Below are 72089 nucleotides of genomic sequence, written 5' to 3'. Positions count from 1 at the left end.
ATGCTTTATTTTCATTGGTTGCTGGATTAAATCTTACCCAGATACAACAGATACGTTTTTTTCTGATTGGCTATTGTGTAGCCCATTTCTTTTTTTTGATTGGCTGATAAGTGGCTCTTCACAGCAGAACTCCAGGGGAGCGCTTGATTCCTCCACGGTGAGGGCAGCGCGGCCAGCTCATGTTGGCGCGCTGCGGCACATTAAAACATTAAATAGCCGATAGTTTTTTCAGCGTGAGAAATACGATGTGTGGCGGGAGTGCGTGACGTAAGACCGAAATGCGTGAGTCTCACGCTCAATGCGTGACACTTGAGAGCCCTGCATTAACACACCGTAGTCTCTGCTCGTTGTGTCTGCTTGAAAATCTTCTTCTGTTGCTAACTCCGGGACTCTTTGGGGTAAATAGGATGTCTATGGAGTGAATAGGTTTATAGATGCGCTGATTAGCGCCATCTATGGTCGCAGAGTTTGAAAAGAAACCAACGCGCCTCGGCCCAAAATCAGAATTTCTTTTGCTGTGAGAAATTGGTTGTGTGGCGCGAGAGCGTGAAAACATGCAAAAGCGTGTGTCACACGGCGAAACCGTGAGAGTTGGTAGCTCTGATATAGTTATAGTTATAGTGCGGTCCTAAAGCATTTTGGAACATGCTCTGTAATGTCATAAATCAGTAAAAAATGCAACAAACAACGAACTGAAAACACGGCGCTGTAAAAATGCGCGTCTGTACGTTGCCTTTCATGGGATTCGGTCGCGCGAAAAATTCTCGCCGCTTTTGTTGTGAACGCACCTTAAGACATCCTAACAAATAATTACGCTAGAGCTAACGAAACCGTGAATAACTCTCGGATATCAGCCATTCGAGGACATCAAACACCAATGGTCGGGGAACATGCTCTGGGAATGTCGAGACAAGGAGAGAAAACAAGTTTAATAAACTTGCTTGTTGTTGTGCTCACTAGGGAACGAGTTGTTTTGTTGTGTTTACTTGAACCGACCTCGACCCACGCCGTCCTCCGGGGACCGACAGGAGGCCAGCCGGCCGGCGGAAAGGCAGACGGGCACAGGGCGAGGGCCGGAGATGTCCTCCGCCAGCTTAAGCTGCGGCTTCTGGGCGTGCCGACTTCAAAGCGGCGTGTTTGTGTCGGAGGAGGAGGAGGGAATACGAGCGGCGCTACAATAATTCCGCTGTGGTCGGCATACCCGGTTGGGTCATTCCGTCACGGGGCTTCAGTTCAAAGGAGGAAGCAAATGTTGGGACTCGAGGCGGACAGGTGGAATTGAACATAAAGCCCCCCCCCCAAAAAAACAGGTTGTATGAAAGTACAAACTGAGCAGAGATAGCAAACAACTTCAACTTTAAACATGAAGTAAACAGACAGGAACACAAAGAAGGAATGCAGGAACACGGACAGCAGCCGGACGAGACAAACATGACGCATGATCAGAGGGACCTTAAAATAAGACTTTGAACATTATTACACAGATTTATTGCTAAAAACTGCCTTAAAGTTACCGTTAAACACTTGGATTTATGTAAAATACTGGATAATTTTTTACACTTAGAAGCTTGTTTTGACACCTTGTACTATATTTTGCATTTGCAACACATGTGTTACTAATTATGTCGTATGATTTGAAGTATAATCATTTCTAAAAAAAGACCCTTTCTGTGAGGATTGCAGTATCTCCTCCTCCTTTTTCCTGTTTGTTTGTCTATCTGTCTGTCTTCCTGGATGGGCGTGGTTGACCTACATTCCGTTTTTCCATCAACTCACCTCCGCTCCTGTTTCTCATCATCACTGATTACACCACTCACCTACAGCTGCTTAAGACCCCGGTTCGACCATCAGACTTCGCCAGTTCTACGTATACTCTCAGTGAGATCCACATCCACTCCATCCTGCCTGCCACGTCCAAGCCAACCTCCATCTCAGCTGCTGCTCCCGGGTTTTTCCTACTCAGCTCAGAGTTTTGTTTTTTCTCCTGCCTGTTTTTGTGGACTTAATAAATCCAGCTCTTTTGGTTACACTCCACCCAAAGTCTCCGTCCCAGTGTTTCTGCATAGCGGGTTCTCCTTTTGTGTCTCTCCCCGCGGAGTCCTAACAGTAGAACTGGCCAACTATGAACCCCGCAGGATCTGGAACGGAATCCACTCCAATACTACATGCCCTCTCCAGTCAGGGGACTCTCCTGGGTGAGCATGAGAAACTTTTCCAGATTTTGGTGGAGATTCAAGATTCAAGATGTTTTATTTGTCACATACACACACAGGGTGTGCAGTGAAATGAAAGTGGCAATGCTCAGCAGGAATGTGCAAGGGCAACAAGTACACACTATTTACAATAAAAAACAACACAATATTTACAGTAAGTGTGTGTGTGTGTGTGTGTGTGTGCCTAAGAGGGGCAGTTGTGTGGGTCTATGTGGGGGTCCTGGTGAGGTCGGAGTTCACAGTCCTGATGGCCTGAGGAAAGAAACTCCGTCTCAGTCTCTCTGTTCTTGCAGCGTGACTACGGAGGCGCCTGCCTGACCGCAGCAGCTGAAACAGTCTGTTGTTGGGGTGGTGAGGATCCTTCATGATCCTGCGGCTCTGGTTCTGCACCTCCTGGTGTACAAGTCCTGCAGGGTGGGAGTGTAGTTCCAATAGTGCGTTCAGCCGAACGCACTACTCTCTGCAAACCTTCCTGTCCTGAGCGGAGCAGTTGCCAAACCAGGCTGTGATGCTTCCTGTCAGGACGCTCTCTACAGCTCCAGAGTAGAAGGACTGAAGGATCCTCTGGGAAACTTTAAATTTCCTCAGCTGCCTGAGGTGGTAGAGGCGCTGCCTTGCCTTTCTCACCAGAGTGTCTGTGTTTGTTGACCATGTCAGATCCTCGGTGATGTGGACTCCCAGGTATTTATACCCGCTCACCCTCTCCACAGTAGTCCCGTTAATCCCCAGTGGTGAGTACGTCCTCTGTTGTTGTACCCTCCTAAAGTCCACAATCAGCTCCTTAGTTTTGGTGACATTCATGATGAGGCTGTTGTCCTGGCACCAGAGTGACAGATCAGCAACTTCCTCCAGGTAGGCCTTCTCGTCGTTGTCGGAGATCAGGCCCACCACCACTGTGTCATCCGCAAACTTGATGATGGTGTTGGAGCTGAACCTGGCCACACAGTCATGTGTGTACAGGGAGTACAGTAGGGGGCTGTGGACGCAACCCTGGGGGGATCCTGTGTTCAGGGTGAGGGATTTGGAGGTGTGTCTGCCCACCCTGACCACCTGTGGCCTGGCGGTCAGGAAGTCCAGGATCCAAGCACACAGGGGGGTGTTCAGTCCCAGCTCAATCAGCTTGCCGGCCAGTCTGGAGGGGACTATGGTGTTGAAAGCTGAACTATAATCAATGAACAGCAGTCTCACATAGCCCCCCTTCTGGCTGTCCAGATGAGAGAGTGTGGTGTGCAGTACCTGGGAGACAGCATCATCTGTGGATCTGTTTGGGCGATAAGCAAACTGCAGCGGGTCCATGGAGGAAGGGAGGAAGGCGCAGATGTAGTCCTTTATCAGCCTCTCAAAGCATTTCATGACCACCGAGGTGAGGGCCACCGGTCGGTAGTCATTCATACATGCTGGAGAGCAATCGATCCATGGCTCACCACGTCTCCGAGTTGGCTTGCCAGGTCTCCGCTCTTACCACATCAACGCTAGCTGATCGGGCTATTTCCCGTTCACCCCCTTTGCCCTCTCCTCGCCAGGATTTTCCAATCTGCGACCCTGAGCCTTTCCACGGAGAGGTGGAGAAATGTAGAGGTTTTTTCTTTCAGTGCAGAAAGGTGTTTCGCCAGCGTCCTGTTGCTTTTGCTTCCGATGCAACAAGGATTAATTTTATTTTGGGGTTGCTCATGGAAGAGCTCTAACCTGGGCTCAGGCCTTAGACTCTTCAGTGGACTTGACACTTTTCTTTTGAGGACTTTGCTGCCCGGTTTTCGTCCGTTTTGACCACCCCAATTTCTCGGGCTCCGGAGAATAAGCTGCTCAGCTTACGACAGGAGGCCGGACAGTGGCGGACTATTCCATAGAGTTCCACACACTCGCTGCAGAGGCTCGTTGGACGAGGCGCCTCTCAAAGCGGTGTTTTGAGAGGTTTGAGTGACCAGCTTGGGACGAATTAGCGCGAGACATTCCATCGGATCTCACTGAGCTGATTTCTTTGGTTTCTCGCCTGGACTGTCGCCTGCGGGAGCACCGAGCGGAGCAAACACGGAGGGGTTCACCAGCTCCACACAGTAAGCCTAGTGTTTCTTTTCTCCTGCTAACGCTGTGTTTAGACCTCCATCTTTTCTCCGCCGTCCAGCGTGCGCACCTCTTCTCAGGAGGAGCCCATGCAACTGGGTCGAGCTAGACTTTCTCTGGAGGAACGTCAGCGCCGGATAGATGCAGGCCAATGCCTGTACTGTGGAAAGACTGGGCATGTTATTTCCAACTGCTCAGTACGCCCAAACTGGGAGGCTCGTCAGTGAGATTGGGGTCCTGACGAGTCCACTAGAACCTTCTCTTTCCCCATCATTACTTCGTTTCCTAATTCCCGCCAAACTCTGTGTTAGCTCTATGACGTTGCCTCTCCAGGCTCTCATTGACTCTGGGGCGGAGGATAGCTTCTTGGACCGTGAGCTAGCTGAGCAGCTGGGACTATGCCTGGAGCCTCTAGAAAGACCGCTAACAGCTTATGCTCTTAATGGCCAAATCATTTCCTCAGTCACAGCACAGACACCCTGGTGACTTTAATCACCTCCGGAAACCACCGTGAACTCATTCAGTTTAAGGTAATATCCTCTCCTTCCACACCTCTGGTTTTGGGTTACCCGTGGCTACGTACACACAATCCACACATAGATTGGGCTAAGGGGAGGATAATTGAGTGGGATGATTTCTGTCTCGCTAACTGCCTGTGTTCTGCTATACCATCTCCATCAGTTTCTCCAGTTCCTGTTGTCTGCTCTGATGCATCTGTAGATTTGACTGGTGTCCCTCGATCTACCACGACCTGAGTTGGGTCTTCAGCAAGGAGAGGGCTCTCTCTCTTCCTCCCCACCGACCTTACGACTGCCCAATAGATCTGCTTCCTGGAGCTCCTCTACCCTCCAGCCGCCTCTACAATCTGTCCCGTCCTGAGAGGGAGGTTATGGAGCGTTATATCACGGACTCTGTGGCTGCTGGTATTATTCGTCCCTCCTCCTCTCCTGTCGGTGCCGGGTTCTTCTTTGTAGTCAAGAAGGACAAGTCACTACGACCCTGCATAGACTTTCGGGGGTTAAATAATATCACGGTAAAAAACAAGTATCCTTTACCTCTCCTCACCTCGGCTTTTGAACCTCTCCAGGAGGCGACCCTGTTTTCCAAATTAGACCTTCGAAACGCCTACCATCTGGTCCGCATCCGACAGGGGGATGAATGGAAGACAGCGTTTAACACTCCATTAGGTCATTTTGAGTATCTGGTCATGCCTTTTGGTCTCTCTAACGCCCCAGCCGTTTTCCAGGCTATGATAAATGATGTCTTACGTGACTTTTTAAACCGCTTTGTTTTCATCTACCTAGACGACATCCTGATTTTCTCCAGGAGTCAGGAGGAACACGAGAACCATGTCTGTAGGGTCCTACAGAGACTGCTGGAGAACAAGCTCTACGTCAAGGCGGAGAAATGTGAGTTCCACCAAGACCGGATCACCTTTCTGGGCTATATCATCAGCCAGGGAAGGGTGGAGGCAGACCCTGGGAAGATCAGCGCCGTGGTGGAGTGGCCGGTTCCAACGACAAGGAGGGAGCTTCAGAGGTTTTTGGGTTTTGCCAATTTTTACCGTCGCTTCATCCGGAACTTCAGTAAGGTTGCTGCACCTCTTTCCAAACTCACCTCAATTAACATCTCGTTCTGTTGGACTCCGGAGGCTAACAGAGCTTTCATCAAACTCAAGTCCCTGTTCACCTCAGCTCCCATCCTCATTCAGCCAGACACAGAGAGACAGTTTGTTGTGGAGGTGGACGCGTCTGATACGGGAGTAGGAGCAGTTTTGTCTCAGACGGCTGGTCCTGATAACATCCTTCATCCCGTTGCTTTTTTTTCACGTCGCCTCTCTCCAGCGGAGCGCAACTATGACGTTGGTAACAGGGAGCTTCTTGCCGTTAAATTGGCACTAGAGGAGTGGAGACACTGGCTCGAAGGCAGCAAGCAGCCCTTCCTGGTCTGGACGGACCACCAAAACCTCTCATACATCCAGTCTGCGAAGCGACTGAACTCCCGACAAGCCAGGTGGGCTCTGTTTTTCTGTCGTTTCGACTTTTGCCTCACTTTCCGTCCTGGGTCCAAGAACGTCAAGCCCGATGCGCTGTCCAGGCTGTACTCCCCTGACTCTCCCGAGCCTCCAGAGGCTCCAATCCTTCCCAAGAGTTGTGTTGTAGGCGCCCACTCTTGGGAGATTAATAACACCATCCTGGAGGCATTGAGAGAACAACCAGACCCGGGTAATGGTCCTCCGAACCGTCGGTTTGTTCCTGATGCTGCCCGCTCCAAGGTTCTGCAGTGGGTCCATAATTCCCGGTTCTCAATTCACCCTGGAGGAAACCGTACTCTTTCTCTCCTGAAAAGACATTTCTGGTGGCCCACGATCAGCAGGGACACTCTGGAGTTCGTTTCTGCCTGTCCCACGTGTTCCAGGAGTAAGTCCTCCCACCAGTTACCTGCAGGGTTGCTCCAGCCCCTTCCAATCCCTAGTCGTCCTTGGTCTCACATCGCCCTGGATTTTGTTACCGGCCTGCCCCCCTCCCAGGGCAACACCACTATCCTCACGGTGGTTGACCGGTTTTCCAAGTCGGCTCACTTCATAGCTCTCCCTAAACTCCCGTCAGCTCTGGAGACCGCCCAACTCCTCACGGATCATGTTTTCCGGTTGCATGGTATCCCTTCTGACATTGTCTCTGACCGTGGTCCCCAGTTCACCTCTCGAGTCTGGAAGGAGTTTTGTCAGTCCCTGGGAGCCTCAGTCAGTCTGACTTCGGGATATCACCCCCAATCAAACGGCCAAACAGAGAGAGCCAATCAGGACATGGAGTCAGCTCTCCGCTGCATCACCGACAAGATCCCGTCAACTTGGAGCTCGATCTCACCTGGGTAGAGTACTCCCACAACGCTCTCACTTGCTCCGCTACTGGTCTCTCCCCTTTGAGGCTTCTTTGGGTTACCAGCCACCCTGTTCCCCGAAGAGGAGCGAGAATTAGCTGTCCCCTCAGTCCAGCAGCATGTGCGTCGCTGTCAGAAGATCTGGAGAGATACACGATCTGCCCTCCTCCAGACTTCTGTACGGAACCAGCGGTCTGCCAACCGTCACAGAAGGGCCGCTCCTCCTTACGCCCCAGGCCAGTCAGTCTGGTTGTCCTCCCGCAACATTCCTCTCATCTCAGAGTCCCGGAAGCTTTCCCCACGCTTCATTGGTCCTTTTCCCATCGTTAGGATCATTAACCCTTCCGCAGTCCGGTTGAAGCTTCCTAGAACTCTGAGAATTCACCCCACTTTCCACGTGTCCCAGATTAAGCTGGTTCACACCAGTGAATTGAGCCCTCCGGCTCTACCCCCTCCTCCCGCCCGGATTCTCGACAATCACCCTGTCTATACGGTGCACCGCCTTGTGGACGTCAGACGACGGGGCAGGGGTTTCCAGTACCTGGTGGACTGGGAGGGTTATGGCATCGAGGAGCGATGTTGGGTCCCTCGTTCCCGTATCATGGACCCAATCATGGTCAGGGCCTTTCACAGGGCCCATCCGAACAAGCCTGGTGGTCGCCAGGTGGCTCCCATTGAGGGGGGGGTACTGTGAGGATTGCAGTATCTCCTCCTCCTTTTTCTGTTTGTTTGTCTATCTGTCTGTCTTCCTGGATGGGCGTGGTTGACCTACATTCCGTTTTTCCATCAACTCACCTCCGCTCCTGTTTCTCATCATCACTGATTACACCACTCACCTACAGCTGCTTAAGACCCCGGTTCGACCATCAGACTTCGCCAGTTCTACGTATACTCTCAGTGAGATCCACATCCACTCCATCCTGCCTGCCACGTCCAAGCCAACCTCCATCTCAGCTGCTGCTCCCGGGTTTTTCCTACTCAGCTCAGAGTTTTGTTTTTTCTCCTGCCTGTTTTTGTGGACTTAATAAATCCAGCTCTTTTGGTTACACTCCACCCAAAGTCTCCGTCCCAGTGTTTCTGCATAGCGGGTTCTCCTTTTGTGTCTCTCCCCGTGGAGTCCTAACACTTTCTTTAAAGAAAATCACAGTGTTGGACTTGTTGGAATAGTCACACAAAGTATTTTATCAAATTAAATACATGATACATGACTACATCACTACTGGGGTCCCTCAAGGCTCCGTCCTGGGTCCCTTCCTCTTCCTCTCACTACTGGGGTCCCTCAAGGCTCCATCCTGGGTCCCTTCCTCTTCCTCTCACTACTGGGGTCCCTCAAGGCTCCGTCCTGGGTCCCTTCCTCTTCCTCTCACTACTGGGGTCCCTCAAGGCTCCGTCCTGGGTCCCTTCCTCTTCCTCTCACTACTGGGGTCCCTCAAGGCTCCGTCATGGGTCCCTTCCTCTTCCTCTCAATACTGGGGTCCCTCAAGGCTCTGTCCCGGGTCCCTTCCTCTTCCTCTCACTACTGGGGTCCCACAAGGCTCCATTCTGGGTCCCCTCCTCTTCCTCTCACTACTGGGGTCCCTTAAGGCTCTGTTCTGGGTCCCCTCCTCTTCCTCTCACTGCTGGGGACCCTTAAGGCTCTGTTCTGGGTCCCCTCCTCTTCCTCTCACTGCTGAGGACCCTTAAGGCTCTGTTCTGGGTCCCCTCCTCTTCCTCTCACTGCTGGGGTTCCTCAAGGCGCCGTCCTGGGTACTCATAGTATTACTCATGGTATTACTTATGGTATTACTTATGGTATTACTCATGGTATTACTCATGGTATTACTCATGGTATTACTCATGGTATTACTCATGATATTACTCATGATATTACTCATAGTATTACTTATGGTATTACTTATGGTTTGACTTTTTTGTAGTTTGACTTTCTTAAAAAATTTTTACTTTCTTGTTGTTCTGAGTTTGTACTCGTGGTCGAATTCACTTATTCACTTATAAGAATAACTCTTAAAGCGTCAGATAAATGACATGTTATGTAATATGGAATGTGATGGCCGTCATGCGTCTAAAAACATTAGACCTCAAATGACCTTTTCTTTATAAATTAAATAAATGCAGGATTGCCCATCCGTCGACTCTTACTGTTGTTGGGAGGAGGCTGAAGAAAGAATACTGAGAGCTATTCTTTCTCCTTGAGTCCCTTCATCTTCCTCACCCTGTTGAAGAGCAGCTCCATATCGCTCACAATTTCCCCTCCACAATTTTCCTTAAGGGCCCGCCAGCGGGAAAGAAAAAAAAAGATACGGATAAACGAGGAGAGAAATAAAGATAGAGACAAGTGTAGACGGTAAGATGGAGAGATGGAAGAAGACGAGCGAGGTGAAAGGGTAAATGGAAAGACGGATGGAGAGATGGATGCATGATTAGGTGGGATGGGGGGGGGGGATAGTGGCATCTATAAAGAGGTGAATGAATGGATGAATGGAGGGTTAGAGAGATGGAAAGCCTTGAGGTGAGGAGACATATATCACAAGATGAATGAATGCAGAGCAGCTACCTCTTCTTCACCTCTTTTTCATTCCCCCCCCCATCTCTCCATTGCTCTAACATTATTCCTATTACTCTCTCTACCTCTCTCTCTCTTTTTCTCACTCTCCGATTCTGACCGGATGAGTAATGGCCGTGGCGCCGCGGCCTGACTGATTAATGCACTCGAAGAGCCCGGGGAGGCGGAGCACAACAAACAGACGGGCGAGCGAGGGGAAAAGATTGGAGAGAGAGAGAGAGAAGAATGAGCGAGAGAACGACGAGTGTGTGTGTGTGTGTCAAGTGCCGCCATTCCGGAAGTGGTGTGATCCTCAAAGGGGAGGTGTGTACCCTTCCCCTCATCAGCGGGAGAACGTTGTGTCTCTTTTCCAGTTTGAGGACAATCACGTTCACTCACACTTCAACCAATCAGGCGGCTGGGATTCCCGTGAAGGGAACGAGAGGCCGAGTGAGACGGAGAGAGAGAAGGAAGACGGAGGAGGGCGAGACACAGTTATACCAGTCTCGCTCTCGGGTCGATGAGGTCTCAACTAACAATCGAAGTGGTGGCAGGACCCTCAGTCTCTTCTCCTCCGTAGCGTTCTCTCCATCGCTGTCTCTCTACACCGGTGGTAATGATGCAGGAATGATGCAGTAATGATGCATCATGCAGGGAGAACCAGACTCCAACCCCCCCCCCCTCCCCACTCTCCCATTTGTTGATTGTTTGTGTGCAGTGGATGGAAGCGAGCCACTTCACCACTTCACCCTGAACTTTACCGCGACCTCTTGGGATTTGAACCCGTGACGGCACACTTCAAATAATTTCAAATCAAGAATAATTCATTAAAAAAAAAAAAACCCTACCTGAAACAAATCACCACCGTTCATTTCAAAGCAGTATTCAAAAACCTGATACGTCGTTTATCATTCATTTAAAATCAGAATCAACTGTATTGTAGTTTCCCTTAAAGGGACATACACAAGAATATACCAATCAACAAAAATCAAGGATAGCAAACTAGAACAAACGGCAAAAACATTAGGTACACATATATGTTATATATATATGTATATATATATATATTTATATTTAAATATATAAAAATATGTATATGTATAACTATAGATATAAATAGATATATATGTACAAACACGTACTGTATATACATATGTATATTTAAATAAATAATATATATATGTATTTATATATATAACTAAATATATATATATATGGTTATATGTATAAATGTGTATGTATTAATATATATATATATATCGATGTATATATATACGGTACTTGGCTGTTCATATATATATATATGTATATATAGTTCTACATATACATATTTTGATATGATCCTGTCTCTCTGGCTCTGCAGGTTCCTGTTGCTCTGTAGCGATAACTCACTTTGAGGTGGCGAGTGATGGATGAGGATAAAAAACAGAGAGCAAGGAAATGTCAGAAATGCAATGTTGAGCCGAGAGATAAAGAATCACTGACGCCCACCGAATTATCTCAAAGAACTGTTGCAGTGTGTGTGTGTGTGTGTGTGTGTGTGTGTGTGTGTGTGTGTGTGTGTGTGTGTGTATAAGTCTCTCTATGTATGTGTGTGTGTGGGTGGGTGTTAGTCTAAGTGTGTGTTTTAGCATCTGTGTGTGTGCATGTGTGCCTCTGTGTGTTTTAGCCTCTGTGTTAGTGTGTGTGTGTTAGTCTTTGTGTGTTAGTCTGTGTGTGTGTGTGTGGTCTGTCTCTTTCTGTGTGTGTGTGTGTGTGTGTGTGTGTTAGTCTCTCTGAGTTAGTGTGTGTGTGTTAGCCTCTGTGTTAGTGTGTGTGTGTGTGTGTTAGCTTATGTCTGTGTGTGTGTCTCTGCTGTTTTTAAGCCTTTCACACACTCTCACAGAAGACACACACACACAAAGTGCTGGAAAGTTGAGAGAGAATTATTTTGACGTTTTCTTTTTTTAGTTTTTCGTCGCCTTCCTTCATTTCTTCCCGTATTCCTCCTCAGTCTGGCCAATCCAACTTTACCTCCTCCTCCTCTTTCCATCTTTCATCTGTGTCTCACTCCGAGCACCTTTTTAATTGTTCACCTTGGTTCCCTCACGCCATCATCACCTCCCCGTCAGCGTTTAGAATCAGCATCACACGGTTGCCGTGACGATGTGGACCACTTGGTGGCACTGTGGTATTTAAAGTCAGACGACTAGGTTTCATGGACCTAGCTCTCTCCATTCTTCTGTTTTGTTTCCTCCTCTTTTTGTTTATTTTGTATATATTTATTTTAAATGAAGGGGCACACAATGAGTGGAGGTGTGAGCGGCTCAAGGGGCTGAAGACGGAGCTCTGACTCACACAGAGGGAGAAATAATGGAAATGAGAAAACATCAGACCTTCTTCTCTTTTTTTAAACTTAGGCCAAATCCACATTTACATGTTTTTTTAATTTTTATATATATTTTATTTTTAATTATTTTTACAGTCCACGAGATTCTGAACATAACAGCAGCGCCTCTCTCTGTGGGTGTGTATGTGTGTGTGTGTGTGTCTGTCTGTGTGTCTGTCTCTCTTCGTTAGTTTGTCTTTGTATGTGTGCATGTGTGTGTTAGTCTGTGTGTGTGTTACTCTGTCTGTGTGTATATGTTAGTCTGTGTGTGTGCATGTGTGTGTTAGTCTGTGTGTGTGCATGTGTGTGTTAGTCTGTGTGTGTGCATGTGTGTGTTAGTCTGTGTGTGTGTGTGTGTTACTCTGTGTGTGTGTGTTACTCTGTCTGTGTGTATATGTTAGTCTGTGTGTGTGCATGTGTGTGTTAGTCTGTGTGTGTGTGTTAGTCTGTCTGTGTGTATATGTTAGTCTGTGTGTGTGCATGTGTGTGTTAGTCTGTGTGTGTGCATGTGTGTTAGTCTGTGCGTGTGTGTGTTAGTATCTGTGTGTGTGTGTTAGTCAGGGGGTGTGTGTGTTAGTCTGTATGTGTTAGTCTGTGTGTAAAAAATATATAGTATATTATATAGAATACTATTCTATTGTATTGCAATGATTGACTGAATAAAATACACACCAACAACAACAATCTTCCCAGTTCACTGCACTAGAGCGGAGGCCAAAAGAACTATTTCAAATGATCCCTCCACTACAGAGACCCGTACATTATTAACCTTTCACAGCTTTTTAAAACTGAGAAGCAAAAAAACTAAATAGAAATTTCTCTCTTTCCAGAAAAAAAGCTGCTGCTGCTGCACAAGAAATAAATAAATAAATAAAAACCAGCTCCACGAGGTCCGATGATCAGGGGACATTGTGACCCTGAGGATGATCCTCTTGTTCCCCGACACTGGCTCTGGGACGTCAGGGGGTAAACAACAAGGGAAGAAAAAGAAAAGAAAAAGAATTATGATGAATGAACTAATCAATAAGATGAGTAGTGCAAACATAAATCTGATAAACTACTGCCAGGCATATTTCTTTTTCGAGCTGTGAAACAAACTTCAGCTGCTGGTGGAGGAGGAGGAACTGTGACTTTCCTTCATCCTTGAGCTTCTCTGTGGAGCGGTACCGTGCCCTGGGCTCTGGGCTCTGTTGCTCTGGGCTCTGGGCTCTGGGCTCCGGGCTCCGTGCCCTGGGCTCTGTTGCTCTGGGCTCTGTTGCTCTGGGCTCTGAGCTCTGAGCTCCGCTGAAAGAAGTCGAAGAGTGGAAGACATCCGTTCTCTACCGGCGTAAAGGCGTGACAGCGATTCTAGGGCATCCATCATAAACTGTAAACCTTTTTTACTCCTACTGTGAGTCCTCTACATTTATTCTGGCCAGTGTTTCCATTCAATCAGCTAGTGTGTGTGTGTGTGTGTGTGTGTGTGGCGGATCAACCCAGACTCCTTAGTCCTTGGTGACTTCAACAAAGGAAAACCTTCAGCCGTGAACTCCCCCAAATACAGACAATGTATTAAATGCTCAACCAGAGAGGAGAACCCTTTAGACTACTGTCACACCTCAGTAAGCGTGACCCTCTGGACCACGTCTTGGACCACCTGAATCCTGCAGACCGGCATTCATGAAAGAAGGACATCGACGCAGTGGACCGGTGATGCTGTGGAGGATCTTCAGGTGTCAAGACTCAGATGTTTTCAGGACTACAACAGTCTGGATGAGGACACAGAGGCTGTGATGTCATATATCAGCTTCTGTGAAGACATCTGTGGACCATCATGCACCAGGGTCTCATTTAAAGAGACAGAATAAAGTTCTCGGAAGGCGGTGATGCTAAAACGACTTTAAACTCCCTTTGACTCTGACTTTGAGCTCCCCTCCCCCCATGCCTTTCAACCACCTGACAGGAAGTCATGTGAAGCTGGGAAAAACGTGTCTCATGCCAATAATTACCGCCACCCCCCCCCCCCCCCAAAGTTCCCGTACACCAAACAGCTTCACCTTCAGCCACCAGTCCGTCAAGCTCCCGAAGACACCACCTGTTTTTTTTCCGACTCAATTCAATACCGTTTATTGTTGGGGTTAGAGGTCAACGCTCTAAAGACGGTGAAGATGTTTGAGGATTTGGAGGAACAACCCCGTCCGTCCGCCTCCACCATGACTCAGGACCTTGAATGGGAGCCGAACATCGTCTCCATCACCAAGAAGGCTCAGGATGTTCTTCCTGAGGCAACTGAAGAAGTTCAACCTATAAGACGATGATGGGGAACTTCTTCTAAACTGCCATCGGTGAGTCCGATCCTCTGGTCCTCCATAAGCGTCTGATATACGAAGCAGCCAGTGTCTAATTCAGAGTAATTTGCTGCAATCTGCCCCCCTCCGATAGTTCTTCCACCTCCAGGACCTGGCAAGTAAAGACTGTAGCAGACCTCTTTCACCCTGGACACAAACTGTTTGAGTCCACCCCCCCCCCCCTTGCGATCCATCAGGACCAAGACCTCAACACAAAAAGAACAGTTTCTTCATCAATAAAGCCCGGGACCCCCCGCTGACTCTGACGCCCATTTCCCCCCCAGGACAAGGTTCTTCTACACCATTGCACGACTTTTCTTTTATCATACAAATTTATTTTACCACCTTTCACAGTCAAGTTCCCTTGCATGTGCAACGTCTCTCGGCGAATCAACGATTCTAAATTCTGATCCGATTCTGAATAGAAATTTTTGTTCGTATCCAACGGCCATAATGGGCCATACCATCGATTTGAAGAAATTGCTTCTTTTTTTGGAGTTGTTGCAGCAAATTCAATTTACTGGGCGCAGGAGTGAACTCACGCCGCACGGCAGCATAATTCTCCCGGTGAACACGATCGCACCAGATTCCAGGGGATCACATATCATACACACACACAAAAAATCAATCTCGTCAGACGAGTAATGCGTTTTGTGTCTGGACGGCGGTTTGCGGACCGATCGGCGTCCAGCGAGGAGCTGCTCGGTTTCTTCATTGAAAGAAAGAGCATGAATATGGCACTCAGAGACTTTCTAGATGTTTTTCGAATCTTCTCCCAACTGGCATTGGCAAGAGTTTCCTGCCAAGTGTTTTTTATTTAAAGTGCTTTTCCCTATTCCGAATAGTTTCTAATGACGGCATTCTCGGATCGTACTGTGTAACGACCCATCTGGCGGGTCCGGATAGGAGTAAACCGCATGTTCAGAAGGGTATTTCCTAACACCCACTCCCCTTCGGCAGGTCCAGTTTCACTTTGTCTGGACCTCTCATTAGATTCCAGTAAAAGGTTATTTAATGCACTAGTCAGTACCTATATGTCCAAGGTATGTCACGGTGCCCGAGCGGCCAAGGAGTCGAATGAGACGATCCAGACTCAGCTTTAGGAACAAACTACATTTATTTTCTTCTTCCATCCATGTAACAAACCATTATCCACTTGGTCCCCGATTCCCTCCTCTTCCCATACAACCGTGAGCTCCTATATATACACCATGTGCTGCCAATTAATCCAGACCAACCATCCCGAGGTCCACGTAACACCAAATGTGTATCCTAACTATTTACCTAATTCGACTAAACCTAAACTATTTATACCAATTTACCCTCCAACATGTATCCAACCTATTAATAAAGTAAATTATAACTCCATAATTATATTAAAGTTAAAAGCAGCAACACACATCCTCACTTCCCCCCTACCCTCTTCCTCCAGTTGGTCTCTCCCGGAACTATACCTGGGTGTTCGGGGCCCCCTGGGGAATTCTTTTACCCGAACACCCAGGGGAGGAGGGAAAAAGGTAGAGGTAAGTTGCAAACTATATTTATATATATATATATACGCATGTCCAAGTAGTCTGCTAACGGCGCTGTGTCGTTACAGCAAGTATGTAAAAAATAATAATTACCAAGTAGTTGATCAAATTAATAAAATTTAATATCTCCATTTTTCAATAAGTGTTGCATTGGAAGAAAATAAGAATAACCATGTTTATGATGCTTTATAATTAGACGAAACACAGATACAGTAAATCTCCTGCTGCCTTCAGCATGCCGAAATAAGGATTTAATGGCGGTGTTATCATCATTATTGATGACTCACTGTGATAAGAATCACTTATTATTCCACAAATGCAAAGCTGTTTCACTGACATTCTTGATATGAATGTATTACATTATTTTACAAGAGCTGTTTCAGTCTAATTGAATGAATTAAATATGATTATGCTGCTTTCAGATATGTACAGTGGGTACGGAAAGTATTCAGACCCCTTTACATGTTTCACTCTTTGTTTCATTGTAGCCATTTGCTAAAATAAAAAAAGTTCTTTTTATTTCTCATTAATGTTCACGCAGCACCCCATCCTAACAGAAAAAAACAAATGGAGAAACTTTTGCAAATTCATTAAAAAAGAAAAACTGAAATATCACACGGTCCTAAGTATTCAGACCCTTTGCTGTGACGCTCATATTTAACTCACATGCTGTCCACTTCTTCTGATCCTCCTTGAGATATATATATTTGTTAATATGTATTTATATTATGTGTTTGAATAAACTGATTGGAAAAATGTAAAGGGGTCTGAATACTTTACGTACCCACTGTAGGTGTACGTGGAGGCAATTCGTACAAATTATACGGAAGCAATGTGAATCTGAAACTTCCAGTGGGAATGTAAAAATCTGATAATTTAGTGAAAGTTGAGTGAGAATTTTTTATCATGTGTCATGTGATTAGTTTTAGAACAGAGGTACCATTGTTCAGCCAATCGGATCTGGGTATTACCTGGTTATTCATAAAACCTCGGCTGTACCAAGTCATTCCTTGGACCCCAATAGTGAACCGGAGTTTAGCATGTAAGTAGCAAATTTCCTAAAATTGGTTTCCCCTATGCAACCCATGCTTAGATACTGTACCTGCAGTCTCACAAAAAACGCGTGTCACGAAACAGTTACGGCAACACGGATGGGATTTAGGGTGCAAAGAAACGTGTCTCTGGGCACAAAGGCGGCTTTTTGATAGCATGACTGAGCAATAACAGTTTTTGGTTGGTATCAAAATCCATTTAAAGAGAAAGACCCTCTTAGTGTGTTCTGTAAAGAAAATTGGAAAGCACTTTGGACGAGGAAAAGAGGAATAACAGCCATCCACCGGTTTTCAAATCTGCTCCAATGCACACACGCTATACCTTTCATACATTCCTAAAGTGAATTAAGCCGCAAGTGTGAAAGAAGAAAGTGGAAACGCTTTTCTTCTGGAACTGTCACTAGATTCCTTGTCATCTGAGTGACAGCTTGCATCAGAGGAATTGCCATTCCAACCTATTAGCCTGTCAAGACTCAGAGGAAGTTGTTTCCCTTTTAACACCATTACCGTTGGGCATGAAAAACAGTGGCAGCTTTGGAAATAACCCTTTTTCTACTGTGGCGGCGAAACAAATGACCGAGAAAATAACAATAAAAGGAAATATGGTGGTGGACTTCAGGAAGACGACGGCTCCACAACGGCTGAGAGGAGGTGGACATGGGGGAGGAGTACCAGCTGCTGGGCGTCTCCATCGACAGCAGACGGAACTGGAAGGTCAACATCAACGCTGTGTACAAGAGGGGGATGAGTCGACTCCTTTTCTTGAGGAAACTTTGATTCTTATCGATCTACTAACCTATCTACCCACCTTTCTATCCACCTACCCGCCTACCCATCTATCCATCCATCTACCTGCCTTCCTATCTATGATTCTATCCATTTACCCAACTATCTATCATTTATCTATTCATCTATATATTCATCCACCCGCCTACATACCTGCCTCTCTATCCTTCTATACATCTACCCATCCAGCCATCTACCCGCCTACCTACCTATCTATCCATCCATCTATCGATCAACCCACCTACCAGCCTATCTGTCCATCTATCTATCAATTATCTACCCGCCTACCTATCTATCCATCCATCTACCCATCCATCCATCTACCCGCCTACCTATCTATCCATCCATCTACCCATCCATTCATCTACCCGCCTACATATCTATCTTTATATGCATCCATCCATCTATCTATCTAAAAAGGTGGAAAGTGGAAATCTCTGAGGTATTTATTGTTCTTCAGAAGGAGGTTATCAAAAGTCTAAAACGGGCAAATGACTGTGTCGCCACACAAGCACATGGGCACGTATACAAAAGCAACACAATTACATATTCATGCTTACAAGGGGAGACAGCTGAAGGAAAAATACCAAACAAGAGGCAACCGGAGGAAACAAACATGCCGACGACGCAGTGGCACGCACCAGTCACCCCTGAAACTGAGTGACACGTGTTTACCCTTCTTGTTCTTTCCTGGATGCGCATAGAACTCGTAGATAGAAACAGAAAGAACTCCCCAAAGCACAGCGACTGAATATGTGCATTTATTATTTTTCATAACCATCCTTCCTGACAGGCAGGAACACATCTATTTAAAGAGGGCTTTTTTTTAGGATATGTGTTTTATATAACTAGGTTGTGTCAAGCTGTGCCCACATTGTTGAAATTGATTGGCAACAGCCAGTCAGTCTTGTTTCTGGTTATTATAATTTTTTTCAATTTAAAAGTTTCCTTTGCTTTTAAAAAAGAAAATGTATTCAAAAACATTTTGAATGAAATTTCTCATTTTTTCCATTACATATTGAATTTAAAAAAAATCCTAGGAGGAAAAGAAAAGAAAATGTACAAGTGGTTACATCAACAGTGGCAGAGTTTGGCCTCCGGGGGGCTTTGGAGAAAAAAAAAGTTTCCACTGGTGTCCAACTTTTCTCGCCCAATCACACGAAAGCTTGATGAACTTTTTTTTTAAGGCAAACACTGAGCGAGGGGCATCAGAAGCATATTCGTCGGCATGGTTACAAGAGTGAAGTCCCTGAGAGAAGAGGGAGAAGGGGATGAGAGGAGGAGGAGAGGAGCAGGCTGAGAGGAACAGACTGATCTGTGACACCCTGCAGCAGCCCTGCAGCGAGAATCCATAACTGGTGCTGGATGCTCAGCTGTCATCGCGTGGTACTCAGTCACTCATCCACGCACACACACACACACACACACACAGCCACGGACACACACACACACACAGCAATGGACACACCTGATGCAATTATACAAATGCTCTCCCGAAATCTCATTCACAAAACTGTTAGGAAGCCATTAAAACAAATTTTAAAGCAGTGTGCAATTTTTTTTCTTTTTTAAACGCACTTTTTTGTAAAAAAATTGTAAACCTTTATTTTACCAGGTGTATCCCATTTCCTGTTTTATTTTGAAGTTCCCAGTCTTGTCATGTCCTCTGGTCTCCTCACTTCCAGCCCTTGTGATTGTACTTCCTGTCCCTGATTGAATCTGTACTTCCGCTCCTTGATTGAATCCACCTGTACTTCCTCTCCTTGATTGACTCCACCTGTACTTCCTGTCCCTGATTGAATCCACCTGTACTTCCTCTACTTGACTGAATCCACCTGTACTTCCTGTCCCTGATTGAATCCACCTGTACTTCCTCTCCTTGATTAAATCCACCTGTTCTTCCTCTCCTTGATTAAATCCACCTGTTCTTCCTCTCCTTGATTAAATCCACCTGTACTTCCTCTCCTTGACTGAATCCACCTGTACTTCCGTCCCTGATTAAATCCACCTGTGTCTAATCCCCTTCATCATCACATGCAAATTAACATAATTGGACAAGCATAACAAGAATATAATGTAACTGATTCATGAATTTGAAAGCAATACACTCTGTGTGTGTCAGCTTCCCGTCACTCTCTGAGTCACGGTCCAGATGCCTCAGGCCAAGCCTCCAGCCCATCAAAGTCCTCACCATGACAACCGCTGCAGTGGCCCAGTCTCCCGTCTCATCGCCCTGGCGACCACCCAGGATTCTTTTGGGGATTTCTTTCACATTCAGAAAGACTTCATCTGCAATGAAAGCTACTTATGGAACTCTTTCAGAAACTTTAATCTCTTAGTGTGTGTGTGTGCGTGTGTGTGTGTGTGTGTGTGTGTGTTGCCTACATGACAGGTGAGCTTCTTACAGCTTTAGCCTATTAGAGAGAAGTTTGAAGAGAAGATAATTTGGGTGATTGGAGATTGAAGAATTATAAATCAACATGATTTTTCAGCGAAATTCAAAGTGCATGAAATTTGGTTAAGGACGTGAGTTTAAAGAAAATATGGGATTTACACCCAAATGGGAGGTCACATGAAGTGACACGCATGTTATAAACATTTACTGTAATAACACTGGATCTGAAAACCACTTCATAATAATTAATGAATTTAAATATAATTTATGAATGATGAGAACAACGTGTTTGACCAAACTCAAAGATTTCTAGTTTACAATGATATAAAATAGAGATAAGCCAAACAAATATCATATAAGAGAGCTTAAAATCAGCAAATGTGTGCATTTTTTTAAAATTATTTTTTATTTTTGTGGCATCTGCTCGGACGACAGGAAAATATATTCTGCCTTGGACTCAAATTATGAATATTTTTCATTTCCTGTATTATAAATGGATTAAAAATGTAGCCCTGTATATACGGTTGGATGTTTTCCGCCTGGTTGTTCTCCATTGTTCCGTGACATCGACCTTCCGAGCGCACGGAATTGATAAAAAAGACAAGCAGACGTTCGTTTAATGGTGTATTTTTGGGTTGGGAACTGATAAAGCGTGGTTAAACCAATTCATAAAACACTATCGTATAAAAGCTGCTGGAAGGTTGAATAATCCGACATTGAACAAACATGCATGTTGTGTTCCCATCAGTGTTAAAAAAAAAAAAAAGAGGGAGAATGAGGAGATGGGGAGTCATGGATGGGAGACGGCAGAACAATTAACGAGTGAAAAAACGATGTGAATCAGATCGTCCGATGTATAACTCACGATTACACAAAGAAAAACTATGAAATGAGTTATTTTTTGGCTGCTGGATAACAAGCAATCACACACACAGGGCTCCAGATGTTAGAGGAGCATCATGACACACACACACACACACACACACACACACACACGCACACCGCCTGCCACTGTTTTCAAATTATTCACCACTACAGAAGCGTTCTCTGGCAAAGAAATTAAATGTAAATGTCAAATGGTAAACAATTGATCACACTTCTTCACACACACACACACACACACACACACACACACACACACCTCATGCATGGCGCCTTCATGCAATTTGAATTTCCATTTCTTGAGCTCAACAGTGTCCCAATGTTTTATTGATGGAAGGTGTGAAGTCACCTGGACTCTGTGTGTGTGTGTGTGTGTGTGCGGGATGAAAGGATGCCTAATTCCTTTACTTTATTATTAATGTCTGCTTGAAAGAATGCTTTCATGTCCCATTTATTCCCCCAATTTCTCCCCCCCCCCACGCCCTCTGCACCTGCAGTCATTTACCTGCACTATGTTTCTCTCCCCCCCTCAATACAATCTCTCTCTCTCTCTCTCTCTCTCTCCAGCAGCATCCCCATGCAACGGCGGGATATTGCTTTTCTAATCTTGCCGACAGGGGACAATATTTATGTTTTGTTTTTCAATATCCATTTCGCTCTGCTTTCAGAGGCCTCCGTCGGGTTTTGCACGGGGACAAACACACAAGCTCCTCCCCCTCCCCCCTCCTCCTCTTTTTTATACGCTCGCATTCGCTCCCTCGGTGTGTGCCGTCGTTGTCGATCCTTCACGGGGGGGGGGGGCAAAGACCCTCAACAAGCTCGGAGGCGAGTCCTGTGTGTGTGTGTGGAGGGGGGGGGGGGTAAACGGACAGCTCTGCACTGTGGGGATGGAACTTCTCCTTGGTATTCAACAGCTCGGCTTCCAGGGTTTGGGCTTTTCTTGAAAGCCTCTCTCCTTCACTCTCTCTCTCTCTCTCTCTCTCTCTCTCTCTGTCGTCCTCTTCGCTGCCCGAAGGCCATCGCGAGTCCTTTCACAGTGTCTCTCGCCCCTCTCTCCCCCTCTCCCCTAAAGTCCCTCGGGCTCTGACCCTGGCACGATGTCAGAATCAGAATCAGAATCAGAATCAGAAACAGTTTTATTGCCAGGAATGTTTACACAAACGAGGAATTTTTTTTGGCGGAAGGTGCAACATTTGGACATGACAAACAAACAACAATCAACACGACAGAAAGACAACAAATAATGTGAAAGTGTTTGGGTGTGTGCTTCAAGTGGTGTGTTTTAGTTAAAGTGTATGTTACGCGTGGCGTGTGTTTAAGTTAAAGTGCATGTAAATAAAGTGGCATGTGTGTGGAGGAGGCCTCAAGTTAAAGTGCATGTTAAAGTGACGTGTGTGGAGGAGGCCTCCAGGAGGGAAGAAGAAGGAGGAGGGAGGAGGAGTGGGAGGAAGAGGGAGGAGGAGGAAGAGGAAGGAGCGGGAAGAAGGAGGAGAGAGGAAGGTGGAAGAAGAGGTGGTAGTCCTGGGGGTGACAGTCAGTCAGTCCCGGGCTCCATTGATGAGCCCGACTGCCGACGGAAAAACTTTTGGTGTGGCGGGTGGTCTTTGTCATGATGGACGCAGCCTCCTCCCGAGGAGGGACTCGAACAGGAGTGTCCAGGGTGGGAAGGGTCAGCGACAATCTTTCTGGCCCGCTTCAGTGACCTGGAAGTGAACAGGACCTGGAGGGAAGGCAGATTGCAGCCGATAACCCTCTCGGCCGAGCAGATGATGCTCTGCAGCCTGCACTTGTCTTTGGCTGTGGCTGCAGGGTGCCAGACGGTGATGGAGGAGCAGATGATGGACTCAACGATGGCCGTGTAGAATTGTACCATCATTCTCCCTGGCAGGTTGAATTTCCTCAGCTGCCTCAGGAAGAACATCCTCTGCTGGGCCTTCTTGGTGATGGAGCCGATGTTCAGCTCCCACTTGAGGTCCTGGGTGATGATGGAGCCCAGGAAGCGGAGGGACTTCACAGCGTCGACGGGGGAGTCACACAGGATGAGAGGGGGAGGGGCTGCATTCCTCCTGAAATCCACAACCATCTCCACTGTCTTTAGGCGTTGAGCTCCAGGTTGTTCTGGCTGCACCAGGTCACCAGGTGGTCAGTCTCCCACCTGTAGGCGGTCTCGTCCCCACCAGAGATGAGCCCAATGAGGGTGGTGTCATCCGCGAACTTTAGGAGCTTGACGGACTGGTGACTGGAGGTGCAGCTGTTGGTGTACAGGGAGAACAGCAGAGGGAAAGAACACAGCCTTGGGGGGAACCTGTGCTGGTGGTCCGGGAGCCTGAGACGTGTTTCCCCAGCCTCACGTGCTGCTTCCTGTCGGTCAGGAAGTCTGTGATGCACCTGCAGGTGGAGTCGGGCACGTGCAGCTGGGAGAGCTTGTCCTGCAGCAGGGACGGGATGATTGTATTGAAAGCAGAGCTGAAGTCCACAAACAGGATCCTGGCGTAGGTTCCTGGGGAGTCCAGATGCTGGAGGATGTAGTGAAGGGCCATGTTGACTGTGTCGTCTGCAGACCTGTTGGCTCTGTAGGCGAACTGCAGGGGGTCCAGGAGTGGGTCGGTGATGGTCTTAAGGTGTGACAGGACCAAGCGTTCAAAGGACTTCATGACCACAGAGGTCAGGGCGACGGGCCTGTAGTCATTGAGTCCTGTCTGACAGCTCACTAAACAGAACGGCCTCGTGATCCGCATTGAGATAAACACACACACACACACACACACAGTATGTGTATTGCTTAGCAATCTGGAGGTGTGTGTGTGTGTGTGTGATTGCAGTGTGTTTCTTGTTGATGTCTGATTGGGTGTAGTTCTGTGCAGCACTTTGGCATCTTTATTGATCCTAAGAACGACGCATGTTGTCTCTGAAAGACAGAAATGTTATTAATGATATCACCGTGTGGGGTGTGTGTGTGTGTGTGTGTGTGTTGCACTCTTGCCAGACTTCTGTGTATTTCTCGACATTGTGTAAACAACACAAGCTCGACACAAACTAAATGATCCAGAAACAATGATTTATGGGATGAGGGGGGGGGGGATGTCAGAAGTAGGATTGTGAAATATTCAGCAAGCCATTTCATATTCAAGGCGGACCTGGAGGTCCATGGAACCGCAGGTTACACACACACACACACACACACACTCACGCACGCCGATGCACTCTATCACCCCCGGGGCACCGTAGCTCGTCAAACACTGGCTCTGGGGTGGGGGGGGGCTCATATCTGATCACTGCATTATAGGCGGCGTCATCAGTTTTTCTATCACCCTATAATCAGCCGGAGAGGTTCCGCAGGTTTGGAGGTAAAGTCAAACACATGCATACAAAACACACACACACACACACACACACATGTAGAACTATACACGACAGAAGTTCGGGGTCACCCAGACAATTTTGTATTTTCCATGAAAACTCACATTTTTATTTATCAAATTTATTTCAAAATTAATCTAAAATAAAGTCAATACATTGACGAGGTTATAAATAATTATTTTTATTGTAAATATGAATGTTGTTCTTCTTGTGGCTCAAAGGAAGGCCAGTTTTAGAGCTTCTCTCACCAGCATAACTGTTTTCAGCTGCGCTCACATAAAAAGCGTTTCCAAGGGTTTTCTACCCCTCCGCTAGTCTTCTAAGGCGATAACACAATGTACCATCAGAACACTGGAGATGGGCCTCTACACACCTATGGAGAGACTTCATTAAACACCAGAGAATAGTCATCTACCACATTAACTATGTAGAGAGAGTATTTATGATTAATTTAATGTCATCTTCATTGATAAAAATGCTGCTTTGAAAAATAAGAACATTTCTACGTGACCTTAAACTTTTGAACAGTCGTGTATCCCAACGCTCGAGGAAACATCGACTTTGACCAATGTGATGCACATACTCATGCTCAGCATTCTTAATCTGATGAAATTGAAGTGAAGGCTGTTAACCACATTTTTAAAATGTATTACAGTTTTTATCGATTGATTACACACAAAAACTGGACTTATAACACAATGACCACAACCTGTAACTCATGTGCCAACTCCCTAAACCAATTCTGCTAAACTATAAGCACAAGTATCTGCTTTAGACACAGATTTCAATTGTGAGCCACACTTTCTTCAAAACACTAAACACCATCCTCTCTACTTTGCATACTTCATCAATGCCAAAACCTCCTTGTGTCCAGACAGAACACACTGCTATTCAATTTGCAAAACTTCCATTTCCATGGCTGTTGTGCAATTTGGAATCAAGGCTTTAGCAATATAAGGGCCACAGGTGACCTCCTGATTTGAAGAAGAATGGATGAAAACATGGAAGGTAGAGGAGACTAGAGAGGCAGAGGAGTACGGGTACGAGGACGAGGATGAGGAAGAGGAGGAAGAGGTGGAAGAGGAGGAGGAAGAGTTGGAAGAGGAGGAGGATGTTGATGAGGTCCTGTGGCCAGACAGGAACCGACGACAGGACGAAGACACATTTTTTTCGTCCTTTTTTATTTTTTATCTTTCTTTTTTTGTTGACTATTGTGGTCTATTTTCTATTGTTTATTCTGTGAAACAATTATAAAAAAGAAAGAAATATTTTTGTTGGGTTAGGGTTAAAACATTATACATTTACAATATTTTACAACAGGAGAAAGCATACAGTACCACTGGACATGAAAAGGCATAATGCTCCTGATGAGGCCTTCATACTGGTGTTTTCCCATTTCATAGTCGTGTTTTCCATTGAGCACATCAGTGTTCAATCGATGCTTAGAATGTCTACTCATATAATGGGCTGTGTTTGTCATTTGAAAACAAAGTTGCATTTTGCAGGAGATATAAAGCGTTTTGCATTTTGTGTGAGTGGTTTTGGGATTTGTGTTTAGAGTTTTGAGAAAACGAGGCATGCTTTCAAAAAATGTGTTTAAGCAATTGAGAAAAACTGTAAGTATTGAAGAGTTGGGTTTTCTTCTCTGGGATTATTGGCCTTCCAGCAGCTTTTACTTTTTTATGCTCGACTGCCAGCTCAGATTTACAGAACGGACTCACACTTCCATTGACCCTCTGCCTGGGTCTTTTCTCCTACCCCATATATCAGGGGGCCACATCAGCATCATGGCCGTCCTCTTAAAGGGCCGGAAATACGTTATAAACTCCTCGAATATATTGTTAAATAACTCTTGTTGCATTTGATTATTGTTTATTTGAGTGTAGAAATATTGTACATAAGAAAATGTCTAATATTACAACATTAATACATTTAATCTTAAACCCTTCAAAATAAAAGCATGGGATATTTTTCTTCAATTTCTTTAAGAAAAGGTGACCACGTGTCTTTAAAGCCGGCAGGGGGCCACATAAAACGATGCGGAGGGCCGGATTCGGCTCACGGGCCTCGTGTTTGATACCTGTGCCTTATATTAATTAATACATTTTATTCTGAAAATCGTATTTTTATTTGATGATTACTGCTTGTTGACCATCCCCCGATACATTGTCACTGTTGTTGTATGTACTTATGTGTTTAGAGCTAATTAGCTAACGTGAGTGTGCTAAACTAAGACGATGATGGTAAACATCACATCTTCAAAACATCTTCACTTGAGCATTTTCTTTGTGAGCGTGGATCCATATTTCCAATTTCGACTGACTTCCAAAAACATCTTGTTTTTCTTCCTCTTGTACTAGTCGCTACGGTAACCATTGATTAATCATTTTCAGAAGTATTCCACAATCTGATATTGTTAGAAAAATAAGTTCCGGTTTGAAAATGAGTGTAAACAGATGTTCTCTGTGATAAAGAACAAATAAAGACAACAAATAATCCACGGCTGCTTTCTGTATATTCTGAAAGTGTCCCACTGGCGATTGGAAAGCTCCAAAAACAAAAAGCAGGGGTTATTGTTTTTTCTGTTTCTTTCTTTTATGACTTTATGATGAGGCAAGTATTTTATCATAATCTGTATGTTCATCGCTTTTTAACCTCTCTCCCCTTTAGGGAAGGCTGTAACGTCTGGCCACAGGGACCACAGCTGAAATTTAGCCTTAGCTAACGTTGACACATTTACCGCTGGGTTGATTCATGTGTACAGTCCCTGTACAAATAAATGATAATAGTAAATGAGCTGGGGGTCAGAAATGATCTAAACACTCTTCAGAGGGTCATATAATACATATTTAAGTCTAGGACGCTGGGTTAATTAAGATAAAAATGAAATGTCTGTGAAAAAAATGTTAACGCTGATTCAATACAGCCACGTCAATTAATAAGAATAAACAAAACAGATTTAAACACAACTGATTTATAAATTATTCTCAGTGCAAAATCAGCATAAATTCGAGGTTCGCCTCCGGAAAAATGAATTATTATAGCTATTTGTACGGCTTATGGCTTCATGTGTTAATTTGTGTTGTAGGTGTGAGACCTTGAAGACCACGTATTTGCTTGTTGGAAAAAAATATGTGTCTCAATTTCCATAAATCGTCACCGGTTTACTGTACACCATTTGATTAATTACAGAAAAGAAGAATAAGAAAAAAGGCCGCGCTGCCTTCGGGAGGCATGTTTATTTGTTTCTACCAATACCACTTACAACGTTTTCTAATTGGTCCCGAGGGAATCCCCAACACTGAAGGTGTTTGAATCATTCATTACCAAACAGAATACGTCTACATTCATGAGTAAACATTATAATTATAACGTTGCCGCAATTAACTTCTGTTATATTTCCATGTGGTAGTCATATGAATGGAAATCCAGCAGTAAGGAAGTCAGCTTCAGAAAGGTACCACAGTGCTCAGCATTCTGGAGGTTCTCCAGAGTCCCAGCGGGTCGCAGACGTCCAACATAAAGACTCCAGTTGATCTGTAGATCCGTTGAAACCTTGACCTGCACCTCTCTTTGGTAAATGATGGCCGGTGCTGGTTGCTTCCTGGTTTTGTTGGCGTCAGCACTTAGCGTCCATCGTGGCGGTCAAATACAACAGTTGGCGATCGGAGATTACCGTGCAAAAGAAGTAGCACGATGGTCAGAGCGGCGGCCATTTTCATTGAGTTTTTTTCGCGGTCTATAACGGCCATATGGTATTACTGCCTGGAGCCTTGTAGTCCAGCTCCTGTATTAAAACGACAAAGAGATTTGCATCGGCCAATATGGATCATCGATGATCGGTAATTATCATCGGTTACGGAAAAAAACGTGATCACGGAACTCTCAAAAATTTATATTTTATTCCTTTTTTTCTCTTGTCCTTCTGGTCACATGACATCTATTGTTCTGTCCATCCTGGAGAGGGATCCTCCTCTGTTGCTCTCCTGAAGGGTTCTTCCCTTTTTTCCCCGTGAAGGGTTGTTTGGGAGTTTTTCCTGATCTGATGTGAGGTCAAAGGTCAGGGATGTCTATGTGTACAGATTGTAAAGCACTCCGAGACAAATTTGTAATTTGTGAAATTGGGCTATACAAATAAACTGAATTGAATTGTGCCGATCTGATCCGTGACTCTAATCCGTGGTACGATACGAAGCGTGAGTTTTATGATCGAACCGTGAGTTTTATGATCCGAACCGTGAGTTTTATGATCGAACCGTGAGTTATATGATCGAACCGTGAGTTTTATGATCCGAACCGTGAGTTTTATGATCGAACCGTGAGTTTTATGATCCGAACCGTGAGTTTTATGATCCGTTGCGCCGCTGTAGTTTTGAGTTATCCCACAAACCGTCTCCAAGCCCGGAAGGGGAACTCTAAACCTAAAGCTACACCGATCCACTGCAGCAACTAGCGCCCGGAGGGAGTTCGGAACACGGAATTAGTGTCGTAACGCTTTATGCACCCACGAGCAGTGTGTCTTTATCCGGGTAATGTGGAGCGGTCACGAGCTGCAGTAAAGATACTGATTCAACCTGAGACTGAATAAAGTGCAAATGATTGTGTCGTGGTTTAGCGCTGGATGTCGGAAAGGATTTGGATTCATTAAAAAGAGGAAATATTTCAGCATCGAATAAACGTGTGAGGTTAGAAAGCAGTTAGAGGCACTAAAGGACATACAGACTTGAAGCGAAGGCATGTGGCTTCCAGAGACTTGGCCAATGAAATAGATGTTTTAAATCCATGTCACAGTGTTTTATTTAAACATGCGTAGCATTTGATTCTGGAGATGGAAACAAAAGGGCAATTTTTCCACAGGCCAGGGTATTCTTTCCCTCAAGGGAAGCTGTGATAGCATGACAGAAAGCAAACAGTACAGGTCCTCATCCCTAGATTCATCCACGTATCCTCCGTACACCCATCCTTCATATTTCCTCAACGCAACAGAGAGCAGACGTTCTCAATTAATCCTCCAGCCGCATGAATTATTAAGACGTTTAGCATCAACTCCTGCGTTGCCTCAGCATGTCATAATTCTGTCATGAGCTCAGCTTTACTAACCTGAATTTAAAATGTCAGCAGTTGACCTTAATAAAACAAGATGGGGACATTAACTTCTCACCCCTCGCCCCTCGGGTACATGTTGTGAGCGTGCAGCGTGAGTTCATATTTTATTTATAACAGGGACGAGTTTAAATACCTCTGAAGTTATTAATTATGATTTAGAACTACATTTTATATTCGTAAAACCCGTCGCCATATGGCGCACGGTCGCACTTGAAGTTACTTTTGATGACTTTTAACTCATCATCTGGGACTACAGATGAAAGATAGCCTCTTGGCTAGCTCTGGCACATTTACTGAAATGTTTTTATTAATGTGCACTGTCCCTTATGAAATAAACCCAGTAAAAAAAAAAAATGTAAAAAAATTATGATTCAGTATAAATTGCACGCTGATGACCTTCATAAGTAAACGAGAGCATCGGAAAGAAATATTGGATATTTCTATCTTGTTATTCTTTTTGTCATTTGTGCCACAGGCTTCAGATTCAATGCAAAATCAGATGAAATCGAGCACTTGAGAACCAAATTCAGCGCTAATAGTAAATCAGACCCCTGCTATAATAAAATGAGAGGTTTTGTAAAGGGAGCAATACTTTAGTGCAGAGGGACCACCTTAAATAATCAGGGGTGTCAAACTCATGTTCACCGTGGGCCACATCAGCATCATGGCCGCCCTCAAAGGGTTGCAACTGAAACATATGAACGCGTAAACTACTCAAACATATTGTTAAATAACTCTCTTTGCATTTGATTGTGGTTTATTCGAGTGTAGAAATATTGTACATAAGAACATTTCTCTTTATAGTGTAACATAAATTCATTTAATTTGAAACCTTCAAAATAAAAGCACAGGATATTTTTCTTAAATTTCTTGAAGAAAAGGTGGGTGTCTTTTCAAGCCACCGGGGGCCGCATACAATGACGTGGCGGGACATTTAAGTTCTATAAAATTTAATTCAGGCGAATATCACAAATTACAAATTTGCCTCAGAGGGCGTCACATCGGTTTAGGAAAATAAAAGAGTTAACTTCAGCTTTATGGTTAAGGAGGACAGACCAGGACCATCTTGACGTCAACAACATCCATTATTGTAGAATGACTCATTGTTCGTATAATAAACAGAATACAATCCATAGGGTAGCCATTTTTGTATAGTTACTGTAGGAGCCTTTTTTTTGTTTTGTTGTATTGTTGGACCTCCCACCACTAGGGGGCGTAGGGCCGCTGTCAATTAAGACAGAGGGCAATATAATGAGCAGTAGCACGAGGACAAGGGCTGTGTCTACTACCGCGCACTTGAGCACTTCGAGCACTGACTTTCAGTGTTCGAAGTGCGCCACTGAAAAAACCAGCAGAATTCAGTGCACTGAAAGGACCCGGATGGCGCTCTGCAAACGGGCAAAACATGTCGTGTAAAACGATGGACACTACTGGCTCTAAACGGCCGCCATCTTGGCGACGTAGCGGAGGAGGAGGAGCCCTTTCGCCAGCTTTTCATTTTATTTCTAAAACAATGGCGGACAGCACAAGCGGTAGACCACGAAGCTACAGACAGGGATGAGGCTCTACAACAGTTCACCTCTTGCCAGATCAATTCTTGTGTGTTGCTGCTACTGGCTCGACAAATTTCCCCTTGGGGATTAATAAAGTATATATCTATCTATCTATCTATCTATCTAAATGTAAGTATCAGCGGTAATTACACATTGTACTCGTATTACAATGTACTACTAACATGCCATTCTCAGATTAGTGAGCATACCTAGGTAGCATTAGATGCCATTGGATCTGCATGGCAGTTATGATAAGCTAGCTGGGTAATCCACCACCCGGTCCTCTTGCCAGTCCGACGAAGGTACACTTTTATCGGACACTTTCCGCTTGACGAGCGGGGGCAGGTCGGCTCCAGGCGCTTGCTCCAGCGGCAAGTCCGACGACAGATAGCTATGTCAGTCATCGGACAGTGTTAAACAACGGCTGTTCTGTTAAACAATCGAAATAGCAATTTTAATAATGGATTAACAATGGATATGCTCAGTTTAATAACGGGTTAACATGACACCGCGAACGGTTGGCCACATGCCGCCCGATAATTAATACCGTTACGATAGCTATCTAAGCTTGTCCTTCTAGAAATAATTGTAGCTTTCAATCATCGTTGTGTTGTTTTTTTAATGTCGTGTATGTATTAATTTAAATGTAATCGTGGTCTGGGACAGAGCACTGAATGGCTATCCTATTTCTGTTTCCTGCCCCAGAGACGTTTCCTGGAGGTGCTGGTGCTGGTCCTCTGCTGCCCTCCCGACATCTGCATCTGGCGCCAATGACCTCTGGCACAAACCTCACATCCACCTCCAGGGCCTTTAAGAAGATGGACCGCCATCAATAGCCCCCACCACTCTGCTGAAGGCTGCCGACCCAGCTAGACGGGCGAAGCGGGCACCTAGGCGTGGGAGTTCCTCTCCTGTAGGGTGGCGGACAACGGTGGACAGGAGCGCAGCGATCTGCCCACTCATCCTGTGCACCAGCCGGTGAACGGTGGCCCGGGGCCTGTCGAAGGCCCTGGCCACCACCCGATAGGAGGTGGTGCTGGCAAGCCAAAAAATAAAAACTAGACAGGAGATCTCGGGGCCCCAACCGTGGTCACAGTCAGTGCCCAGCACAGCCATGAGGGCGTTGAATGACTCTCGGTGAGCCTGAAGTCCACCCTCATGTCACTGTGGCCATCACAATACAACGCCAGCAGTGGCATTGCAACATTGATACGGCAGCGCCGCCTGGGACTGGGTGGCTGCTGTAGAGTGTGTGGGGAGGGGAGGGGAAGATTATATTAATATGTAAGTCATTTTATCAATAAAATGTTGTCATTGAGGTTTTGTAGTCTTTTATTGCGTTTTCTGATTTATATTAGAATTGATGCATGTTTGTAACAATAACTAATATACCTGTGTGTTCAATTGCTCATTGATTCCTGTATCAGGGTAAACTTCACTACAACAGAGATGTGTATAAAAGTACAGTCAGTCAAAGTAGGCCTATTACTGTGTGAATTCAAACAGATGATGCCTATCATTTCAGTGGATAATTCTTAAAACTAATTGGAATCTAGGGACAAACATGTACAGATTTGTCATGTTTTATTTCCATATGGTGTGTATGTGGATTGCAAAGAAGAAGGCTACTTCTGACAAAGATAATTGAGAATTTAGCATACCTAGCGAGGAGAATTTAATTGCAACTACTACATGAAGCTATGCTGTGAAGGTAAGGCAAAATCACACAATTAAATTTACATATACCATCTCGACTTCAGCCAGAAGGCGGAGGCTCCTGCCGCGATTGTGGAGGTATCGCAGTTTCCACATGGGGTGGAGAAAGGTAAACAAGGGACAACAAGAGGGCAAGAAGTGCATTCATTTTGTCGCTTTAAGGGTTAGGGTATCGCAAGCAGATTTGCATACGTCACTCCCGGCTTAATTTCGCGGGTGCCGTGAACAGATTTGCGTCCGTCACTTCCGCCAAGTGGTTAACGGTTAAGTGTTCCATTTGAGACAGCACTTCATCAATGACGCAGTGCACTGCAATGCAGTGCACTGAATTGTAGTGCACTGCATTGCAGTGTACTTCGTTAAGTGTGCGGTAGTAGACACAGCCAAGGTGTTGCTAGATTGGCAGGAGCACACAGTTTTCTGACTGTGGGAGAACAGACATTGTGTTTTTGATTTCTTTCATTTTTTGGGAACAGACAAATGGGTTTTGACAAGGAATGTATATTTTGGTTTGTGTTGGAAGCCGTACAACTTTATTAATAAATAACCTTTTCACATTACAACCGGGACATTGCATCGGTTTTATTGCACGCGTCGAAACTAAACCTCCGAGCCACCATTAGTGACCTTTTTTTTGATAAGCTACGGGGTCACTACAGTTACATTGAAATAGAAAAACAAAGATGAGATAAAGCCAAAAGCAAATAATAAAATATAAGAAAACAGTTAGTTGACTGTAAGCCTCTGCCAAACTCGTAAAAAAAAGGATGTTTTTCTCTGTAAAATCAATAGATGAGTTGTGTACACTTCCATTACATGACTTGTTTTGTAGCCCGTAATATATTTGCGATATACTTGTTAAAGTGTTTCTCCAAACTTTGATTGCTAGTGTTAACTTTGAGTGTCATGTGAGGCTCGCAGCGTTAAAATAAATCATCTCTCGCCATAAAGTGTTGCAGTGTTTCTGTTACTGAAACATCTTTTTGGATAAAGTGTTTCCCAAAGAAGAGTAGATAGAGACACTACTGTTACACAGCCATGCTTTATTGAGTTCTCTCTATTTATGTCATATTTCAAAGCTTTGACAAGCACGGACACGCCTTCATTGTAATGGAAGGAAAGCAAAAGTATCAGAAAAGGATTTATCTAAAAACCTGAACTCTTCAAACCACTTCAAAGGAACATACTGGTATCTTCCTGGAGACTCAGACAAGTAATGAACCCTCACGTAACCCCTGAAAAACATCAAATTGTCATTTTTAAGCTTCAGTATTTGAGGGGTCTGTTGTGGTCACCGATTCTCTTTTTAGAGCGCTGCCTCTAGTGGCCATTCGAACAACTGCAGTTTTTCAGCCCCTTGGCTTCATTTCTCAGGACCAGATGATAAATCATGTTTCCTTTGTAGGGATCTCAAATACATTTCAGCAGCAGTCAATGGAGGAAGGAGGTTGGGGTGATGGATGGGTCAAAAAGCAAAAGGGCCCAAAGGGCTTTCGCCCAGGAGACGAAAACATGAAGAAGTTTATTGTGTTTTTGCTTTGTTTGAATTTTTCAAAGTGTTTCGAAGTTAATCATGTCTGTGATTGGTGTCGGTCCCACTAGAGATGTTTAGCAAACGGCTTTTTTCAGATTTTTAATTAAAAAAAAAAATCTAACTGAAGGTGTCATGGCAGAAACTCTAATTGAGGATGGATACCTCCTGGTCGCTTTTATCAAATCTTTGTTGATGTCAAAGTTCAGTATCACAAATGACTCTAAACAGATGATGAATTATAGTCGCCGGGTGAAGTCAACGGTAACTTTTGCAAGTGTTGCTCTCTCCTCCCGCAAACTTTTCGTCTTTTCCTTTCTCCCTCCGCTCCCTGCCATCTGTGTCCCTCAGAAAGGGGTATCATATTGATTGCTTGAAAGAAATTGAGGGGCTTAAAGGGAGAGAGAGAGAGAGAGAGCCAGAGAGATAAAGAGAGAGAGACAGCTATAGCCCGCAGCCAAGGTAGAAAGGACCAGCCTTCTGTCTGAGCCCAGACACAGATGTTTGCTACAGAGCACCATTGCAAATAGAAAAAGCTCACTGCGAGTCACAAACACACACACACACACACACACACACACATGGCTGCACCCTCCAAACAGTGTGAGAGCGATGGTGAATCTGTCTCTTTCACATTAGGCTATAATTGGCAGGAGGCTGGCCGAGGCTATCACTTATCTTGTCACTGAGCAATTGTTATGGGTAATGGAAGCGGTGCGTGTGTGTGTGTGTGTGTGTGTGTGTGTGAGCAAGTCGTCTTTGTGACGGAAAGTATTTGTGTTTTTGTGTTGATGTGGCTGTGTGTGTGTGTGAGTGTCACTCCAGGCAGCAGATGGAGCTCCATGCTAATTGGGTGGAGATCAGTGGGGGGCTGTGGAGCCGGCCGACCCGGGTCTGGGCTGCCGCTCCCGGGCTTGGCTCTTTCCCACACCGGGCTCCGCTGGCTGCCGGCGTCGGGCTGTTTGCCGTCGCCACATCCCCCGTTAACCCCTTCTCCCAGCCCGAGGTCTGGAGACGGCCGGCTTGTTTGCTCGCCTGTTCTTTTCCTTTGGCTCGTTCTCGTCCTTTAAGCCCCCGTCTTCACGTGTCCCGTCCTTCATCACGGTGACCTCTGGGAACCCTTCCTTTACGCTGGTGTAAATATCCCACAATGCAGCACTTTGTTCTAGTCGAGGAAATCCTGCTACTCGACAGACAATAAACATCCTTTAACCTTATCCCGTATCTCTTACCCCTTATATATTATCCCTTATCTCTTATCTTGTATCTCTTATTCCTTATCTCGTATTCCTTTTCCATTATCTCTTATCCCTTATATCTTATCTATTATCCATTATCTCTTATCTTGTATCTCTTATTCCGTATGAATTTTTCCTTATCTTATCTCTTATCCCTTATATCTTATTCCTTATCTCTTATCTTGTATCTCTTATTCCTTATCCATTATATCCTATCCCTTATATCTTATCTCTTATCCCTCATCTCTTATCAATTATCTCTTATCCCTTATCTCTAACCTCTTATCCCTTATCTCTTATCTATAATCTTGGATCCCTTATCTCTTATCCCATATTCCTTATCTGTTACCACTTATATCTTATCTATTATCTATTATCCATTATGTCTTATCTCTTATATTGTATCTCTTATTCCTTATGTCTTATTCCTTATCCATTATTTCTTATCCCTTATATCTTATCTATTATCTATTATCCATTATGTCTTATCTCTTATCTTGTATCTTTTATTCCTTATGTCTTATTCCTTATCTTATCTCTTATCCCTTATATCTTATCCCTTATCTCTTATCTTGTATCTCTTATCTTGTATCTCTTATTCCTTATCTCTTATTCTTTATCCATGATCTCCTATCCCATATATCTTATCTCTTATCCATTATCTCTTATCCCTTCTTGTTATCCCGTATCTTTTACATCTTATTCCTTATCTCTTGTCTATAATCCTTTATCCCATATCTCTTATCCCGTATTCCTTATGTTACCACTTATCTCTTATCATTTAAATCTTAAATGTTATCCTTTATCCCTTATTCCTTATCCATTATCTCTTATCTCTCACCTCTTATCTCTTATCATTTATCTAAGGAAATTACTTGTGGATATTTCCCATATTTTTCTCTCTTTGCTCTTAATCATAATTCTCAGATGGCCGCTAAGTAATTCTGTACATATTTCCTTTGACACAATAATATTATATAATAATAATATTCATCTAGCTATAAACAGCTAGTTGCACCGACTAATGCCAACATACATTATAAACCTACGATTATATCTTTATAATGTATTATATTACAAAACAATATGTCCTCCCTCAACACGACCTTCTGCACATTACATCTGCTCCGCATGTACGTCGTGTATCGTGTATAAAATGTGTTTCACTTTCAATCTAATTTCTCATCTCATTCATTTAAAAAATATATCTATATATTTTGTTTCTGTTCCACTTCAAAGTGTTTTTGCTTTTGTTTGTAAAGATTGATCAAGACGGCCTCAAAGGGAGTTCAGCCGCGCTCCACGGCGTGACGTCATTACACTTAAATCAACACGGCTGTAAATAATGAAATATTAACTCAACCTCTCCACAGCGTCAAGAAATCCGGGAGCAAGCCGACGCCGCCGGGGCGTCTGTGGCCGTTAAACCACGGTTCCCGACCTGGAGCAACGCGCAGAGCGATGGGACGTTGCATAATGCATCGTGCGCACAGAGGGCTTGATATTTGGAAATTTGTCAGAAGCAGTGAACCCGACCGGCACAGGACACGCACACGTTGAGAGGTTAAGTACTAGCAAAGAACAATAACATACATTTATATATTTAAATCACTTTTTTTTTGCTTTTGTTATATTTGGTGAAACCATGTTATTACATCCCAAGAGCAATACATATATCAACGGTTAAAAAGCAGAATAAAGGTCTATGTGGTCTGCATTAACCGTCCTGTGACCTTTGGGGTCAATTTGACCCCATTCAATGTTTAACGTCTCCAAAAAAATGATTGACATCATTTTTTTTGCTTCATATTTCATGACTTTTCCTAATTTATTGGGGACAACTGGGAAAACATCAAATTCACATGATATGTTTTAAATGTCCTGGACACATCATCGGTGTTCTTCGGGGTCAATTTGACCCCTGGCTGTTTTTCACTGTGTAAAACGTATAAGAACTAGAACGGGCACTCGGTAGAGCACATACCTTCGCATATCACAAGATTCGGCATTGAATTATTAACATTTTGGCATTAGATGCATGCCAATTGGATAGAAATTGACCGCACTATGGTAAAAAAGAAGATGTTGACATTTTCGTGACCTTGACCTTGACCTTCGACCCGATCGATCCCAAAATCTAAACAAATGGTCCCCGGATAATAACCAATCATCCCACCAAATTTCATGCAATTCGGTTTAATAATTTTTGAGTTATGCGAATAACACGCATACAAATAAATACACGGCGATCAAAACATAACCTTCCGCATTTTCAATGCGAAGGTAAATATCAACTTTATTATTTATTTAAAGGTCTATTTAGGTAGTCAACAAACAAACATAAAGTACCTCACACTTAAACTTAAGAAACAATATTAATTCTAATCATTTTCTGGAGGTTTTAATTACTGTGGTCAAAAAGGGTAAAAGAGGTGAGTTCATGTGAAGGTAACAGGAGGGTTAAATAATAATTAGTTAATTGTGGACTCTATTTGTGCTTCATTGCACAAACAATAACAATAGTTAGTTGGATACTTTCTAAAATACTTGCTTTACTCCTGCTCAAGATAACAATCCCTAGATTTAACGTCAAATTCTAATGAATCTCATACAATGTGTGACGTGACTTCTGAGTGATTGCGCAACAACCAATCACATGGTTTGCCCTTTTTTGCTCATTTCATTTTATTTTATTCAGCCCAATATCACAAATTACGAATTTGGCTTTACAATCACTACTCGTACGACATCCCTGACCTTTGACCTCACATCGGATCAGGAAAAACTCTAGAAAAAAAGTGAAGAAACTTTGAGGAGAGCAACAGAGGAGGATCCCTCTCCAGGATGGACAGAATAGATGTCATGTGACCAGAGTTACATAAACACACTCAATGAATATGACAGTCTATGAGTAGTTCATAGGAGGCATGCACCACGATCCAGACCTCCATGATCCATGAGACAGAAGGAGGTAGAGAGGAAGGGGGCGGGGCATCAGCAGGACCATGGCAGACGAGGAGGAAGCAGAGTTGTGTGATGGAGAGATGTAAATACATCCATAAGTAGAGAGAGAAGAGGAGAGGTGCTCAGTGTATCCTACAACGTCCTCCATATCAGAGTCCGTACATCCGAGGAGGAGGAACAACTCTGGGGCCCAACATGCGGTTCCCCACGTTGCCACGCCCGCACACACTTAGTGTGTAATATATATATATATATATATATATATATAGTATAACAGAAACAGAATTATTCAACTCTGGCATTTAGCGGTGGTGGCGGGGGTCCGCGGCGGGGGGTCTGTGATCGGCGGGTGGGCGTCGGTGTGTGTGTCTGTTGGTATCTGATGGCACCCAGTGTGCGTCTATCCATTATTCATGCCATGCCGAAGGGGGCAACTTCAGGCCAAGGCTTTGGCAAAAAGCATGCCGGAACCCTTCAATAAAGTGTGTGTAGTACATGTGTGTGTGTGTGTGTGTGTGTCCCACCAGAAGAGTTTCATTTCCTAATGCTGGCAGCACCGAGCCGGTCAGAATGACGCCAGCAGAAAAGAGAGTAGTTGGGGAAATTGTGTGTGTGTGCGTGTTGTGTGTGTGTGTGTGTGTAGGTGTGTGTGTGTGTGTGTGTTTAGGTAAGTGTGTGTGTGTCTCTATGTCTGTGTGTGAGAGTCTGTGTGTGTGTGTGTGAGTGTGTGTGTGTCTCTATGTCTGTGTGTGAGGAGAGTCTGTGTGTGTGTCTCTATGTCTGTCTGTGTGTGTCTGTGTGTATATGTGTGTGTGTCTGTGTGTGTGTGAGTGTGTGTGTCTGTGTGTGTGTCTGTGTGTGTGTTTGTGTTTACTGTCTGACCTCAGCTGGATCTCTGGTGTTTGAGTGGTCACCATAACGTTGTTACTGAAGTGTTTTCTGACCCAGAGACGTCGTGTGGGCGGCTTCCCGCTGACGCTGGTGACGTGACTGTAACTGGACTACTTTAAATAAAGTAACAACTTCAACCTCAACAACCTGACACACAATCCTCTGCAGAAAATAATAATGCGTTCCCCATATCACCTGAACCTGTGGCACAGCAGGAGCTCTGGGAGTGTTTTTGGGTTAACATCTGATATTCATATTCAGGCTATGCTAATTCTCTCCTCTGACTCCGAAACAATAACTTAAAGTAGTGAATACGTTTACTTCAAAATAAAATGCACTTTAATGTCGTACCTCGACTAAGACGTTGCTCTCGTTAATTAACATCCTTCCTACTATTCATTAGAATAAAGGTTAAAAGGTCCCTATATGTTATTGCATTCATTCCCTTTTATTCAATATTCATCACCGGCGTGGAGGACGAGGAGGAAAACAAACAAAAAACATGTGGAATTGCTTAATTTGCATTTAAAACAATTAACCGGTTCCCAGCGAAGCTTTAAGCTTCAAGCGATGCGATTTGTGTTCGTTGTTCCGTGTAACGGAACCCATCGAAGTTCCGTGTGACGGAACCGATCGAAGTTCCGTGAGGCGGGACCGATCGAAATTCCGTGTGACGGGACCGATCGAATTTCCATGTGATGGAACCAATCGAAGTTCCGTGTGACGGAACCGATCGAAGTCCCGTGTGACGGGACCCATCGAAGTTCCGTGTAATCAAAAGAAGAAGATGAATACGTATTTTTTCCGCTTTTCTACGGACTCTTTTCAGCAAGAGTTTGATTGACAGATGCTTCGTCCAATCGCCTGTTAAGTCTTGAAATGCCCCGCCCCCTTTTTCTAAACGGTGCCCAACCAATGACGGCTCCTCAGATGGCACCGTGTCACGAAACTCCCGGAGTCACAGTTTCACAACAATATGTGCATAAATGTACAAATCCACTGTGTTATAATACAGTAATTTATCGTATGTATTGTCATCCTCTTGCTCTACACAGCGTCCGCACATGAAAGTTTACACACGTAAACCGAATATATGTACAGCAACAACACCCCAACATACCAACACATGTGTTTGCATTATGCAGTATGCATACGCACGTACACACTCAGACTTCACATGCATGTGTCAACAAATATAAACCTGCACATGTTTATATTTAGACGTATGTAGGTAGGAGGCAGACACACACATGCTAACACACACCTACACACATCTGTCTACTTAAAGCGACATGTGAGCACACGTATAAGTTCCTTGGTTCTGCCTTTACCTTGAAGCCTAAATTCTCTGGACTTAAACCTCTCTAACTTTGTTCTTCTTCACTTTTTCAAGGTCAAACTTTCCAGAGAGGATGTTCACATATTTTAATATGATTTGTGGGAGTTTTAAACCTTTCAACTGCCTCATTCCAAAAATATAATCATGCTGAAAGTGCTTTTTTTCCAATTCGGACCTGAAATTTTAATATTTTTTTCTTTGTGCCATCTTCATTTACTCTTACCAAGTAACATATAGACTGATATGTACACATCTGAACAAAAGAAAACATGCTTAAAAAAGGTAAAAATGTAAAAATATATATTAAAATAGCCCTAGTGGTTGCAGAGATACAGCCTTTTTAGTTTGGGTTTGCAATTTTCGGAGTAGAGGCCTAAAAATAGCCAGGTGCTTAAAAGCTTAAAAAATACGTTGACAAATTCTGCAACAGAATCTATTCAGTATATAATTCAATGTAAGGGTTGGTAGGGAAATATCTAGTCAATTTCGGTCATGTGTTGAGTTTGAGTGAATCTAAAAAACGCAAATTAAACCCAAAACTTACATTTTTGTATTTTCTCTGTGCTGCCTCGCTCAGGCCCCCGGGAGCCCCGGCTAGAAGCAAAGAGGGATAAGACTCTTTCTTTTTTCTCCAGTAGAATATGAATTAATACCGTCTCCTCCTGTAAATATTTAACACCACTTAAACTTCCAGCTCCGCACCGGGCCTCAGCACGGAACTGTCTGGAGACTTTGGGAAATGTGGGGAAGCAGAATGGTGCAAAAAGGCACAGATTACGCCCGGATTCAATTAGCATAGCACGCTACAGCTCCGCGGCGACCAGGGAAATCCTTTTGAGTGAATCAACACATCATTGCTGGATGTCTCAATGTGCTGTTGAGTAAATAATTTGCTATATATTTATATTTATATATATAAAGAGAGTAAAAGAAGAAAAGAAAAAAGCACTCTGGAAACGTCGAGAGGTGAGAGCGTCGGAAACAAACCGGGCTGTGATGTGTGATTCTGAAGATGGATGAGGGGTCGCCGCTCCTCATTACTCGGTAATGATAATTGGTGGAGGAAGATTTGTGAGTGGATGTGATGCTGCTGATTGTTTTGGTTATTCATGATGAGGTTTCATCTGCACACAATGTGATCTTTAACTCACACTTCGAACCACGCACGTGATCTGTACACGTGTTGTGTTTTCACAGGTAACCGAGAGCGGTTCACAAGGGCCCTGAACACAACACGCTTGACTTATAAAAGTGACAATTCTTAAAATAATCTGTGGAAACAGCATGCGAGGAGATTTATGAAAAGGGCACCGGGGTGGGGGAGTGACAGCTAGCAAACAAATAGTTTTGAGTGACGATAAAAATTACCATGAAGTGAACGAGCTACAGTCTTTTTCGTCTGGTGACATACAATTGGTAGCCGTGCATTGCAAGCCATTGTCAGTCCTTATATAAGCTTACGACAACATATTAGGGCCCCTGTTAGGTAAAAAAAAAAAATGCTTGGTATTCAGTTCAATTCAGTTTATTTTACATAGCACAATGTCACAAATTATGAATCCCGATCAGAGGGCTTTACAATCTGTACACATACGACATCCCTGACCTTTGACCTCTCATCGGATCAGGAAAAACTCCCAAGAAAATAGAAGAAACAAACTTTCAGGGGTGAAAAAGGTGGAGAAACCTTCAGGAAAGCAATAGAGCATCCCCCTCCAGACCTCCACAACCCATGAGACAGAAGGAGGTAGAGAGGAGGGGGGCGGGGCATCAGCAGGAGGCATCAGACCCAGCCAGGTCCAATGGACCCTATGAGACGTGTGAAGTCACAAAGACTCCGGAGAGGAAGCAGAGTTAGTAATTATGGAGGGCTTAAAATGACTTATGTATAAATAAATAAATGCATGAATAAATACAAGAATAAATAAATAAATGTTTAAATAAATGTATAAATAAATACAGGAAAAAAACAATATAAGTGATACCTAAACAAGACATCATTAAATAAATCTATTTCTACATTTCTGTATTTCTTCATTTATTTATGTCTCTATTTATGTGTCCACATGTATTTCTTCATTTATTTATGCGTGACATTTACGTGTCCTGATATGCAAATGAGCTGGGGCGGTCCTGTTGAGTTATCACTTATATTTATTCATTCCTGTATTTAATTATGTATTTAATTATTTATTGAAGCATTTATTCATTTATACATATATTTAAGCATTTATTTATTTATTCCTGTATTTATACATTTATTTAAGCATTTATTTATTTTTTCTTGTATTTATTCATGCATTTATTTATTTATACTTAAGTCATTTTAAGTCCTCCAGAAGTAATGTGTGATGGAGAGTTGTAAATTCATCCAGCAGTAGAGAGAGAAGAGGAGAGAGGTGCTCAGTGGATCCTAAAATGTCCTCCGTATGAATCTCCGTACATCATCCGACTTACAACACAGTGCCATCGAGTCTTTTTTAATCCACTCCTCAACGTCTAGCAGCTCTAACTCAGGACTGCGGAGTCTCGCTCGGTCTTGCTGGAGGCTGCTGGATCATTTCGGAGAGACAGAAGTGGAATAGAGAGGAAAGGGAGGCGGGCGGATCGCCGCTGGAAGCCATTCTACTTGAAGAGATCCTATTATCAGAAGCACAATCCGGCTGCATTTCAAAATTCTCTCTCCGCTTCCCTTCGCTTACAATCAATATATGTTTTGTTTTGTTACGGCTGTCCCGCGGTCAAAAGAAAGCTGAGAGGTTTGACGTGTGTTTCCCTGTGTGTGTGTGTGTGTATAGGAGTGTGTACTCATACACTCGCCTTCCCGTTGGTGTGCGAGTGCTTTGTTGCACTTCAGAGAGCACGAGAGCCTTTATCTTTAATGTATGGCCCGATGGAAAAGCTTGTAAAATAATGCCAGATTTGTTTACGGATTGGAGCTTTTCCAGCCTGAGGTCATCACAGAGAACACACACTTTGTCGGGATGTTTTTATTCCGGCTCGAGACATCTTCGGTATAAACTGTGCCGTAAATATTAAAGTCGGTCTCTGGGAGATCAGGCAGGAGTTTGAAGATTCCCCTTTTTTTGATGTTTCTTAAAACCGCAGATCTCAACAAGTATTTGCAGCGATGCCGATATTAAGTCCACGAGGCACGGGTAGTCTGCCCGGCAACAAGACTGAGCTACTTTACTTCACTCTCTTCCAACAGGAGTTCAGGAATACTCTCGTTCATAAAGAAATCAGCAGATAATTAACAAAGCTTTTCATTTATTTCCATTTCATTAACGGGTCCGGTCATTCTATACCTCTAAATCGCAGGTGCCAAACACAAGGCCCGAGGGCCGAATCCGGCCAGCCACGTCATTTTAAGTGACCCCTGACGGCTTGAAATGTTAAAAAAAAATCTTTTAATTTATGTTGAAGGTTTCAAATTAAATGGGTTTATGTTATAATATTAGAGACATATTCTTATGTACAATATTTTTACACTCTGATAAACTGTAATTAAATGCAAAGAGACTTATTTAACAATATAATCGGGAGTAGTTCATACAGTGTTTCAGGTACACTGGCCCTTTATTAAGAGGTCATTTCCAAAATGGTTCTCCAGTAGGTGATGGTTCTTCATAGAACCACAAAGCCTTTTAAAGAACCATTTTAGAACCATTATTTTTCTGTGTGTTTTTTTTTTTACAGTTTGATAGAAAAAAAGAGGAGGAAAAAAAGGACAAAAGGAAAATGACGGGAAGCTGAAAATCAAGATGGAGGAGAGAGAGATGGAGGCGGAGGAGAGAGAGATGGAGACGGAGGAGAGAGAGAGATGGAGACGGAGGAGAGAGAGATGGAGACGGAGGAGAGAGATGGAGACGGAGGAGAGAGAGATGGAGGCGGAGGAGAGAGAGATGGAGACGGAAGAGAGAGAGATGGAGACGGAGGAGAGAGAGATGGAGGCGGAGGAGAGAGAGATGGAGACGGAGGAGAGAGAGATGGAGATGGAGGAGAGAGAGATGGAGACGGAGGAGAGAGATGGAGGTGGAGGAGAGAGAGATGGAGACGGAGGAGAGAGATGGAGGCGGAGGAGAGAGAGATGGAGGCGGAAGAGAGAGATATGGAGATGGAGGAGAGAGAGATGGAGACGGAGGAGAGAGAGATGGAGACGGAGGAGAGAGATGGAGACGGAGGAGAGAGAGATGGAGACGGAGGAGAGAGATGGAGACGGAGGAGAGAGAGATGGAGGCGGAGGAGAGAGAGATGGAGACGGAGGAGAGAGATGGAGACGGAGGAGAGAGAGATGGAGGCGGAGGAGAGAGAGATGGAGGCGGAAGAGAGAGAGATGGAGATGGAGGAGAGAGAGATGGAGACGGAGGAGAGAGAGATGGAGACGGAATGGAGAGAGATGGAGGCAGAGGAGAGAGAGATGGAGGCGGAGGAGAGAGAGATGGAGGCGGAGGAGAGAGAGATGGAGACGGAGGAGAGAGATGGACGCAGAGGAGAGAGAGATGGAGGCGGAGGAGAGAGAGATGGAGATGGAGGAGAGAGAGATGGAGGCAGAGGAGAGAGAGATGGAGGCGGAAGAGAGAGAGATGGAGGCGGAGGAGAGAGAGATGGAGACGGAGGAGAGAGAGATGGAGGCAGAGGAGAGAGATGGAGGCAGAGGGGAGAGAGATGGAGGCGGAAGAGAGAGAGATGGAGGCGGAAGACAGAGAGATGGAGACGGAGGAGAGAGAGATGGAGGCGGAGGAGAGAGAGATGGAGATGGAGGAGAGAGAGATGGAGACGGAATGGAGAGAGATGGAGGCAGAGGAGAGAGAGATGGAGGCGGAATGGAGAGAGATGGAGGCGGAGGAGAGAGAGATGGAGGCAGAGGAGAGAGAGATGGAGACGGAGGAGAGAGAGATGGAAACGGAGGAGAGAGAGATGGAGGCAGAGGAGAGAGAGATGGAGACGGAGGAGAGAGAGATGGAGATGGAGGAGAGAGAGATGGAGACGGAGGAGAGAGATGGAGGTGGAGGAGAGAGAGATGGAGACGGAGGAGAGAGAGCTGGAGACGGAGGAGAGAGAGGGAGGGAGGAGAGAGATGGAGGCGGAGGAGAGAGATGGAGGCGGAGGAGAGAGATGGATGGAGGAGAGAGATGGAGGCGGAGAGAGAGATGGAGACGGAGGAGAGAGATGGACGCAGAGGAGAGAGAGATGGAGACGGAGGAGAGAGAGATGGAGACGGAGGAGAGAGAGATGGAGACGGAGGAGAGAGAGATGGAGGCAGAGGAGAGAGAGATGGAGACGGAGGAGAGAGAGATGGAGACGGAGGAGAGAGAGATGGAGGCAGAGGAGAGAGAGATGGAGACGGAGGAGAGAGAGATGGAGACGGAGGAGAGAGAGATGGAGACGGAGGAGAGAGATGGAGGCGGAGGAGAGAGAGATGGAGGCGGAGGAGAGAGAGAGATGGAGACGGAGGAGAGAGAGATGGAGACGGAATGGAGAGAGATGGAGGCAGAGGAGAGAGAGATGGAGGCGGAGGAGAGAGAGATGGAGGCGGAGGAGAGAGAGATGGAGGCGGAGGAGAGAGAGATGGAGACGGAGGAGAGAGATGGAGATGGAGGAGAGAGAGATGGAGGCGGAGGAGAGAGAGATGGAGATGGAGGAGAGAGAGATGGAGGCAGAGGAGAGAGAGATGGAGGCGGAAGAGAGAGAGATGGAGGCGGAGGAGAGAGAGATGGAGACGGAGGAGAGAGATGGACGCAGAGGAGAGAGAGATGGAGGCGGAGGAGAGAGAGATGGAGATGGAGGAGAGAGAGATGGAGGCAGAGGAGAGAGATGGAGACGGAGGAGAGAGAGATGGAGGCAGAGGAGAGAGATGGAGACGGAGGAGAGAGAGATGGAGACGGAGGAGAGAGAGATGGAGACGGAGGAGAGAGAGATGGAGGCGGAGAGAGAGATGGAGATGGAGGAGAGAGAGATGGAGACGGAGGAGAGAGATGGAGGCGGAAGAGAGAGAGATGGAGACGGAGGAGAGAGAGATGGAGGCGGAGGAGAGAGAGATGGAGACGGAATGGAGAGAGATGGAGGCAGAGGAGAGAGAGATGGAGGTGGAATGGAGAGAGATGGAGGCGGAGGAGAGAGAGATGGAGGCGGAGGAGAGAGAGATGGAGACGGAGGAGAGAGAGATGGAGACGGAGGAGAGAGATGGAGGCGGAGGAGAGAGAGATGGAGACGGAGGAGAGAGAGATGGAGACGGAGGAGAGAGAGATGGAGACGGAGGAGAGAGATGGAGGCGGAGGAGAGAGAGATGGAGACGGAGGAGAGAGAGATGGAGGCGGAGGAGAGAGAGATGGAGACGGAGGAGAGAGAGATGGAGGCGGAGGAGAGAGAGATGGAGACGGAGGAGAGAGAGAAGCTGCTGTGTTGATGCAGGTGGCGACCGGTTCGACTGAGATGGATCAACTCTGGAACCACGGCAACGAAACTCAGCCTGAGGATGTGAGCGCGGCCACTGGGCCTGCAGCCACACACACACACACACACACACACACACACACACACACACACACACACACACACACACACACACACACACACACACACACACACACACACACACACACACACACACACACTCGCTCATATACAAAGAGCGCTGCCAAGGTCCTGCCGGGCGGCCGAAGTTAACACTGCAGAGTCACATGTTAGAGAGCTCCGCTGGCACGCCGCCCGGCACCGGGGCGATCACCGCCTCTCTCTCTCTCTCTCTCTGGACGCGGCCCAAGGTCAGACCGTTAGCCTCCACCTCTCGGTGTCTCTGAACTCGTTCGTCCACCTAAAGACCACCTCGGAACAGCGTGTGTGTGTGTGTGTCCAGATTTGATTTATTAACACCACACACACACGCATGAAGCTTCTCCCATGCCGCCTGCTGTAAATGGCAACAGTGAAAGTATTAAAAAAGGCATCGCGATGTCTTTGAATGTCTCATCTACAGTTTTAGTGACTTTATCTTTGCTAGAAATAAAGTTCACATTTTTCACTAGTTTTGTCTTCAAAAGTCCAAAAGAATGAAACATTGAGAAGAAAAAACAAAAACTACATGTTTACGATAATGGATGGGCTCCAGTTTCAGGGGTCAGCTAACGGGTTTCATCTCCGAAGGTCAGAAAGAAATGTAAAAGCATTCATAATTCTACATATTTCTCAAGTTGAAATGAGATGTGTGACATTTTGGGATATTCATATTTTGAGAGCATCGATGGTCAGGAAGAACGGGTTGAGCATCACTTTTTTTTTGGAACACCAGCAGCAATTATATGTTCTTAAAAACAATAAGTTCTGCACACTTCATTCATTATTGCTCATAATAAAACGCTCGGATGGAATCGATCATTCTGATTGGCTGAGAGTGAGTCACGGGGTGTACTGCATGGAGCCAGATTGTCCTCACACCTGTTTCCATGTATCTGACCGTTCCATACTGGTGTGCACGCATAATCACAGGAAGATTAGTAATATCTAAAAAATACAAACATTAAAAAAGTGGTGCAAACTCTCTCTAATGACAGCCCAATGTTAATCTATCGAGTCCCAAGCCACTCATAACTTTAGTTTATTAAGTTAAAAAAAGCTATTTGTGTTTAATAACCGAACGTTTTTATACCCTACGAATAATTTATGACTGATTTAGAACTCTGTAAAAAAAATATATATATTTTCCTGTAATACTGCATACGGCCACTAGGGCCTCAGAAAGAAGCTGTTTTTTTGCGCAAAAAGTACACGTATAATATCTTGAGATCCCTTTTTAAATGAAAATGTGAATACTAATTGGGAATAAGCCGACAACAGGGAACAGAACTCTTGATTCTGCTCCTTTGCTCGGCTGATATTCATGATTCTGTCACATTTGTTTTTCAATTTACAGATTTCTTTTTCTTCTTCTTTTTTTCTACCCCAAAATGCTCCTCAAAATGTGTTCAGCAAACAGGACTCTGGAGTCCGTGACCGAGGCAGTTTGGACCTCATCATCGAAGCAAAAACACAGAAAACACAACACACACACACACACAGCGATGCTTTTGGACCGCAGCAACAAATAACACACTCGCCGTGTGTTTGTCTTACTCTATTTTCAAATATATGAAATGTGCAATTTCATACTCAACACATCATGAATATCAGCATGGATGACGAGGCGCCGCCGAGCGAGTGTGTGTCGTGTGTGCGAGTGTGTGTCGTGTGTGTCCCTCCATCGAACGCATGACTCACGCTCACCTGCCAGGTGGAGGCCCGTGTCTCTGAGCTGCAGACGGGCTCAGTGGGAAGCCATTGATGACATAATGTTGGTATGAAGCCATTGATGACATCATCCTAGAGTGAAGCCATTGATGACATCATCCTAGTGTGAAGCCATTCATGACATCATCCTAGTGTGAAGCCATTCATGACATCATCCTAGTGTGAAGCCATTCATGACATCATGTCAGTATGAAGCCATTGATGACATCATGTCAGTATGAAGCCATTCATGACATCATGTCAGTATGAAGCCATTGATGACATCATCCTAGTGTGAAGCCATTCATGACATCATGTTGGTATGAAGCCATTGATGACATCATCCTAGTGTGAAGCCATTGATGACATCATCCTAGTGTGAAGCCATTCATGACATCATGTCAGTATGAAGCCATTGATGACATCATGTCAGTATGAAGCCATTCATGACATCATGTCAGTATGAAGCCATTCATGACATCATCCTAGTGTGAAGCCATTCATGACATCATGTCAGTGTGAAGACATTGATGACATCATGTCAGTGTGAAGCTATTGATGACATCATCCTAGTGTGAAGCCATTGATGACATCATCCTAGTGTGAAGCCATTCATGACATCATGTCAGTATGAAGCCATTGATGACATCATGTCAGTATGAAGCCATTCATGACATCATGTCAGTATGAAGCCATTCATGACATCATGTCAGTATGAAGCCATTGATGACATCATCCTAGTGTGAAGCCATTCATGACATCATAAAAAAATAAAATAAATAAATATACACTTTTATTAATCCCCAAGGGGAAATTAGTTCTCTGCATTTAACCCATCCTTAGTTATTAAGGAGCAGTGGCTGGCGGAGGCGCCTGAAGGTCAGTGTGAAGACATTGATGACATCATGTCAGTGTGAAGCTATTGATGACATCAACCTAGTGTGAAGCCATTGATGACATCATGTTGGTATGAAGCCATTGATGACATCATGTCAGTGTGAAGCCATTGATGACATCATCCTAGAGTGAAGCCATTGATGACATAATGTTGGTATGAAGCCATTGATGACATCATCCTAGTGTGAAGCCATTGATGACATCATCCTAGAGTGAAGCCATTGATGACATCATCCTAGTGTGAAGCCATTGATGACATCATCCTAGAGTGAAGCCATTGATGACATCATCCTAGTGTGAAGCCATTGATGACATCATCCTAGTGTGAAGCCGTTGATGACATAATGTTGGTATGAAGCCATTGATGACATCATCCTAGTGTGAATCCATTGATGACATCATCCTAGAGTGAAGCCATTGATGACATCATCCTAGAGTGAAGCCATTGATGACATCATCCGAGAGTGAAGCCATTGATGACATCATCCTAGAGTGAAGCCATTGATGACATCATGTGGGTATGAAGCCATTGATGACATCATCCTAGAGTGAAGCCATTGATGACATCATCCTAGTGTGAAGCCATTCATGACATCATGTCAGTGTGAAGCCATTGATGACATCATCCTAGTGTGAAGCCATTCATGACATCATGTCAGTATGAAGCCATTGATGACATCATCCTAGTGTGAAGCCATTCATGACATCATGTCAGTATGAAGCCATTGATGACATCATCCTAGTTTGAAGCCATTCATGACATCATGTTGGAGGGATTGTCTAAATCCCTGTGCAGCAGCAACAACATCTACATTGAACAATGCAAAAAGTCCTTGGATGGAATAATGACATGTTTTATGAATATGAGGCGAGAGGGGAACAACAATGGCCATCCTGCATGTCGGCGTTATGAAGTGCCAGCTTTCATCAGCGAGGAATTACTCGTGTTAGAGAATAAATATAATGTCTTTTTTCGTCCTCGCCAAAATGTCAATTATTATTCTTCCAGTGCAAAAAAGTCACAGGGCAGTTTCCTTATGACATGGAGCCAGTGTGTGTGTGTGTGTGTGTGTGTGTGAGACTACACCAGTTTCCCCTGCTCAGCGACACACCCGCTGAGGAACACACCCTGGTTATCGGGAGCTCTATAGTCAGGAACGTGAAAATAGCGAAGCCGCGGACCAGAGTCGTGTGCCTCCCGGGGGCCAGAGCGGGCGACGTGGAGTCTTGTTTGAAGCTGCTGGCTAAGGACAAGCGGAGATACAGTCAGATTGTAATACACGCCGGTGGTAATGACGCCCGAGCCCGTCGGTCGGAAGTCACTAAAATTAATGTGGAATCGGTGTGCTTATGCCAAGACGTTGTCGGACACCGTAATTTTCTCTGGCCCTCTCCCAAATTTTCAGACAGACGAATTGTATAGCCGAATGTCGTCTTTCAACCGCTGGCTGTCGAGGTGGTGCCCAGCGAATAATGTGGGCTACGTAGACAACTGGAAGACTTTCTGGGTAAAGCCTGATCTGATGAGGAGAGACGGCATTCATCCCACGTTGGACGGAGCGCGTCTCATTTCTGCGAATATGACCAAGTTGATCACCGGACTTAATCCATGACAACCCAGGGTTCAGATCAGGAACTGGGAGCAGAGTTGTAGTTTAACACCCTTCTCTGCTCTTCCATTCGAGCAGTTACCCACCCATGACTCTAGAGTAGAGACTGTGTCTGTCCCACGGCCACTTCAATTAAATAAATCAAAAGTAAGCAGAAGAGGAGTCGTACACAATAACCTTATACAAGTTAACACCATTATTTCAGCAGTGCAACAAAACAGGTCTATTAAATGTGGTCTCCTAAATATTCGATCTCTGTCATCTAAAGCTGTGTTACTAAATGATTTAATATCAGATAATCACATTGATTTATGTTGCCTAACTGAAACCTGGCTGAGCCATGAAGAATATGTCTGCCTGAATGAATCGACTCCTCCAAGTCATATTAATACTCACATTCCTCGAGGCACCGGTCGAGGAGGTGGAGTAGCAGCCATCTTTGAATCGAGCCTATTAATTAATCCTCAACCAAAATTACACTACACCTCATTTGAAAGCCTTGTTCTTAGTCTTTCACATCCAACCTGGAAAACACTACAGCCAATTCGATTTATGATTCTGTACCGGCCACCAGGTCCATATTCAGAGTTTATATATAAATTCTCAGAATTTATATCAAGTTTGGTTCTTAAAACTGATAAAGTTATTATTGTTGGAGATTTTAATATCCATGTGGATGTTGATAATGATTGCCTTAGTGCTGCATTCATCTCCTTGTTGGACTCGATTGGCTTCTGTCAGAGAGTACAGAAACCCACTCACAGCTTTGGCCACACGCTTGATCTTGTTCTTACTTATGGCGTTGACATTGAGCATTTGAACGTCTTCCCACAGAATCCTCTTCTGTCAGACCACAACCTCATAACTTTTGAATTCATACTACCGGAGTGTACTCCGTTAGTCAAAAGTTTCTACACCAGATGTCTAACTGACAGTGCTGTAGCTAAATTTAAAGCGATTCCTTCTGTATTTGATTCGATACCACGTCTCAATATAACAAAGGACTCCTGGTCTAACTTTAGTCCGTCCCAGATTGATCATCTTGTTGACAGTGCCACAGGCTCTCTGAGAATGACACTGGACTCGATAGCCTCTCTGAAGAAGAAGACAGTGAGGAAGAGGAGGTTTGCTCCTGGTATAACCCTCAGACCCGCAAACTGAAGCAAGCGTCACGAAAGCTTGAACGCATATGGCGTTCAACTAATCTCAAGAATCCCGCTTAGTTTGGCGAGATAGTCTTAAAACATATAAGAAGGCCCTCCGTAATGCCAGAGCAGCCTATTACTCATCAGTAATAGAAAAAAATAAGAACAACCCCAGGTTTCTCTTCAGCACTGTAGCCAGGCTGACAGAGAGTCACAGCTCTGTGGAGCCGAGCATTCCTATAAACCTCAGTGGTAATGACTTTATGAACTTCTTTAATGAAAAGATTTTAACTATTAGGGACAAGATTAATATTCTCTTGCCCATAACCAGTGCCAATCTGTCCTCAAGTGGAATGGCCTTGGAAACCGCTGTATGCCCTGGTGTATATTTGGAGGGCTTTTCTCCCATCAACCGTGACCAATTATCTTCAACGGTTTCTACTTCGAACACGTCTACCTGTCTCTTGGACCCCATCCCGACGAGGCTGCTTAAAGACGTTTTGCCTTTAATTGGCGGCTCTCTATTAGATATTATCAATGTGTCTCTGCTAACAGGCCACGTACCACACTCCTTCAAAGTGGCTGTTATTAAACCGCACCTGAAGAAGCCCACTCTGGATCCAGAGGTGTTGGCTAACTACAGACCGATCTCTAACCTCCCCTTCCTCTCCAAGATCCTTGAGAAAGTGGTCGCAAATCAGTTGTGCGACTTTCTACATCATAATAGTTTATTTGACAAATTTCAATCAGGATTTAGAAAACACCACAGCACCGAGACGGCACTGGTGAAAATTACAAATGACCTCTTAATGGCAGCAGATAAAGGACTCCTCTCTGTCCTGGTCTTGTTAGACCTTAGTGCTGCATTCGACACCATTGACCATAACATCCTGTTACAGAGACTGGAGCAGTCGATTGGCATTTCAGGCACGGCACTAATTTGGTTTAAATCCTATTTATCAGATCGATCTCAGTTTGTATTTGTAAACGATGACGCCGATAACCACCAACGTTAATCACGGAGTTCCACAAGGTTCTGTGCTTGGACCAATTTTATTTACCTTATACATGCTTCCTTTGGGCAATATTATCAGGAAACACTCCATAAACTTTCATTGTTATGCAGATGATACTCAACTATATTTATCGATAAAACCAGAGGAGAGCAACCAACTCGGTAAAATTCAAGCATGTCTTAAAGACATAAAAACATGGATGACCTGCAACTTCTTGATGTTAAACTCAGACAAAACCAAAGTAATTTTAATCGGCCCTGAGCACCTCAGAGATCAATTATCTGGTGATGTGGTTTCTGTAGACGGCATTGCCCTAGCATCCAACACCACTGTAAAGAATCTTGGCGTTATCTTTGATCGGGACTTGTCCTTTAACTCCCACGTAAAGCAAATCTCAAGGACTGCATTCTTTCATCTACGTAATATTTCAAAAATCAGGCACATCTTGTCTCAAAGATGCAGAAAAATTGGTTCACGCGTTCGTTACTTCGAGACTGGATTACTGCAACTCCTTATTATCAGGCTGCTCTAATAAATCTCTTAGGTCCCTCCAGTTGATCCAGAATGCTGCAGCTCGTGTTCTCACTAAAACTAAGAAAAGAGATCACATCACTCCTGCACTAGCTGCTCTGCACTGGCTCCCAGTAAAATCAAGAATCACTTTTAAAATTCTTCTCTTAACGTACAAAGCCTTGATTGGTGATGCACCATCATATCTTAAGGAGCTTGTAGTACCATATTGTCCCACTAGAGAGCTACGCTCACTAAATGCAGGACTACTTGTAGTTCCTAGAGTCTTAAAAAGTAGAATGGGAGCCAGAGCCTTTAGTTATCAAGCTCCTCTTTTATGGAACCAGCTTCCAATTTCAGTCCGGGAGGCAGACACAGTCACCTCGTTTAAGAGTAGACTTAAGACCTTCCTCTTTGACAGAGCTTATAGTTAGGGCTGAATCAGGTTTGCCCTGGTCCAGCCCCTTGATATGCTGCTATAGGCTTATAGCTGCCGGGGACGTTAGGATGCACTGAGTACCTATCTCCTCTTTTTCTCTCCTTAAGGATGAATTTTCATCTCTCAATCACACGTTACTAACTCTGCTTTCTCCTGGAGTCCTTGACTTCACGTCTCATGGGGTCATCGGACCCTATGAGACGGCATAGATCCCATCTGCCTGATGGATCATCGAGGTCTGGGTCGTGGAATTCCTGCTCCTGACTACGCCACTGTCCTGTTGAGACTCCGCCCACTGTTGAGACTCCGCCCACTCCTCCTCCCCACCGCCATCTGCCTGATGGATCGTGGAGGTCTCCATCGTGGAATATGCCTACTATGAACTATTCATACACTCTGTCATATTCATTGAATGTATTTTAACTCTAAATCTGTCCTTCTGTACACATTACATCTATTGCACCTGTCCATCCTGGAGAGGGATCCTCCTCTGTTGCTCTCCTGCAGGTTTCTTCCCTTTTTTTCCCCCTGAAGGGTTATTTGGGAGTTTTTCCTGGTCCGATGTGAGGTTTTGGGGCAGGGATGTCTATGTGTACACACTGTAAAAAAAGATCCTAATTTTACGGAAAATAACTCTAAATATTTACAGTATTTTTCTTTTTTTTTGAATTACATACAAAACTCTGTGAAATTACAGACATTATCTTTAAATTAACAACCCAACTGTTAATTTAAGTTTTATGCTCATAATACAAAATAACATTTTTTTCCCATTTTTGTAAAGAAAAATGACTGTATTATTAATAGTCTTTTTACCGTTTTCTTAAATGACATACAAATTCATGTAAAACAACAATTATTACCTGTAATTAAATGTGGAGCTCCTTATATGAAGGTTTATGTCCATACTAACAATTTAACGATTTTCTTTGTAATTTTAAGGTAGATCATATTATATTTATATTAATGTGTACTTTTACATTCAAACTCTGTAAATCTGAATCTAAATGTAGCTAACTTTTGTCATTACATTAAACATATTGCATTTTTTTAAGAGTACAAAGTAGAAGAAATAATAGGTTTTGATACTTGTTCTTTATAGGAGCATTATAGGGCGACCGTGAGTATTTGTCCAGTGTCGGTGTCCCGGAGCGAGACATCTAACTTCTAACTGTAAGTCGCTTTTGGATAAAAGCGCCAGCTAAATGCATGTAACATGCTTGAAAGTTTCAACCTCAAGAGAGCAGTGCAGCAGAAACTTGCCATATAGGATTTAGTGTCAACTAGAAATAAGACCGTCACAATGGCAATGACCACCATGAGTGCGAAGCATCCCAGATAGCAGTTGCTCCTATCCGCCTCCTGTCGCACTCGGTTTGGTCATGCCACCGGATCCGCGCACCATCAGACAGCGTTGTAACTGCGGTGGATGCTCCAAGTTGTTGCCCTTCGACTTTTCAAACTGGTATTTTCAAAACTGCAGCTCTTTGCGCCAGAAGTACGAGTTAGGTAAGTGTTGAATTGTGTTGCTACTGTCGAATTATGGCTCGTTTTCTTAAGAGTTCCTCTTCTTTGGCTGCCGCTAACATTCCTTTGTAAAGTTTGAGGTAATGTTAGACTTCAACGTAAATAAATTAGTACCGTAACATCCGGTTTTAAAAGAAAAATCGTATTTAATCACACACAGTTGGTGATGGTGTATAAGCTGATGTTGCTACTGCACGTGTCCCCTCTGCCAGGGCTGGTCCAGCTAACTACCATGTGTGGTTCTCATGGAGCTATCTTCTGCAGCTAGCGCTGAATTGTCAGTGGTTAGGTTACTTAAGCTCCAACCCAAGGGTGCGATGGAAGCTGAGCGAGCTAACCGCCAGCCCGCGAGCTAATAACAGCGCTAGCTCATGAGCTAATAGCGCTAGCTCGCGAGCTAATAGCGAGCGCCAGCACAGACCTGTTTTAATTTAATTGCATGTATTGAGTTCTCAACACGTAACTTAGAATTTGCAATGTCATCCTCACAGTTGTACAGAAGTGACAACACTGTTGCTCGCCATCTCTACAATTCAGGTAAGCACACATTCTTTGGAAGGAAATGTTTTCACAGCAACTTAAAGACACATTTGAGAGGGAACCGTATAACCTGTTTAACTTTATAATGACCAGATTTGTATTAATTCATTAAAATACTTTCTTAATAGCGTAGTGTTTGTTAGGATCTGTGTGTTTCCCGTTTTATGTTGAAGTCCCTGTCTCGTTTCCTGTTTCCCTGCTCTTCCCTCCCTGTGCTTGTCTGTTTCTTTCCTGATTGTTTCCAGACACGCCTGATTGTTTCCACCTGTGTCTCGTTCCCCTGTGTATTTAATCTGTGTCCTTCTGTTTGTCTGGTGTCAGATCGTCTTTTTTCGTTCCCGTGTGGTGTTGTCCGTGTTCCTGTACTGAGAATAAACTCAGTTTTTCGTGAAACTCCTGCTGCGTTTGGGTCCTCCACACCACGCATCCGTAACAGTGTTTTTATAAAAATGACTTGACATGCTATATAAGCACTACAAATTAATACAATTGAGAACAAATAGATATTGTATATTTCCTGAAAGAAAAGATGCATTTCAAACATTGTTTGTATTTTGGTTTGTTTTAGATAAAAATGAACAGAAAGAATGGGCCTGTCTCCACACAGTAAATTCTGCAGTGTTAAAATAACACTTAAAGAGTTACATTTAACACTATTCCCGAGTGTATATGGTCCCAATCAGAATTAGAGTTAAATTGACTCTTGCCCAAGTGTTGAAATTTTAGAGTTAAATTGACTCTAAATAGAGTAAAAATTTAACACTACCTAACACTGTACAGTGTTAATCAAATTTAACACTACAGGTAAATAACTCTGGTGAGTGTTAATATAATTCTCATTAGTGTTGATAATTTAACTCTTCTGTGATAACAAATCAACTCCAATAGAGTTAAATTCCCATCTTCATTAACACTGTATTGAGTTGTAAAAAGTTAACACTAGAAGGTCAAATAACTCTGGTAAGTGTTGATGTTACACACTACTGTGTTGATAATTTACTCTATTACAGTGAAAACACAACACTGACTGTGTACAATTCTAACATCCATTGACACTGGCATTTTCTAAATGAAGGTACTCTGGAGTAAAATTACATCAAATTCATTTTCAAGTTAGTTTTTTTTAAACATACCAAATTAACAATTAAAAAAAATAGTTACCACAACATAATGCATTTCACATTTCTTTATTGTGCAGGGCAACAATACAAAACATTGACCTTCGATCTGCATAAAATGGCAATAAGGGACAATGTACAAGGTGGAGTCTGCCATGCCGTACTGCATTTGAAGATCAAATGGTTTATTATAAAACAGGTCATTTATGTGCAATACCTTGACAAGCCTGTAAGGATGCAGCCTAACCTTAAAGGCATGGTAATGCTGATCGAAACAGATGGTTTCCAGCAAGTTTACACAGAGCAATACACAGTCATCTTTAACAACAATAGTCCTTATCTTACTAAACACAGTACAGATAATGAAGTTGGGGCGGTACTCTGTACCATAATGTTTTATCCACTTCGCAGAAAACACACTGGTAGATGATACAGCTCCAAGTTTGAAAGCAATCTCTGAACCTCTTTAGCTCATGAAGTGTCACCATCTTTCCTGGACCTAAAGTTAATCTTCCCTTGCTGAAAGACTCCCAATACATCCCCTTACAACTTTGATGCTTTTTGGCTAATGTCAGTGTAATGTTTTTAAAGCTTATCAGTATTGGGAACTATAGTAAGAAATGTAAATGATCAGTGGTGGGATTTTAAAATTAGTCATAAATTAGAAAAATGTATAACCTTCTTGAATCCCACAAGATGCTTCTCTGCTTGGGATGCAGACACCTTTCCTGGTTTCTCCCGACCCCGAGCAGAAGGTGGAATCAGGTGCAGCAACAGTAGAAGCGAAGACAGGTCCCCGTCCCAACCTGTAACAGTTTTGTTGTTAACACACATCAGTATATCTGCAATGTCAAAAAAAATAGCCGTTAGTGCTTTTGAGGTTTCCTCAGTATACACCATGTTCTCTTATATTAATATCTCAAATCAGCTTTACATATGTTAATAATCAATAGTTGATATATTTCAAGTCTGAATGCAAAACAACAAACGGCTTACCAAAGTCCACATCCACTTCAGTGCCATCCTCAGAAGGATCAGCTGCCAGAAGGTGTTCATCAAGCTCCCTGATGGAGCATTGTTTGATGATCTTTTTCTTAAATGTGGTTGGCCACTTCTCCAGAAGCTTGTCTGATGTATCCTCTCCAAACATCAGAACGAAATCCTGTTCAACCTAGTGTAGGGATGTTGGGGGACAGTGTCAGGATTTCATAATCTGCCAAACATAATTGTTAGTTGTTGTTAGTGTCAATGCCCATTTCCTGTTCATCTAAAATGTCAGATATTTACCAAGCCTTTGCCATCTTTAAAACGCGGAAAGTCAGACAGGATGTCCCTTGACTGCTGGGGGTCAAGGATCATGTTGCGGCGATAGACAAATGTCAGTTTCATCTTTTCTTGAGTGTGTCCTCATCAGCAGAATGTTTCATCAATGAGATGGCTTCTTTACATTCATCGCTCGGGACAGTCTCAAGAAGAAACTCGGACTCTCGTCTGACAGTTGGTCCTCCAGACATGTCATCTGGTCCTTTGGCTGATTAAACACCATCTAAAAAATATTGTGTGATAAATACAGATCACAACCATGTGCATATTGAAAACAATTTAGGTAACTTAGATTTGACATACATTTTAAGAAAAATCTATCATTTATTATTGACTGGAAAAAAATATGCAATAAAAGGCAATCACTGATTCTACATGGAGGAATCTCCAGTATTAGTACAGAATTACCTCCAAATGCTGATCGTCTGTCTTTAGCAGTGCACCTCTGAATAGTTTTAATCCTCCAGGCGAGGTACCCAGTCCCACTCTGACCATCATAATAATGCTCCTGGGAGGATAAAAGGAAAACAAAACAGACATTTCATTAGTAACATTTAAAATGTAACATCATGCTCTGGAAGAATTATACACGTTTCAATACAGCATCTCACACAACCACAATCATCACTGTGTTTTACTCACATAGCCATTCTTGGAATAAGGGTCACTGAGGTAGGGGAATAAGGCCACGATACCTTTAGCATACATTTCCTTCAACTCTCTGGGTGGTGATGTACTGCAAGATTAAATAAGACATTCTTTTTTTTAGGTCATATTTCCAGAATTTAATGACAGATTGAGAACAACTAAGAACAATTAGTAAATTACCCATTTTTCTCTGTTATGCCAGCTGCTAGAATGTTCACCATTTTACTTCTGCTTTCATCCATCAAGGACTTGGTTCGGTTGTATTAATTTATTATCAGTTCCCACCAGATTTCTTGGTAAGAATGGATTCCATCAACTTAAACACACAGAAAAACTGTTAGGAGTATATCCATTATAATTCATAGTTGACTTGAAGTCACAAGGAGAACCAAATCCACAAAAAGAAAAATTAGGGACTTCTGTACATTCCATTCTGTACATTAGTAAGCATTCATTATTTAAAATTAGTTTTTTGATAATGCTATTTTGTTATACTTTGAGATGCCATCTTATGTACAAGAGACCCTAAATGATATGATTAGAAGGCTCTTGTGGATTTGAGTTTCCAGATGCTTTGAAGCCACAATTCCACAGCTTTAAATGCTGGAAAGAAATAAACAACTTCAACAATGTAATGTAAAATCTCAATTCTGCAATATTAATCAGGAACAGATTTCAATGTGTCACAACAAAATTATTGGTGTTTGTGCGTCAACTCTCACCTGCTTAGCCTCTGTAGTCTTCCAGAAGGACTTTCAGAAAGAATCATTGTATCCTGCGAGTCTGATGAATCCAGGGCTGATGGTTGGGACTGCTCCCAGGATGTTGCACCGGAGACAGATTCTAGCCATGATTGAAGAAGAAAGAGGGAGATTAAAAACATTAAATGCACACTACCCACAAATGTTTCCCTTTATCCATTGAACAACTTAGCTTCACGTGACAAAAGACTCAGTTACCCATTCAATAATATGCATTACAAATGGAACAAACCTGTGTCGTATTTGATGGTTAGCGCCCCAGTTGATGGATCCTTCACTACGTCCTCAAACACATCGTCATCCAACTCAGTTCCCGCACCGTCAACAACTTTCACCCCTTCGGTTATGGCTGGGACACCAAACTTTGCAAATGCTAGAATCATAAAGGTCATTCGATATGGAACATTAGTTTATTACTTACCAATACTTGTTGAATTTGTATTATTACCTTTAAAATAAAGGCTTTAATAAAAACAAGTGAAATAAAATGCTTGGAGATGAAATTGATCCCCAACCAATTTGATACATTTATTAGCCTTTTTTTTTAAATCCCAAAAGGTTACTTTTCTTAATTTTAGCATTCATATCACAGTACACTGAATACATTTAGGTTGGGAGTAAAATAACTTTTGAGGATGTACTTTTAGGCTTTAGGAAACACTGATCCCCCACTTAAAAATATAACTATTACATCTAGAAAATAATCAATAATTTTACCACCAATAGTGTCTTACATTGTGCATCAATAGTTATGGGGTTAGGAAGAAGAAACATAGACAACGTGAATTAATATACACAAACACACATAATACAATTTTAAAACAGAGGACTTTAAATGTAGCATAACCTTCTGGATATTCCAGTATATCAATTTTAAATAGCAACATTATATTACTATTACAACTTAAGTCTTTGTGAAATGTCTTACCTGCAGCCAAAAACTCCGTCAGAGTTGGTGCCGTTATTCGCCAAATGTTTGGACACCCCAGTTTCGCCTTCAGTAGCATGGCCCTGTAAAGAGTAGCAGCACATTGGTCAGTTAAAGTCTCTGTAGTTACACCGCACACCGTTAGCTTGTTGACGTTACAGCAGAAAGCAGCAGGAGCCGTTTTAGGGCTCGAACACACCAGACGCGACTCTAAAAGACGCAGCCGCACCAAAAACGCCGAGGCAAAACCGCGCAGTGCACCTGTGGGACGGACCTGCGGCAACCAACCGTTAATTTTGGGTTCAAGATATTTAAAATATGAAAGTCGCGCCGTACCATAGGGAATCAATGGTTTAGCGGGCGACGTTTTGAGAGGCGCGTCTGGTGTGATCGAGCCCAGTAACACACGTCCTGCTCCTCCGCCTCAGCGCGGGTCTCTGGCGGAGGACGTCAGCACACTGCTGTGCGCCGTTAGCTAGTCTGTAATAGTAGCTGCTAGCTTCAATGCTTCCCTCGTGCTTTAGCTTGAGTCATGTTGTTCTGAACGAGTCAAATGGAGGCGTGGCTGCGAGTTTCAGCAGACCTGAGATCAGCTAACTTAAATCAACAGATGACTGCATAAAATAGATAAATATATTAATAATATAAATGTAACCGATTCAAATGTCCTCTTAAAGTCGACCGTGCGGCTGCAAGAATACAATATCAGTAGCTAGCTAACTTAAGTACTTGAGTAGCTAGTAGTTTCATAAAGACTACAAAATAATCACCCCTCCACACTGTATTAACAGCTCGTCATGCTGTTGAGTTTGAGTTAACTAACATGAGTTTGTTAGTCTTAATTTGTTGAACGTTGACCACACATATAAGCTAGTTCCCAACTCGGTCATGTTAATCCATTGTAATTTGTCATTTTAAAATGCAAAGACAGCTGGAATAAGGCGAGCCAACATTATTAAGGTATTCTAAATGTTTGCCCATGTTGAAATGCCAAAATACTGTCTTTAATAGGTGACTAAAAGACACTTACCGCAGTCGGTCGACGTTAGGAAAAGCGCGCTGAGAAAAATCCGTTAGAGCCGTTAGAAATGAGGCGAGGAGAGAGGCGTGGCTTCTCAGAGTACTTTTGACACCACTGTTTTAACTCCGTAAATTAACACCAACACCAGGGGGCATCTTACTCAAGCTGGTGTTGAAATAACTCTGAAAGAGTCAATGGACTTTGACACTGCATATTTAACACTGTGGATTTTACTGTGCAGCTCCACCATTAGACGGAGGGTCCGTCAAGATGTTTTGACTACATCACTGTGATTGATGGGAAACTGAATACAACTTTGACTTAAGTAAAGTTTCTTCTCTTCAATGTGTATAACACGCCTATTATTGCCGTTTAATCTCTTTTTTTTACGGTATACCTCGTGTTTTCAAACACAAATTTTCATACTCCTGGTTATAAAGAACTTTAATAGTTGCAAAATATTATTTTTTTCAAAGTTCTTGGAACAGAAGGTTATATTTCTGTGACAAGTGACACTGTTTGTTTCTTTCCTCTGTAATTCAGGATGTTCCACTTCATAGAATTCTTGACTAACAAAACGGTAGCAGTAGTGCCACAAAGCTATACCAGCTTTGTGGCACTACTGCTACCGAATTATCCGAGGGACGAAAGGGTGGACAAGGCTGTCAGAAGCGCCGAACAACCTGGACCAGACTGGCAGACACATGACGTCAGAGTAATTGGATCATGCGGTATTATATTAATATTGTATTAATTGGCCGTTTTAAACGGATATAAAAAATCACTTTGTTATATATGTTGGGGGAAACAACATTTTAATCACATTGTTCTGTTTATAATTCTGTACTTTTTCATTGTGTTTATGTGACTTAATTTTTAGATAATTACTTGGTGGAAATATATGTTTTGCGACACATCAGATCTCCAGTCAGAAGAGGAGGCATTTCCTAAAAAGAGGAAGCCAATGCCGGTGTGAGTAAATGTGTATACATTTTATTCTTTAGAACACTTTTACCTTAATAAAATAAAGCGTCTGTCATTCATTTTTATAGTATGACCAATTCGTTTTTTTCTATCTCTTTCTAGCCATTTCTATGGAGACTCGGATGAAGACAGTGAAAATGAAAATTCCCCCCACAAAACAGGGGTCCAACCACTAGCGGGACAGTTGTCCCTCCAATCATTGCCTCCTCCTAACTATTCCATGTACTCCATCACCAGCAGGACAGCGAACACGCCAGGGGGACACGCCCACCTGGCGAGGGGCGTGTGGTTCAGACACCATTGCCTGCTGTGGTGAGCAACACCTCAAACGGCTATGGGATTCAAATTGAACCTTTTAATCATTTAATTTTTTTAAATGTTAACAATTGTTAATTGGATACAAGACATGCAATACACATTGTCACATTGAATCCAAGTGAATATGATTATTATGATTGCATTTATGAAATTGTATAAAACTTGATATTTCCATATTTTATGTAAAATCTCTTAATCGTTACATTTTTTAACTGTTTTTCTAATGGTTTTTTTATATAGCTGTTCCAGTTCAAATCCTAGGCATGCTGGAGACAATTACAGAGGTGAGAGACCCGGTTCCGTTTCCGTGTACCACAATGGAGGAAGTGGACCTTTTTGAGCAACGGCTCAAAGATCCCGTCAACATTCTAATGAGTAGTGAGTTTTTTTGTTTTAAGAATCTCACGCAAAGCTGATTAAAATCTATTGTATGTAATTAACACTAGACAATACCATGTTTGATGGAAATGTTTTTTCAAACATTCTGTAAAGTATCAAATATTAATCGTACTTTTTCGATCCATTTTCGATTTCCTCCCTGGCAACGATCGGACGACATGATGCCAAACGTGGAACATCCTCTTATGAATGGAAAAAAATTATTCAGTCAAATGTCATCTAAGACTTTGCTCCTGCGTAAGTAACTCATATTTAATGAAAACAATTTGGATTCACCCAGAGGTCTTGAGTAGTGTTCAAACTTACGAATAACCATCTTTCCCAGATTTTTTTTTAACAGTGCTAAATAAAATGTTTGAATTGCAACTTTATTCTCTACTTGGGTAAATGTTACTCTACTATATCTTTACATAATAGTTATATGATATATTGGCTCTAAATATAGCATAGCACACCTTAAGTGCCAGACAGTTACTAGATTTTAGACGGCATTTCTGCTCTATGTTGCACTGAGGATTCATGAGATTTTGTATCTGCTTGTGTGATTACAGATGCCGTCAGAAAGAATCATGCCACACATGCATCCACTGATGAACAGATTCTAAAGCATGCCATTAGGTGGTTCAACCTGGCAGCAAACCGGGGTAGCTCCAGGAGGCGTACTGTCGACATCCCCACACTGAACAGAATTAAAATCTATATTTATATTTTTATATACAATATATATTTATATATACACACCAGTTCTCAGTTGGAAGTTCCACCATTCACTTGAGGCCACTGCGACCTATTCTCTGGGAGAATTGTGGTATTTGGGTTAGGTGGTCGGTATTTATGGTTGTATTAGTTGTAGCTCTTGTGTTCTAATGTGAGCTATAGTTTTTACTCTATATGTATGTGTGTATATATTGTCTCGAACTAATTATAAATAAATATGATTCATACATGTACAATAAATAATTTGATGTCCTTTTAATAAACTGTTTTTGATATTATTTCCGATTGCATTTCTTTTTTCCCCATTGATGCATATTAAATATATGTCGGTATGTAAAGTAATTGATCCGGGCCAAATGAGCTGCTTTATGGAAGGATCCAAATTGAATGAATATGGGTGCATACGGCTGTACATCTAGCCACTGATCCAGAGCCTATGACGCATCTGGGAGGGAGTCAGTTTGCTATCTGTGATATTAATTGTGTTACATTGAACTGGAATAGGCCTTTACTGTTCAAAATATTGAAAATGGCAATGCTATTAAAAACATTTGATTTCCACATTCCAAGTTGTGCAAGTAAAAAATAGAGTGAGTATGGCCTGTATTATAGAGATTTATGCCCACATGGACACTTCCAGGCCGGTTAAATTAACTGGGTTTGCCCTAATGACGGAGGCCCGATTCTGCCATAGTTGCTTGCTACTTTGGGCGTCCTTTAGCCGGCAAAAAACTGTAACCTTTGCCCATGTGATTGAGGCCCAGTGCTGCTATAGTGCATGCAGTCTTGGGCATGCGTAATTCAGCCAAAGACTGTGCACTTAGCCGGGGGAATTGAGGACAGCAGTTTCTTTATCCGAGAAACAGCGTTGTTGGCTGCCTTTAATTCAACCTTTTCAGCCTGGACGCAGAGCTCAAGTAGTCTTGAATGTGCCTCCAAAAATGTATGGTATTTGCGGGGTTAAATCAGCCTTTTCATCGTTTTGACGCAAATTGGCAGAGATCCCGAAGTTATACTCAGCCAATTTAGCCTGGAGATGATGCTGTAGTGCATTATCAAACTGCACAATTACTGTTGAATCTACCTTGCTTCCATAGACAACTAAAATACTTTAAAGACATTCACTGTCTACAGTGAGCAGTTGAACAATTAAAATGTACATTGTCCCATATAAAGGATGGCTAATGGCCTAACTACTTTGGCCAACACCTTGGATCTGCTGGATTTGAGCTATGCAGAAGAATAAAGACAAGAAGAGGGGGAAATGGCTTCGCAATGGATTGACTTGCTACATGCGGTTAAAAGTTTGAAAACATGTTGCAACTTGTATGGGATAATGGCCATGTTGGCAAATGAGTGTTGCTGTGGGCAAAGGCTGAACTCTAAACCAACCTGCCGCATAACACTGCAACACAGTTAGGGGAAAATGACATTGTCATGTTTGCACAGTTGGCATTTTGGTGGTTCTAAAGGAAAGGTCAGGGATTTGTTAAAATGCAAGAGGGTCATACTATGGACCATCTGAATGTAAATAGAATGTCACCATGATATCAATCCAGCGATAAGCAATATATGCAGTGATTATTGTTGATTGTTCCATCTCAATTGCCGTCATCAGTCCTCATTTGGGTTATTGTGCAGGGAATGGCACTAAAACTTTTTAAAAATATTTGGGTGCTTCATTTTCTTTAATTAAAGAACCACTAAACACTGGGCCTCTACTTGTGTGTTCTTGTGTTGAGGCTAACCGGGGAAATAATAGTAATAATACAAATAATAATCTACCACTTCTGAGTAGACTCAATGTAGAGGAAACGCTTCATATGGATCAATGTGTTGGAGTTCTGTTGACTGTAGACTAGTAAGTATACTACAAAGGAATTGAATGACCAACCGTCGCCCCTCTCAGCCGGCCTTAAAAACATACTAAGTGTGGAAATATATATATATATAGCCTACCATGTGTCTATGTGTGTTTGTGTGAACCTATAGGTATTATTACAACTTTACCATATAGTATTTCATTTGTATTCATACACTGCAATGGAAAGAGTTAATTGAATATACCAGCCTATAAATACAACTAAATACAGACATTTCTTTAGTTTCTTTCAAAACAAGTCATCTTTTCTATATTTGTTATGTTACCACGCTAAAACCATTGCTATTGGCTGTCTCCCCACGTTGCTTTGAACATGATTGAATAATCTGCCTGTCACTCAGAGAACTGGCCAATGAGAAATGTCCGCGCCGGATTTGAAATTACGTCTGTTTGAGCGGAAGCCGCGGGCAGGCGCTACTCGGCAGGTCTGCTAGTGTCTGCTGTTGACCTACCTGCATTATTACCTGAAGTATTTTACATATGCCTGCGATTTTAACTTGTGGGATGTCAACGGAGAAAGAAAGACTGGGACACAGAGGAAGGATCATACGGGATGTGGTGACCAGCAAAGTTACGTGAATTGATATCCTGCAAAATTATTGAAGATATCAGGTAAGAAAACATTTTCACTGTTACTTTCTGAAACAACCTTATGTAATTTTCTGTTTAGCATAGTTTAAACATATTTCATTTAGACATATGGAAACAAATTAATCATTTTACATGTTTAAAAGTAATGTTATTACATTAAAATCAGTTAATTAGTGTGTTCAATACAGTTCATAATGGATTAAATAATGCTATAGGTGGATAAACGGACTGTTACAAAGAGTTTGGTTAGCTAGTTAAGTAAACTAGCTTCAGGTAACGTTAGCTTGTTGGCATGATTCTGTCTCACAACCAGAAACACATACTTGAATGTGGTTTAGGGTGGGTGACATGGATATAATTGACAGTATTCTTCACTTTTTCGAACCGTACTGCACACAGCACTGGACCCTGAGCAGTGCATGGCCTGCAAGATCATGAGAAGGCTGAAGAACCAGGAGTGACAAGATACCACTGGATGGTGGGCCACATAATTCCACTCAGGGACAGGTAAGCAAAAAGGCAAGACATAGAGAGATAGGATTTGTTCTTACAAAAAACAATATAAAACAGCAAACATGTGCATTTAAACAGAAACAATACACACATACATACTGTAAAAATGTGTTGTGTTCATTTAAGAAGCCTGCTCAAAACAAATGCATGCATGAGTTACTCTAAGTCAGACTGGGAAATAAAGCCTCTAATTTTTGTAAATGTTTCTGAGTTGGAAAAAGGCACTTTGGTGATGCTGGTGATATGATTCTTAAAACTGAGTTCACCTTCCATGGTCACTTATAGGTTTGTGATTTGTTTTTAGTGATCTGAAAATGTCTGTTTACCAACAGTCTCCATCCAACCTGACAGAGCGTGTGAGGATCTGCAGAAAAGAATGGCAGAACATCCCCAAATCCAGGTGTGTAAAGCTTGTCGCGTTTTATCGAAGAGACGAGGCTTTAACCCAAAGGTGCATTAACTAAGTACCAAGTAAAGGGTCTGAATACGTATGTCAATGTGATAATTCAGTTTTCTCTTTTTTATAACAGGGTATTGAGTGTAGATTGATGAGGTAAAAATTAATTCAAATGATTCTATCATAAGGTTGCAACATAACAAAATGGGAAAAAAGTGAAAAAGTCTGAATACTTTCTGCATGCACGAAATATGTGGTGGCAGTTTTTTTCTGATTCATTTTCACATTACCCTTTTCAACACTGATAATAGCTAATTACACGAAACTTTCTTATATTTTCAGCTCAATAAGGATTGGAACAACATTGACGGGGGGAAACACCCAAAGTCCATCACTCGTAAGTATCCACTGCAGCATATATAAAAGATATTAGTCCATTTGAACCACTATTGCAAAACCTTACATTGTGATTAATATTAGATATGATTTCTCAAGTACTTTAATGATCTGAGCAAAGCACTTTTTTAAGACAGTTCTTCCACTGGCCATGAAAAAAACTGAGGAGCTTTTCCTTCGGCCTTCCTTTGAGTTGTACGGTGGCCCTGAGAGGTCAGGGCACTGCAACTTAATAAAACATGCTAATAGACAAAACACAAGCAAATTAAGAAAACAACTTCATCAAATTGACAGCACATGTGCAGCATTTAGAAAAAGCGCTGCAAATTCAGACGACACAACACGGTACAGAAAAGCGCTGCAAATTAAGAAAAGTGTTTCAAGAGGACACTAAATCGTGATGAACACAGCTTGGACAGGCTTGCTGTTGCTATGGTTTGTTACTCATGAAGTTATTGAAATCGGGTATTGTATCATCTGTTTACGTTGTGGACCTACAATATGCTACTGCTCTACTCACCGGAAAGTGAGCTGCATGCACCTCGCAGGACCTTGCAGAGCGGAAAAGCTGAATTATATCAGTCATTCTAATTATTTCTGAGGAGATTTGACAGATTTTAAACTGTACTATCCGGTTTAACAGTGTGGACAGACAGCCTGTAGCCTGCATCATATTCATGTAGGCATTATTAGACAAAAAATATATACAGACGTATAGTCTACAGTAAGCCAAGCATTCCCATGAGACTTCTTTCCTTGAAAAATCCCCAAACAGACCACTATTACCTTACCTGAAATGAACATACCTCGTACTACTATCACCACCATAAAGTTATTGCTTATATGGTTATTATGCAAGCTACAGTTAACGTAACTTTTTCAATTTTGAAGATGAGGTCATATGAGATTGAATTCTTTTTCGCTCTGCAAAGTCCTATGAGTTGCGTGCAGCGGTCACTTTACGTGCAGAGTAAAGCAGCAGCAAAGTCAGTTCCCAACATAAACAGATGGTATACGGAGCCGACGTCACTTCAATAACTTCACGAGTCTCAAACTAGCAGCAACAAACATGTTCAAACCGTGCTCAGCACCATTGTCCTTTGGAAACACTTCTGTTTTCTGTATTTGCGGCATGTTTTCTAAATGCTGGACATGTGTTGTCAAATTGCTAAAGTTTAATCTTAACTTGCCTGTGTTTTGTCTTTTTGCATGTGTTTTCTTAAGTGGCAGCGTGTTGATCTCTCAGGGCCACCGTAGAGTTAGCATACTTTTCAAAGACATGTCGTCATCATTATCATCATCTACCCTTTTTTTATTTCTAAAGGGGCATTGAGGAAAAGACCCTCAGACATGTCACAATATAATTATCGGTGGTTGGTTTGATCTAGATGTATCAATTAGCTTCTTTTTGTTTAGCTACAAGTGTGTTTACCTTGCTATGATACATCTGTGAACGTGCCCATTGTTGTGAATCCACGTCTTTCTTCTTTTCGTGATTCACATGTTTCTGATGGAAGTGCTAAGACATGCACTGCGTGCAGCTTTAAATAGGTAATCATTTAATTACTATCATTCTCAAAGCTGACTGTTCAGATTGACAGAATGTCAATTGGTACAGACAATTTCAAAATAGTTAGTTTAAGTTTGTTTAAAGGAATGGTAAGAAATGAAAGCCAACTTTCTCAGGACTTTCCAGTGAATTTGTTTGTCCTTCTTCCCTTTTTTCCCCCAGATGCACCGAGGATCTGGCTGATTACTGGAAATTTGGAAGATTGTTCTTTATCTGCACTGTCACTTCTGGTAAATATTTATGAAGAAGAAATATGCTTTATTAATCCCCAAGGAAATTAGTTCTCTGCACTTAACCCATCCTTAGTTATTAAGGAGCAGTGGGCTGCAGTCATGCGCCCAGGAAGCAACTGGGCGTTCAGTGCCTTGCTCAAGGACACTTCGACTAGCAACCAATGGGGTGAGTGGTGATCGAACCCACAACCCTGCGCTTGCAGGACGCCCTCTTACCCCACTGAGCTACAGCCGCCCACAATTATGGACCTTTTGGGTATGTTTTGCTTTCACTTATCAACTGATAGTGAATAATTGGTTGATTTTGAAAATGTACATTCAATAAAATGTTTTAAAATCAATATTGGTGTGTACTTTATATGTAATTCAGTTTCTAACCCCTACTTTAATTGAAACATTGAATGTTTTGTAGATGTTTCAATCAATGTATTTAGATTTTCACAGTACAGTAATCTCAAAGCTTATATTTCATAATAATTGAACAATTGTTATAGTACAGGAGAAATCTGTAAAATCACAGTATTTCACTGCAAAACCTTTATAAATATCATTTTATTGAAGGTGTTTGATTGTAATAATATAGGAAAAATCTGTAAAATCACAGTATTTCACTGCAGAACCTTTAGAAATATCACTTTATTGAAGGTGTTTGATTGTAATAATATAGGAAAATCTGTAAAATCACAGTATTTCACTGCAGAACCTTTAGAAATATCACTTTATTGAAGGTGTTTGATTGTAATAATACATACAAAATCTGTAAAATTACAGTATTTCACTGCAGAACCTTTAGAAATATCACTTTATTGAAGGTGTTTGATTGTAATAATACATACAAAATCTGTAAAATTACAGTATTTCACTGCAGAAGCTTTAGAAATATGACTTTATTGAAGGTATTTGACTGTAATAATATAGGCAAAATCTGTAAAATTACAGTATTTCACTGCAGAAGCTTTAGAAATATCACTTTATTGAAGGTATTTGACTGTAATAATAAAGGAAAAATCTGTAAAATAACAGTATTTCACTGCAGAACCTATAGAAATATCACTTTAATTAAGGTGTTTGATTGTAATATTACAGGAAAAATCTGTAAAAAAACAGTATTTCACTGCAAAATCTTTAATGAAAATTACTGTAAATTTATGGTTTTCGTCCTTTATTTGAAGTAAGGTATTTTACCTTAAATTTACGGTTTTTGTTTGGCAGCCGTAGCTGCCACTCATTTGACCTTCTTTTTACGGGTTTTTTTCTTACAGTGCAGATTGTAAAGCACTCCGAGACAAATTTGTAATTTGTGAAATTGGGCTATACAAATAAACTGAATTGAAACTGAATTGAATTGAATTGTGTATAGTACTATAATTAATCATAATTAACAGGTGCGGTCTCAATGGGAGAGTCCATTTACAGGGAGAGTCTATTTATTGGGAGAGTCCATTTACAGGGAGAGTCCATTTATTGGGAGTGTCCATGTATTGGGAGAGTCAATTTATTGGGAGTGTCCATGTATTGGGAGAGTCCATTTATTGGGAGAGTCCATTCACTGGGAGAGTCCATTTGTTGGGAGAGTCCATTCACTGGGAGAGTCCATTTACGAGC

The 72089-nt window shown here is 43.0% G+C and overlaps 3 long non-coding RNA genes across 5 annotated transcripts; all 3 read left to right on the top strand.

Annotated features, from left to right (window-relative positions):
* Positions 1-55973: 55973 nt before the first annotated feature.
* Positions 55974-57270, top strand: LOC130190613 (uncharacterized). The gene is made up of 3 exons (XR_008831002.1): positions 55974-56127; positions 56637-56682; positions 57254-57270. It is a non-coding gene; the product is annotated as an uncharacterized LOC130190613 (long non-coding RNA).
* Positions 57271-63118: 5848 nt separating this feature from the next.
* Positions 63119-64839, top strand: LOC130190481 (uncharacterized). Of its 2 annotated transcripts, XR_008830977.1 has the most exons (5): positions 63119-63215; positions 63365-63456; positions 63571-63780; positions 64027-64422; positions 64737-64839. It is a non-coding gene; the product is annotated as an uncharacterized LOC130190481 (long non-coding RNA). The 2 variants fall into 2 exon arrangements; XR_008830976.1 differs by having other exon boundaries at positions 63119-63456.
* A 3377-nt stretch (positions 64840-68216) lies between these two features.
* LOC130190523 (uncharacterized) lies at positions 68217-70581 on the top strand. 2 transcript variants are annotated; one of them, XR_008830983.1, is made up of 5 exons: positions 68217-68288; positions 68419-68441; positions 68628-68682; positions 70414-70481; positions 70558-70581. It is a non-coding gene; the product is annotated as an uncharacterized LOC130190523 (long non-coding RNA). The 2 variants fall into 2 exon arrangements; XR_008830982.1 differs by lacking the exon at positions 70558-70581 and having other exon boundaries at positions 70414-70504.
* Positions 70582-72089: the final 1508 nt, after the last annotated feature.

The sequence above is a fragment of the Pseudoliparis swirei genome, chromosome 24 (genome assembly GCF_029220125.1).
Source record: "Pseudoliparis swirei isolate HS2019 ecotype Mariana Trench chromosome 24, NWPU_hadal_v1, whole genome shotgun sequence".
Lineage (NCBI taxonomy): Eukaryota > Metazoa > Chordata > Actinopteri > Perciformes > Liparidae > Pseudoliparis > Pseudoliparis swirei.
This window is presented reverse-complemented; position numbering and strand designations above follow the sequence as displayed.